Below are 72,089 nucleotides of genomic sequence, written 5' to 3'. Positions count from 1 at the left end.
AGAAATTCTTGACTTCGAGTTTTCTCCTGAATTCAGATAATATGATCTGCTCAATTGGGTTAGATGTTCCTAATGACATTGCTCTGTGCAGAAGTTTAAGACTGTCTATTAGGTTTTGTGCCATTTCCCCAGAACTTGGCCGGGTTTTTTTTGATTCATAATAGATGCCTAATGTCTGAAAGCCTCAGAATTGAAAGCAGGAGTATCTTAATGTCTTGTTGACACCACTCTCTTCTGTGAGGCTGGAGAAGCGCTCCTCTAACTTGCATTGTATCAGAGTGAATCAAATTCAAAGGGTTGCAGTTAAGCAGAGAGTAGGATGCTTCAGTGACTGACCACTTGCACACACACACATATATATACCCCCACATATAAATCCCTTTCAGCCTGAACACCCTGTTAACTCACACCATCAAGTTCTGGAAGTCCTATTAAACTTTATGGGTGTTAAGGGGTTGTGATACCTGTTCTATCACTCTTTGTAATGGCCGTGATCAGACTTAGCACCATGCAGGAATCATGAGCTGCTCTAGAGTTCAACTATCATATTCAGTATGAGTGGGATAAAAATATGCTAATAGTAAAGATGGGGTTTTTTAAGGTTTGCAGTACAGGAATTATCCCAGCAGTATAATGAGATACTTCAAGGAAAATGTGGCCATATATTGCAGACCCATGGCAATACTGAGCACAGAAAATGCTGATGAGTTACTATTAGTTGTGACTATGAGCTTTCAGTTAGATAAAAAAAAATTGCATGTAACTATATGTCCCCAGAAAAAGATTCCTCATTTTTCTACAAGCAATAAAGGCAAGCATATAATGAACTTAAAAAAAATTTTTGTTCCAAATCATTCTAATTTAGCCCACAAACAATTTTGCTTTGATTGCCTCTATGACCACAGGGCTGGCTGAGCTTCAGCTGCATGCAAACACTGCTGTTTGCTTCCATCAAGTGTTTGGCCTTGCAAAGCTTCCATAATCAGAGAATCTAAGAACAGTTTGGGTTGGGAGGGACCTTAAAAAGTATCTAATTCCAACCCTTTTTCTGCAGCTTTATAGGTGCATCCAGAAACTGCTTTCCGTACCCACAAAATTGGCTTTTCTGAACAAATCAACCCCTGGGCTAAGAGCAGCAAAGCATTGCAAGCTAGGGCCTGGATGGCTGAAGGAAACCTGGAATTGTGCAGAAAGCTGGACTTTGCCCAGCCTGGGGAGTAATTTCAGGAACAGGGCACTGAGCTTAAGGTGAGCCAAGGGCTCTCCACGCTTTTCAAGGTGAGGGGAGCCTGGGTTGAAACCATTTCCAAGTGTTAAGGAGTACAGTGTGAGGTGGCAATTATCAGATCCCTTGTTCTCAGGCCTGGGATGCAGTTGAGGACCATTAGAGCAGGTTGAGGGGCTGGACTCTCAGGGAGAAGGAGGGTCTCTGTGTTGGAAATTGGGTGGAGTGTCAAAGAGTCCTGTCTCCCATTTTGAGACAGGCTGAAGAATGCCCATGTCACAGCAACAAGTCTCTTTCTCCCACTGAGATGTTAAAGCAATGCCCCTCATGAAGGTAAGCCACCCAGAAGAGTGCTAGATAAAAATTCAGAATCAATTCTCCATCTGTGTCAACATGTAAATTAGGAAAATGGAGCTATTAAAAGCGTCGGGTGCTGGAAGAAAATGAAAATCATACACGTCAATCCCAAACATTTATTACAACTACTGTCAGGAATAATTACAATGGAATCGGAATTTCTTCTGAAATTAACAGTTGCTATAGAAAAGTAATAATATTTTACCTAAACAGCGCTGCCACCAGAATTACATGGCAACAGCACACCAGTGTAGAGACCATGTCGGTATTTGATGAGGAAAACACATTGGCACCAGAAGTCATGGATGGCCATTTAAACTCAATTCTGAAAGGAACAGAGGTGTATTTAAACCTATTTCCTTCCCTCTGGCTACAGAAGGGGTCACAACTGCTCTCCCCAAGTGGAGGCAGAGGGAAAAAATTCATCTTCGGTCCTCTTCTGCAAGGGTGGGTTTACAGAGCCAGAGCAAATACAGAAGTAGAAGCCAAGGTAGGGTGGACTTCCCTCGAGAGGAAGGAAGCAAAAATGAAGGGATTCCCTCTTTTTCCTTAGAAGCTGCTGAAATAAGAACTGTCCTTGGCTTACTTAGCCTGGCCAAGGGAGATCAGGCTGATGCCCCCCACAGCTACAGACTTTTACTAATGGCTGGGTTTTCATCCCCCGTGTGTAAATATCATTACCAGACACAAACAGCAGAGGGAATAATGTGGACGGGCTCTTCCCTGAGCAGAGCTCTGCACGAAACCTCCCCTCCTGAAGGGCTGTCCACAGCTACTTATTCCAGCCCGCTCTCTGCCAGGCTCCAGTGAAGGGATTGCATTTAGCTTTTAGTGTATAAATAAGTGTTCTGATAAATAATTAATAGTAGCTGCTGGCCGTAAAAGAGGCGGCTGCTTGGAAAGTTAAAACAGTCTGTCATGAAATATGCACCCACCTCTGTGTTCTACTTTCAGGGGATGTTTTAGCCAACATCTTGTCCTTTTGCATGGGACCATATTGTGCAAAGAGGAGGCCAGAGCTCAAGTTCCAGACCCTCAGGGTATTCTTGAATTTTTTTCCCTCTCACTGGAATATAGATGGCCCCCTAAACCCCCAGCGGGGAGGGTAGGCGGTCAGTGATTCACAGAGAAGTTTCTGGAAAGGAGAGGAAAGTGCAGTGTTCTAGGCTTCTGGGTAAGATACAGAAATTAGACTTACTGATCACATTTGATTTTAAAGCCCTCATAGCTTCTTGGGGTTTTTTAGTTTAAACCAAAGCAGGGCCATCTGCTGGACTGCCTGCACTCTACCCACCTAAATAGCTGGAATAACTACAGGGCATTTTTATTTATTACTACTGTCTAGACTGTATTTGGATTGCAATTTTAAATGGCTTCACTATTCTACCCCCATACAGTCATGGGGTTTAGGGTGGAACTGTGCCTCAGCAGCCTGGTGAATGAATCACCTGCAGAAGGGCATGGTACTATTATTTGTACCTGAAAAATCACAGTTAAAGAGAATTTGGTGATATGCAATGTCCACATGGCAAGCAAAGTGCGCCATGCATGCCTCAAAACACCTGACAGACTCCCATCAGACTAATTTTCAATCAGCCTTGGAGCAAGCTCCATGTGCCTGCATCAGTCATTCTGCATACTCAGATTTTTAACTGAAGGACCTCCTAAAAGGCTTTCTTCTCCATGGAAAAAAATATTTGTGTTCAGGCAGAAAATTAAGTCTCTATGTATATGTTATCTAAAACTGAGCTTTATGGATTACAACATATGGTGTCAAATGATGAGACATAATTTTGTAAGCCCCTTCCATAACCCAGAAAGCCAGGCTGGATTTTCTCTTCCACAATACACTCTGGAGATTCTTACTGAAAACCAAGTAGAGTTATGCACTCAGCCCCCAGGAGAGGACAGGAATGTAAAGGCAATTCCAGCCTGATTCAGGGGGAGTATGTTCAGAAAGACTGACAACCATTTGGATTTTTTTCTATTCCACACTCTACCCCTTCAACAATAAGTTAATGCCTCAGTAGTTCAATAAACAGAGATTTTTCACGAAAGCAAGAGGTTAATCAAAGCCTCTCTATTCCATCACAGAGCTCTAATGGTATTAGTTCTAGTTCCAGTCTCTGAGCTCAGCGTGACTCAACAAAAAGTCCCCTGAATTCCCAAGTAGGACTGTTATCCTACTAGTGGCATTTCCAAATTGAACTTTATCTAGATAAAACAAGCATAGATCTTTCAAAAGGAAACATTTGTTTATATTTTGAACCAAGAGCAAAACAGTATCTATAGGTCACAGATGACACACCAGAAATCTCTAAAGAGATCTTTCATTTGGCTGACAAAGTGGCTTCTGTCAGAGAAACCCCATAAAACAGTGGCAGAAATAAACACAAAGGAATTTAACCAGGGTACAAAGAATAAGAAGAAAAAGGAAGCAAGCACAGCAAACACATTTGCCTGCACATGAAAGTATGAATTTTGCACTAGCTTTCCCAAAAGCATGCTTTGCAATATCCATGCTATACACATCTGAACCAAACATGAATCACATTTTACAGCTAATGCCCATGTAAAGGTAGAAAAGACTAATATTCCCTCAACAAAGACAGGAAAAATGAAATGCTGAAAAAATCAGTGGCCTCCAGAGGGCCAAACATGATGGTGGCAGCGACAGAAATCAAAGATTCTACTCCCTGCCTTATCTTCTCACCGTAAAGCATTTTTTCTCTTGATAGACAAACAGCATCCCTCCAGTCATTTCAAGGTAAGAATTTGAATTTGTGTTAATAATCTCACATAAAACTTCCTCTGGCTTGTCTGCAATACTTAAATACATTAAAGTGAAAGTCTCTTGGGTATTGTAGTATTTTTGTTACATGACCAAATTTCTCTGTCTAGATTAGTTTTACTGACAGCAACAATATGTGCAGCCATAACTGGTCCCCACAAAAAGCTGATCTTGCCTGTAAAGAACTGGTACTAAGACTCAAAATTTTCTTAAAGAACTGCCTAGAACCTAGTCTAGACCTAAGACTAGGAACAGACAGGAGAAGTATTATAAACTTCCTGCTCCCGAACTGCCATGCAATAAAAGCAGTGATAAATGCAAGTATTTATGAGCAAGGTGGAAGCACTGAATTTTCCCCTTTAGAAGCTGTTTGAAAGTCCAAGAAGCGCACACAAAAAAAAAAGAGGAGGCACACGTGGAGGGTCACCCTGGCTTCACTGATTCCTTGCTTCACTTCGCTTGAAAGCCACTACTTGCCAAGCCCTGCCAGGCTGCCACCAGCACTGGTGGCTTGGATGGTGCTCCAGCCCACACATCTGCTCTGACCAGAAATTGGTGGGACCAAACTCTGTGTATTCTCCCTCTTTTTCTTCCAAATCCTCTCAAAGATAACAAAACCCTTCAGCCAGTGAGGACAAAGATGGGGAAATGGGACTCCAGCAGAAATTACTTAAAGAATAAATAAAGGGAAGCCATTATAATGAGAATTAATGTATACAGAGCTTGGAAACTCTGTCTGACTGGCTGGAACCGGGCTTGAGCAAACTCAGAATAAACCTCTGTTTAAATTTCATGTGGCAAACGTGCTGTACTAAAGATTTAAGTACAAAGTCTTTGTTATCTGGGTTTAAATAGACTTCCTGTGCAGTAGCAATAGATCATTACTATGTGACAGCAGTAGTCCCTCTGAAATAAGTTAGTGGCCTCCTTTTAATTCCTAGCACAGATGTGACCACATCTGACTTTCTCACAAATAGTCCCTGTGACAGGATACAGACGGCACAAAACATGTTATTCAGTGAAATATATTGGCATTGGTATAAGAGTGGACACATTTTAATTATCTCACATGGTGGCAAACCTTTTTAGCTCCCAGAAATGCAATAGGACAACAGAAAGCATGGGAAACAATTAAAAGAATTGTTAACAATTAAAAGAATCTACTAAAAAGAAACATAGAGACCAAATAGTTTAGCTTCTAACAGGCTATCCCAGAGCCTAGGGCTGTATCTCTTTTTTTGTGTAAGAAACCTCCAAAAAGTTTTAATAATCATCCACTAAATCTGTAATCCTTGGTAAATTTTCAAAATCAATACAGAAAATCTGCAGTTATTTGGTTGCTAATAGAACTACAAAAATGGGTTTTAGCAATTTTTTTTTAATGGCTTAGCTTGTCTATCCAATCAAACCGCATGTACAGAGCTTGGCTACTATATTGATTGACTTTAAGGAGTCCTACTTAGGGAGCCATTCTATTGCACAAATGTTGTCTCTCAGCTGAGTTCACAACACAAATCATTCTATTGGAACTGGAAAGCTAATTGACAGCCGTATGAAAGTGGAAAACAGTACCAGAATAGAGGGACTGTAATAAAACATCTGATACAGCATCTCACAAAAGTTTTATTTGAAGAGTTAAATGAATTCAAATTGGCTTCCATTGAAGCATTAAACTATGAATTGAAAAGTGATGAAGAGCCATTAACCAAGCGAGAGCAGGAGATTTGTTGCATCAAGTCAGGGGGAATGTTTTGTAGGCTGCCTCGGAACACTGTGTAAAGCCTGCTTTTATTCCCCACCTTCATTCACAAGGACTGGGGCACTGACAGCGTGGTAATTTCACCTGCACTCTCCATTAATCCCATCGGGAAAGCAAAGCAAGGACTCAGTCCTGCAGGTCACGCACATCCCTGATCACAGGCCCAACTCCCTGCCATGACCTTTTGGCTCTGTCCTCATGGCCTTGGCTGTAAGCTGCTGACCTTCAGATCATCTCTCAACACCTTCTTTTCAGCCTTTAATACACATGCCATGAGGGTTGTGAACATCTGCTGAAGGGCATTATGCAAGAGCAAGGGGCTGTTGCTCCCAGCTCAGCCATGGGTCCCCAAGTGACCTTGGGAAAGTCAGGCTTGTACCCATTAATGCTATTTAGCTTTTTGAATTTTTGGTGAGTTACTGGTGAAAAGTGGTAGATCTTAATACCATCACTCGTGCTAGATGGACACATTTATTAGAAACTGCATTAAGAAAGTACTTTTAAAATGATATTATTTTAAGTCTGGCGACAGAATTTAAGGTATTTTGCCTGATGACATCAAAATACTATATATATGGTGATAATTTTGGTATCACCGCACAACATCTGGAGCTGTTCAGAGGGTGAGCGTGGTCACTAACACCTACCTGTTGTGATGGTGACTAGAGCCACTGTGTCAAGAAACAAGAAATACTTACATAGATTCTCTCTTGCATGGCTCTCACCAGGCCATACCTAAATTACTGATTTCCAGGAGCTTCCATGCCTGACACTCCAGAGAAACCACCAGTCAGCAATTTCTGAGGAGCTATTACAACTACTCGTTATGTTCAGAAGTACTGATGCGTTAGAGACCCATAAATTGTGCCATTTGGAGGAAGCCTCAGTGAAATACCCCAGATGGATATTTAGGGGGTTTTCTGGGTGGTCCAAATGACCGTGGGACTGTTGGAAGTTAATGGGTCGGAAGAAGGAAGCATTGAGGCTGAACATCAGGCAACACTCAGCAGAAGTGTGGTCTGGTTAAGTCTTAAAGCACATTTCTGCTAGGAGCTAAGCAACATGAAGTGTCACATGTGGGCTGGGGAACCAAGGGATGTGCATATGCATAGGTGTACACTTGTGTGAGAATATTCCGGTGCGTAAAACTCATCTCCAAATCACCCTCCGGCCACTGCTCCACCAGGGAGCCTTTTCACCAGTTCCTGAAATCATCTGGAAAAGTTTAAAGCCAAAGAGAAACAGAAGTCAGCAGGGTCAAACAGCTCCCTTCCAAGTATTGTTTCACGCTAAAATCACACCAGCTTTCATCAAATGCACAAGTTGAAGGATTTCAAACTCTTTGCTTTATATTCATTGATTATCGACTTCACCCTCTGGCATCATTTAGCTTTCTGAAATCACACAAGATTACATGTGCACTATAGACTTGATCAAATGGCTGAAAATACCGAAAAATTGGGGATTAATTTACACATGATTAGTCATTGAAAAGAAACAAAAGAGGTGAAAGTGCTGAGCAGCCTTTCCACTCAGAAATTATAAAATAGAAATCAGAAGGTCTGCAATAGCCTTTATCAGCTGAGAGGCTGGCCTGATCCTAGGTAAAGAGTTTTCTAACACCTTGTGATGAGCTATGAGAAGCTGGTACCAACATCTCAAGCAAAGCCACATTTACAAACACAAAGCACATTGCAGCTTTGTTAAGTTTGGAAAAGAAAAAACCAGTTACTTTCAAAGAGGATCTAAGTTTTGTGAGCTCAGTCCAAAAATCTCCTGGAAACTTTTGTGAGAGTGAGAAGAGAAAAGTGCTCTTTTTTCTTTCTGCAGTGAATAGTAACGCTGAATTTTTGCTAATGGTCACCAGGAGTCATTTATCACTCAAATCAGTTTGCTTGTTTCTGTAATGAATGAGGAGTCACATGCAAGGAGCAGCAAGGCAGGTACCATGATTCATTGGGCTGCTAGTAAATGACAGGAGTCATACAAGCTTAGAAAGGAAAGAAAAGAGGAAAGGCTTTACATTTTTAGCCTAAAGGGGAGTTTTATATATAGACAATAAAGACATTCTGACTTCTGATTTATTCTGGAGTAAGGAAGGGAATTACTCCAGGTGAATTACTCCCAGCAGTGCACTCTGGTGCAGACAGATTAGCAATGGCCACACTGCTGGGGAACAACGAGGGTCCTGCTCCTCTGCTCGGCACTGTCAGCACTGGCACGCTCTGAACTCGCTGCAGATGTGAAGTCCATTAGCTCCATCCTCAGGGTGAATGAACACATCTGATGGCTTAATAGCAATACTTCTACTTTCCATAAGCTGAAGTAGCTCAGAGATCCTTTGCCTACCTATGATCAGAGGTAAGAGGAGCTCCCCAAGCCCACACACCGAGTCTGCCTGTTCAAGCACCAAGCCCTGGGGGAAGCTGTGCCCGTGGGAGCTGGCCCACGAGGGAGCCAGCTTTAATTCTTGATGCACAGTTAACACATGGCATTAATAAGGGGCTGTTTCTCTTCGCTGTCGTGCTATCAGTTTTAAATAGTCAAGTCTTAATCTCCCAATCAATCATCTTCAAAATCAGCACGCTTTAGTCATCAATCAAATGCATTTCTGCGGGCAAGCAGGAAGTGTTATTTAGCAAGGAGGCAGCAATTTTTAAACCTCCATTTTTCTTCAGCTGCCTGAATTAAAGAAAAATTAGAGTCCCTGCAGATGTCTCTGACATCACAACAAAGTTGTACTGCAGAGTTCTGCTCTTGCTGGGGAAAGGCCCCACATTGAGTAAACCAGCTGAACAGACCAGCTCTGGAAGAAAGTAACCTTGATTCCTTGACCAAATGTGGCCAACTTTGGGCTTTACCCCCCTGAAGTCAGTGAATGCTCAGCAGTGACCACAGGAACACAGGACCCTCAAACACCGGTTTCCAAAATGAAACTCCATTAGTAACACTAATTATGAAATATGGCCTATTTCCATGTTTTACAAATTAATCTAGCACAGGAACTCTCCGAAGATAGTTGGATTTTGGAGGGAATATAAAGCTCTTGAACTTTAAGGGGGAGAGTTTCAAAGGCACAAATGGCACTTAACTTCCAATTATGCCTTGGAAAAAGTCCCACTAATGGCTAATATAGCTGATTTACTTTCATAACCTTTAATTACTTCACACCATTCTGTTTTTACTGAACAGTATAATCAGTTCAACAGAGCAGTTCAAACACAATGTGCAGACTAAAAAAGATCTGCTCCAATGCCGGGTTTCCTTATGCAAGTTTAAATTCTTTACCAATTCTGTATATTAAGAGATCGCAATAAGTGGGCATACTTGCATTTGGTTTTAACATCTGCATACAACAGATAGTAGTTAGCATTAAATCTGATAATTAGTATTTTATCTGGATCAGATTTTACCAGTGTTATTTGGAGGAAATAGTTAGGGATGAAGACCATAGTTTTGTTTTGGCTGGTATAAAGTATGGGGATTCTCCTATTTTAGTAATACAAGCTATAATATCCGTGAAGTTTACTGTTTTGACAGCTTGCAATACCGGTACCCAGGACATCCAGCAAGACCAAACACTGAGGGGGAAATGTGCAATTTTAGATCTCCTCACATGCTATTCCCTTGTGCCACAGGTGGAGGCTGAAACATTGGCTAAGCAATCCAGGGTGATCTAGCGACACATTTCTTAGAGCAGAAGTCCTGGGTTTTATTTAATTTTAAACATAAGAGTCTTAATTAAGGTGTTTTACGTTCCCTGGGGATTTTCGATGCCTTCTGGCGGGAGCGTGGCCGCAGGCAGGGCTGTGTGCTGGGGAGCGCGGGGAGAGCAGGTGCTGCCTCGCAAAAGCAAGAAGCGATTGCCCTCTAGTGCCCAAAGCAAGCCGAGGCTGCACACTCCGAGGAAGGGAAGTTCAAGATTTTTCCAAGTTACCTGCCTGTCTCGTGCTGACCGAGCAAGCCTTTTGCAATCAGCTGTTGGGGGGGGGGACACATCACCCAGCCCTGAAGGCTGTCCCTCCCGCGGAGAGCAGGAGTCCTGATCTGATAAGCCCTCGGAGTCGGGCTGAGTGACTCATCAATGTCACCCAAACTCCAACACCGGCTCGCAGAGGATGCTTCACTTGATCCAGAGTTATCTTTTGAGGAAATCTTAATTGGAGATTTAATAAGAAGTGAAATCCCAGCAAGCAGACAACAGCAGAACAAGGGAAGCACCAAAGCAGGGCAAGTACTCTTAAGATTATCAGGATGACTTCCATTTCCTAATGATAGCTGTGATTTCTTTTATATTTCTTCTCTCGCACATAAGAAATGAGTAAATGCAGAAGAGGTTTATTATTACTATTTCTGTCCCCACTTTGTTCCCCTCTTGGCCAGCTGTGTGACACAGCAGGGTCACTGATGGAATAGCCCACAATCCAGGGGTATCCATCTCCTAGCAAGCTTCCAGCTGAGGAAGGTAAATCAGATAAGAGCTTGAACCTGGCAGAGCCACAAATGGCCTCAGAAACAACTCCCTCTCTCTAAATGCTTCTTACAAGCATTTTCCAATTTTAGGTGCAAAGCTTAAGATGAATGAATAGTTTGCAGAACAAAAGTCAAAAGTGCAATCTGAGTTAATGGAGGAGGACACATCAACTGATAAGTATCTGCCTGGAAAAAGCATTTCTTCCCTGCAGTTCCAAAATCATTCATTGTTTACTGTCTCGCGTTGTTCCAATAGACAAACAATATAAATAATTCAGAAAGATGTTAATTCCTACTTAAATCCATAGAGCAGCACAGGCTATTTATTTAGTTACCTTTAACTGCCTCTGAATCATACGGTTTACTGTTACCAATGGCAATTTTTCACCAATTTAGGCAGACCTGCCAGGAATTGCACAAGGGCTTCAGAGCAATGAGGTTTAAGCAGCTCGTACTTCATCCATACAGGGCCAGACCAGAGGCCCAGTGCTTTAGCTGGAGGTGTCATGGACCAGCACATGCACCAACTTGCCCACCTAGCACTAAACCAGCTCCCTTGAGGTACTTTTTCTGCTACACAGCACCTCCCATTGATCCCTGATGGAGGCAGAGCCATGCACAGCTGCAGCCTGCAGTTGTAGCAGCCTGCTCATTCTCTTGGAATATCCCCATAGAATCTTAATAGTTCCTAAAATGGACTGTGAAGTACTGATTGCTCTGAGTGCAGAATAGAAAAGGGAAAGAAAGCCCTACAAATCTTTCCTCAAACTCCTGTCCTGTCTTTCACTTTGCTCACATTAGTTTCCCAGTCCAACACAGAATTTATCACTTACGCAATTTGAATTTGACATGGAATGTGGTCCCATATTTTACAAAGATTCACTTTGTCCTAATTTTGCCCCTACAATCTTCCATTGCTCCCATTTGCAATAGCAACAATGCATGTTAGATGAGAAATGCTGATAAGTAGATGCACATCCTCAAAAAGCTATGTTCAGACTTCATTTCTGTATGCTAAGAACATGGGGGAGCTGTTTAATGCAGTTTACCTTAATGCACCGAGAAAGCAAGTGACACTGAGTGCTCCTCGAACTACTCAGAAACTTCCCTCTTTACTAAGATTACCAGTATCAATCACCGGCCTTATTAACGTGTGTTTTTAATTGCGTTATGGATTTTGTTTTACTTACTCTTCTTTTACTTCTTGTTGCAGATAATGTTAAGAGTCCTCTTCATTGATTATTGGCAGCTGCTGCGTTCTGAGAAAACCTCTTTCAATTTATCTTTCCGGATCCTTTGACTTCCCACTCCAATAGCTTTACAACCTCCCCGACAGCTTCATAAATGCACTGCAATGGTCACATGAACATCTTGGAAGGGGAACCTCCGCAACTCCTCATTCCTATGGCACTGTAGGAAGAGCACCCGGAAAAGTGGCAAGTCCAGCAGGAGCTGGAAGCCCTGCAAAAGATGAATCTCATCGGGAAGCTACGCAGAAGCTTCCGAACTCTGGTCATTCTCCTAGCCACCTTCTGCTTGGCAAGTATTGTCATCTCTGCCTATTTCCTCTACACTGGCTACAAGCAGGAAATGGCCCTTGTGGAAACCACTGGACAAGCAGAGTGCGAGGACCTCAAACTTCTGCCCTACAGGTCTGCGGAGCTGAGAACACCGAAGCCAATTGATCCCTCTAGAACTGATCCCACTGTGCTCCTGTTTGTGGAAAGCCAGTACTCACAGCTGGGGCAAGACATCATAGCCATCCTTGAGTCCAGCAAGTTTCAGTACCACATGGTCATCGCACCAGCTAAGGGGGACATTCCCCCTCTCACAGACAATGGGAGAGGGAAGTACACCATTGTTATATATGAGAATATTTTAAAGTACGTGTCCATGGACTCATGGAATAGAGAGCTTCTGGAAAAATACTGTGTGGAATACAGTGTTAGCATAATTGGTTTTCATAAAGCCAACGAGAACAGCTCCCCGAGTGTCAGAATGAAAGGGTTGCCATTACAGCTGTACAACAACGTGGCCCTCAGAGACTGCGTGGTGAATCCTCAGTCGCCCTTGCTGCGCATCACCAAAGCGCCCAGGGTGGAGAAGGGCCCCCTGCCCGGCGAGGACTGGACAGTGTTCCAGTTTAACCATTCCACCTACCAGCCCGTGCTTCTGACTGAGCTGCAGCCCGCCAGGCCCACCCCCGCCACCCTGCCGAGGGCTGCTCTCTATGCAACCGTCATCCAAGACTTGGGCCTGCATGACGGCATCCAGAGAGTCCTCTTTGGAAACAACCTGACCTTCTGGCTCCACAAGCTCATCTTTATCGATGCCATCTCTTTCCTGTCGGGAAAGAAGCTCACGCTCTCCTTGGAGCGCTACATTCTCGTTGACATAGACGACATCTTTGTCGGGAAGGAGGGGACAAGGATGAACGTCAACGATGTGAAGGTAAGCGAGAACTGGGGGATACCATCCCAGACATGTGTATGTGCAAATGGGTGTTTGAAAAGAGACAAAGCTTGTAAAAGCTGAAAAGCTCCTTTTCCTAGTAAAGGCTGAAAGTGCACAAGTGCAGGCAGCAGATACATAAACCACAACCTGAGATTAAAAGCCATTTTGCCCACGTACATACAGAGATGCACATATGACTGTGTATATGTAGGGGCGTACACATGTATGTTGCACATATATATGTCTGTATAAAAAATACCTTTTAGAAGCCTTTTCTGTATTATTTCTCTCACTATTCCTGTGAAGTAGACAGAACAATACAAGATGGTTGCCTTTTTAAACATCACCATCGCTGAATTTAAAAAGAGCAAAAAGAGCAAAAGGAAAAAAAGAGCCTGAAGAAGTTAGAGCCCCGATGTGACTTCTACGAGTTAGCAGGATAATTTTCATTACCAGACTAGTAGGTAAGCATTTAAAGTTACCAGTGACAGGGTGGAACCACTGCATGCACTCGAGCAAGTGACATAACCATCTGATAGAGTGAAAGGCCCACTGACTACTCACTGGGGGCTCTTCTACCCTTATTTTCCTGATCTGTACTATCCAGGGACACCATTAAATTTTTTCAGAGTAATTTTCAAAGATGTGTGCAACTTGGAAAGAATAGACAGAACTCAACAGCATGACAGTTATTTCTTGTCATTTTCCACATGTGGGAATCATAGTCAGAGATTAATTGAATCCCTAAGCATGCAATATCACATTATCCAGCCCTTTATTCTGGAGGGTTTTTCCTGTAAATACCCAATGCTTTCAAGAACAATAAGCAAGCCTTTTGTTTTTAAAGGCAGATTTCTATTTAATTTCTAAACCCTTATTTCCATTCCTACAATTTCTATATTCATTTGCCTCCTCATCCAGACCACTGAGGTATCCAAATACCCAGCAAAAGCAGTAGTCTCACATACAATTGAAACAATTTTGCACATCAGAACACCTGGGGTAATTCTATTAGCCAAACCAAGCGTATGAATGCTCATCAGGGCTGATTCTGAGCACCAGGCACTCCAAGCGCCTGGTGTCTTTGAGATCTCAGCACTGTGCACAAACTCAGTGATCAAGTGCTCTCTCTCTGGAAATATATGGGAAAATGCTCCGAGAAAGGGCTTGTACACAAGAGGAAATTAACTCAAAAGGCAATTGTGAAACAAGTTTTTCAGCAATAGCTTCCCGCCTGCGCATTTTTGAGAGCATCCTTCTGACGTGGTTTGCTCCACTAAGGAAGCCTGTTACTAGTCCGCAGCAGTTCGAGAGCCCCCATCACCAGCAGAGGACTGTCCACACAGAGACATTTGGAGATTCAGAGCAGAGTTCTCACCAGCATCATCTCATTATGCAGGAAAAAACCCAAGTCACCTCCGTTATTATCCAACGTTGCTAGGCAAACCTTTCCACCTGTGCTTGGCACAGCAGCCAACAACATTGCTAGGCAAACCTTTTCACCTGTGCTTGGCACAGCAGCCATGCTTTCATGCTTGTTATAGGAGACACAGCAGAAAACTCCACATCCAGGGGCTGCAGTAGGAGCTGGATGCTGTTAAAAGCATTCAGCATTATTTTTGTGTGCTGCACACATTTATCCATCTGAAAACCAACCAGTCCACACTGCTGAATATCTAGGCAATAGCAAGGAAAAACATCTGCTAGGATTGAGACCTTTTTAAATTTTTTTTTTCAAGCGATGCATGGTAAGCCTTCTTTTATTCATTTTGCCTGAGCCAGGGTAGGAAGGGAAACTTTCATTCTTCCCGCATTTCTCCAGTGCCAAATTAGCAGCCCGCTTTCATCACAAAAACACGAACAGCACCACTCACAGGACAAATCCCCTCCTCACCTCACACAAGAAATCATGCCACAAACTAACCACAGGGAGAAATCGTCTGCAGGCACAGGCCCAGAACCAACCTTCCCCTCAAGCTCTCTTTCGGGGACAACAAAAAGTTTATCTCCCTTTTCAGGTGAATGTTTCACACATAAATCCAGCCTGCAACTTAAACACCCATAGATACTTTGTCCTCAGCATCATGGATTTCATTTTGAACCAGTTACCCAGCACGGATTTGTTCCTCAGGGTATTTCACAAACATTTGCTACACAAATCAGTCCGTTCCTACGGCCTGGGCATTTCCAGAATACAGTAACCCACAGAACAGAATCCTGCTAATGAACATAGCACCGAAAGCAGAGTGCACTTTGGTTAGTTTACAGAAAAGGATAATTACAGCCAGTTAGAGAACAATCTCCCAAGTCACTGGGGGAAGGAGGCAATTAAGAACCAGCGGACCTGGCTTCACCCCATATGGCAGAGAAGCTCTGCTTGAGAGGCAAAAGTAACACCTACTCAGGAGGTTGGTATTTCAGTGATGGCAAAGCATTGCCCTGCCTTTGGGAGGGGTGGCTGTGGCTGCTCACAGAGGGTTCACTTTGCAGAGATACAGGGACTCTGCTAGGCTCTCCAAAGGTGCCATACACACCCAAATCCCTTGGGAATGCTTTAGTACCCAGCGAGTCTTCTGGTAACAATATTAGCATGTAACAATAATATACCAAGTAAACCCATGCCTGTGCAATTACTTCTGCAACCCAAATGTTTTTATTCCCTCACAAAGCTGTTTCTCAATTAGGTGCTACAGGGATATATCCAGTTTTATAAAGGGCGGCATCAGCTACAGAAACAGAGATTAGAGAACAGGGTTATTATGGGCTCTGTTTACCACGGAAGATCTCCTAGTCCCTGGTGTTAGAAGAGTTGTGCAAGGTCATGTCTGGCTAAGTAATTAACAGGAACTGAGCAGAGCCACAGAAAGCTGTTTTTCCAAGCTTTGTCGAGATCTATCTTGAGCCTAGCAAGCCTCTGCAAATGAATTTCTCCCTTTCCTGCCTGCCAATATATTATCTCAGTGCTTGATTTTAGAGGGCAAAAGAATTCATCAGCTCATTTGCAGAAACAGTGAATTTGTGTACTTACAAATGATACTGGTTCTCAGCCACCCAGGTCCAGTATCACTGGCATCAGTGATTTGGCAAAAAATTCCTGGAAATGTCTTGTTATGCTGTGTCTGGGAGTGCCATACAGAAAAAATACAAAGCTTTCACCTTTGGAGTTTGCTTTTAACTGAGCACAGAGAGGGCTGCATTATCCAAACAAGGAGTAAGAACTTGCTGAAGTATTTCTATTTTTTCTGTTGCCATAGTATGAGCTAGCACAATATTTACTCACCCAGGAAGAGCTCCACACAGCCACCAGGGCTTCTCCGTCACCTTTCACAAATACACGTTCTATTGTTAACTCAAAAGCCCTGCAAGAGCACAGTGCAAGCTAGGGCATTTACTCTTTAATAAATAAAAGAAATAAAAAAGCCCTCCAAATAAAGCAAAAGGCATTAGCCTTTCACTTTCTACCCTCCTCTTAGCTCTAGAATTTAGGCTGCAACACATGTTCTGGGTGGACTTGGGAACAACCTGTTTGGCTCTCTTCCCCCACTCTCTTTGCTGGAGCAGGTAAGATTATCAAGGACAAATTGCTTGTCCCAGCACCACCATTTCCCACAGCCCCTTTCTCTAAAAGTTGTATTTTTCCTTTCAGTAGTCCCTCTAATTGTCACTATAGGGGTGGGAGCATCCTTGGGCTTTCTGAGCTACTCTAAAACGATGGAGCTGTGCTTGGCCATGTCCTTTGTTGTGTTACTGCTGACCGCAGGCCTTCCTTCTCCTTGCAGCCTGCCTGCGTTCCCCTCTGAGCTCCAGCCCACTTCCTTCAGTGGAAATAAGAATCACATTAGTCGCTGACATCTCCTCACTGTCACAGTCTGCACTTTGTCTTTGACCTTCGCCATCATTAAAATGCCTGGAACATGTAAAGCCTGTGATTTCTGGCTCATTTTAGTGTTTTAAAGCCAAGAATTCATGTTGGAGCTGCATCTTTCCTGGTGATTCCAAATTAAAAAGTACTGGCACAGCAGGAAGCTGAGCTCAACCACTCAATCTCTCCAGCATAGGATTATCCCTGAATTTTGTGCAAGGACAACTGCTTTCAGGTGGAACAACTGGAAATGTCTTGGCCATATCGCCAGGCATGGCAGAATGGTCAGTCCTGAAATAAAACAGTCACCATGATACCCTTTTAATAATAATAAGCCCCTGCCAGGAAAGTAACCACACCCATGGCCAGTCTAGGGAGAAGCTGAGCCCAGGAGATGTGTGAGCACAGGAATCCAGAGGAGACAGCCAAGCATTAGTCACTACAGGCTGGGTGACACTTCTGTCACCTTCTAAAGCACTTGAGAGTGACAGTGAAGAACACAATGAAGTGGAGTTCTGGAGCTCCCACTTTTGGATGGTCTTGAAGTCTTCAAAAATGAATTTAAAGAGCAGCTGAGAGGCATTACATGAAAACTTTAATAATCTTTTTAAAAATGGGAGTGCCTGCTCCATTCTGCTTCATCAGAGATGACAGTTCATTCAATATTTTCCTTGTTCAGGTCTCTTGACTCACCCAATTCTTAGTAATTTGAGTGTTGAATACTGCTCAAGTGCCTTGTCAAGACACATCAGACAAAATGTTTCGTACTTCTTTTGTTTCAATAGGGCCTGTTCTTTCATTCAGAATTTCTGTAGTTAAAAACCACAATTCCCTTGCCACCAACAAAACATGTATTCTTCTCCTTGGCAACATGATGGATTGACTGTCTGTCTGAGTACCCTCCCTGAATTACAATAGATTTGGGGTTCTCTTGTGTGCCAGGTTCCCACTGGAGATTAGGTGGTCTTGACAGTGTTTTATACAGTCTTGCCAGAAAACAGATTCTGGTGGCTCAAATTTTCTACCTCTTGAATTTATTAAACAGTTATGTCCCAAGCAAGATTTTCCTGAATGTTTGAAAACTAACTCACATTTAAAAATATAGAAATGGCAGGTTTTTCAGGTCAAATTCAGAGATTTCTAGTGCTCACACATCCTGCGCCAAGCACCGCTGACTTGTGACACGTTCTTCTTCTACACTTGCACTAATTTCCTGGATTTGTACTTATTTCTTGAATCTTTTCTCCAAAATAATTCTCAAGTCATAGGTTGCGTCATACTGGAGTATATTTCCAGGATACACGTGGTACTCTATTTAATTTAGCTTCACTTAGGGAATCCATAGGATCCAAAAAACACATCTGCTTTACATCCACCCCTCAAGAGACCTGCATTAACCTGACCTTTAAAACAACGCGTATTAGTTAAAAAGGAGCTCTAACAGTTGCTTCCGGCACAGAAAACAGCACTCTAAAATGATGGAATAGCCTTGTAGAAGGGCCAGGCAGTGCAGACTGCAAGAGCAGTCATAATTATTGCCTTAAAAGCACTTGATGCAGCAATAAACACATTACCAGGAACCCATCTATAACACAGCTCCTTCAGGAGCAGTGTTACTTAAGTGACTTTAAATATGCCTTTGTCATCCAAATGGGAGCAGGAGGAACACTTAGAGCAAAAGCTCAATTTAGCACCGTTGGCATTATTCAAATGATGTGCAAGTGGCAGTGCTCAGGAAAAGGGTGGATACAGGGAGGGACGGACAAACAGGTGAGGAATAGAGAAATTCTCCAAGAGAAAAGGAGAAAATTGAGACTTAAATTATTTAGCAATAATTAACTAGGCATTTTCTGTCCAGCTCTGTATCATAATGCAGCATAAAACCAAATATTTGACTATGTCTGGCTTCAAATCCCTAGATAGATTTGTCTGTCCATGCACCCCTATAGCCTTATCTACGTATCCTCACACAAATTAAATCTTAGGGTCTTTGTCTTTTCTATGAGTATTGCCAAAGATCCCTTCACTTGCTGCTTTTACTTCCAATATTCTACACCTCCACCTGTCTTCTTCCCATAGAGGCAGAATAATCCAAGGGTTTTTAAGTAAACGTTACCAAACCCCAGCTTATGCAGAGGGCACAAGAAGAGTCCAGCAAGAGCTGCACCCCAAACACTGAGCATGGTGTCCCTCTAAAGTGCCAAATTACCTTTAATCTGAGATGGACACACTCTGCTAATTGTCATTCCTGAAAGTAAACATCACATGCCAGCAGGTGGGACTTCCAAACTGCTAAATCATCATCAGCAGGTTATGGTACCTCAGAACAGAATAACCCTCAAGCCACACCTCCTGCTCCTGAAAAAACTGCCTTCGGTCAACATATGGGATGTGCCCATTGCTTCCTGTGAGCTGTGCATTCATCTTCAGGGACATTTAGGCATTCCCAAGGGGCTGCACAATCTTCGTAAATGTCTCCTTTTCCTCTGGACATCTACAGAGTCCAAATACTGTTACAGAGACATCAGAGCAAATGACCTTCTGAGTCCATCGTTCAACAGGAGTTAGGCATAGCTTGGAAGAGTTGGAATGGGGCATGGGTGGCTTTCAGCAGAGTTTGTTGGAGAAGAGTGCTCTGCATACTTAAATAAAAATTATTTTCGATGGCTATTCATTCATCTCTCAAAAAAAGAAAGTACAAAAATTGTTTTGCCTCATGGGGAATTCTAATATAAGCCTATTTGGTAATTTAAATATGTCATTTTGTGTCAACAAAATTTCTAATGTTAAACATGGCAATTTATAGCTTAAACAGTCACACCATTTTATAGCTAATATCTTATAAAAGTTAAGAATTTCTTTCCAGAAATGTCAGGGAGAAAACAAAACAATTTTTATTTAATTCCATTAAGAATTTAGTTTTCAAAAATTTACAAGAAAATGAAAGGATAAGCTATTGACAATTTCCCACAAACCAATGTATTGGCTAAAACACTCCGGGGCTTTCTGGGCAGCGTTTTTGTTCGTCAGGATTTGATTTACTGCAACACATTGCCTGCATTGGAGTGTTCTGACCTCAAACTGCAGCATTTATCATTGATGAGGGGAGCATACAATAAGAAGCTCCCGTATTTCCAGTTGAGGCTGGCACAGAAGGCACCAAGGCAGCCTGACAGCTTCTGTAAGAAACTAAAGTTCCCCCTTTTAGAGTCCAGAGTTTGCCTTCTTTAGGAAATAAAGCCATGGATTAAGTGTTTTTTTCCCCTTCAGAAGCGCAAATTAAAAATATCCTTTTCCAAGCCATGACAATTTCTCTAAATATTTGTAAACCTTGCTCTCCTCTGTGTTTTTGTTCCTTCTGCTAATTACCAGCACTATTTTAGTCTGCTGTTCACATTTTTCATCCAGACAGCACCCAAACACAAGTGGGATCTGTGGTGTGATACACACTCAGCTTCTCTAACACATGACATCCCTGCTATTTTTAACACTTCTGATTGAAAAAGGCTGAATCCCTTTTCTCAGAGTTTAATTTTTTTAATTGATGTAGTCATTTAATTGGCATTTTAGCACTTAGTTTTGAAAGCCAACAAACTAAATCTCTTAAAACTAATACCACCTTCACAATCCTTTCTGACCAAGGTATGGAAAAATACAGAGGGTAGGATTTTAAGTTTTCCTTCCACCCTATTTGTTTAGCCATTTATCCTTACACTAAGTAAGTGGAAAATCCTTCTAAAATGGCAAAGTGGCAAGGCAGAGGAAAATGAAGTTTATATTCTTGTTACTTGATCAACTTGGATTGCACCAGTGAAACAGCTTCCTGTGGCAAAATGTTGATTTATGAAATGCAGAATGTTTCACGTGAATACGATTCAAACACAACTGTGTTTTGGCAGATCATCTGCTGTGGCAGCCTCAAGGAAAAGGGGGCAGTTTGTAGAATATTAAAAAAAAAAAAAAATTCCAAAGATCATAATTAAATGTAGCTTTGGAATTGCTGATCTTCCAGAAATTAAAAAATGCAAATAACTCACACTTTGCTGAGACTTCTTTAATATGAGAATATCCCAGGAAATGGATATTTCAGGTTATTACTGCCTCTTCATTTTACGTAAAAGCCAGAATTATTAATGTAGTTTTTACATTACATATTAAATCTAAAATACCAACACTGAAGCAATTTCTACGAGTTGTCTCACTATTACACTTGAACTGCCTGGATTGAATCAGATTGAATTAAAGCCATGGGCTTCAGGACCTGTATGTTTTTCACCCCAAAACATCAGCTGTTCAGGTAAAAAGTGGTATAAAAAATGATCGAATTCACATTTCTGACAGGAGACTGTATTTGCCTGCCTTGCCCAAACCTCATGAAATATTGGCTCTTAAAGCTGTCACTGATTCTTGATAGCACAAGTGCTTTTTTGGAGACCCAGTTGTTTTAACAGAGCAAGTCACACGGGCAGCAGGTTGTACGTGGGGAAAAGCACCCTGGTGGAGAACAGGACAAGGGAAGGAGGCTCAAGGGATGAGGATCAAAGTGCTCTGTCCATTTTCCAGTAATATTTTAATCCCTGAGGGCTACAAAGACTGAAGACCTCCATTGTAATAATATTTACTGTAGGTTTTTCACCAAATTAGCACAAATGTTTGGGAATGAATTGAATATACATGCATAAATAAGCATTAATCTATATGAATCTATAATTAATAGAGATTAAATACTCTATAACCGTATTAATTTAGGATTTCCAGGCATAAGTGTGAACTGCTGAGGCTATGCTCTGCATGGTCAATAGTAATAATAATGACCATAATAATAATAATAATACATTATATTTTAAAAAGGTAGGTTAAATGCAGAATGTGAATTCTTTAATAAAAAAGCTCTGCATGTGTCTTCCTAGTAACTTATCCCGAGATTTATGTGCATCATAAACAAATATGTCTGTGGTATTATAAAGTGCAATTCCACTGTATTTGTTATTAGGAAAGGGAATACAGTTTCCCATATGCTTTTACTGTTATTTCTGCTGTAACTGGGAACAGGCTGCCAGTACATTATCAGGAAATAAGAGCTACCCATCCCTGCTGTAAATATTCTGAGGTGAGTGTTAAAGACCAGAGGGGATTTCAGGCTGGAAACCTGTGCCTGTAGATCCCCATGTCTGCAAAAGACTGGAAAGAGCCTGCTGTAGGATGGCTAAAACCAGCCTTCTTAAAGGCTTCTGCTCTTAAACTGCTCAAACCCACTGATACTCCACATACAGAAATACTCTGGGTTTAGTCATTTCAGTGGTGCCATAAGCCATGGGGTGTGCTGAACCCCTGCAGAGGAGAGAGGGGACAAAGAAGGGGGAATGCAGAGCCCACGGAAGAGCTTGAGGAATAAGGAAGGTCTCCCACAGCGGAAAAATACCACCCAGCTTTCAGCTCTTTCTCATCTTACAGCTGCACATTATTTTCAGGATTGGGATGTACACCTTGTCCAACAGTCCTGTTTGGCTAGCAGAGCATTACCCAAGTAAAACCTGTCTCAGCAATTCAGTATTTGTGATTTTTAAACAGCTATTCCCATATAAAATAAAATTATTGCATTACCCTTCAGCTGTGAGAGTAGTAGAAGCTCTTATTTCAGAAATGAGTGGAAATTTAGTGTAACAACTGTAATTAAAAGCTTGATAGTTTGCTGAACATATTTTTCCCAGTTTAATGATCCAGTGTTACATGAATTCATACTTTACACTGCAAGTAGCTACAGCTTTGAATGGCAATATTGAGAGAGAAAAGAACAGCCTTTAATGATTAAGATTAAAAGCAACTAGATTTAAAAGTTAACTGCCTCAGTAATGCCACTTTCTGGCTGCCACCACAATGCATATGAATGACTCTGAAATAGGAAACTGTTTTAAGCAAAAACCAAAACAAACCTTTCCCCCCAACCTTTCTGTGCTTTTGTTTTTCGAGACAATGCTATGCAGGTATTTAATGTGCTGGTAGGATTGGCTCTCTCCCCTGTTCCCAAGTGCTAGAGACCTATTCACCATAAAGGTTCACAGGCAGTGTTCTCCTACATGTGAGAACAGATTAAAGCCAGGAGTTTCAACTGTTATGAGACTTAGGAAAGGATCACAAACACTGATTTTTCACTGGATTATTATTGTCAGCCATTATTACTCTTGGAGGACATACTGCTCCTCTAGGGTCTGGGCTGAACCAAGAACTAATCCCTGGGGAAGGCTCCATACACCACGGGAATGTGTTCTCATACGAACGGTAAGTTGGGGAAGGGAATGAGAAATTTCAAAATTATGTTCCCATTCTCTTCCAAGCAGCCAAGAAAACATGTTGTAAAAGACATCAGTAACCACCCTCTGACAAAAAGATGCTTGTTAGAAATGTTCTCATTCTCTTCCACATAATTCACCTCGTGCACTCAAGCACAGCATTTGTCCTGCGTAATTTAGAAAATCCGGGATGAGGAGCTCAAGGAGAACACAAGCATTCCTTCCTAACAAGAAATACTGCGGGTGCACAGTGCTCAGGGAAATCCAGTACATTCCAACACCAAAAAAGGCTGTTTATCAGAAGCAGTTTTAGAAGCCCTAGGGATAAGTCTTCCCTGTCAAGAATGATTTAGCAGCATCTAGAAAGAGATGAGCTCCATCAGACTGGAGCAAATTCACCCAAAGCCTCTTTTTCTCTCTGGTGGCTGAAATTGCCTCCCAGACTCCTGGTGACGGGGCAAGGGAGCAGCTACTCTCCTTGCTCCAGTGTCTTTTCCAGAGCCTGGTGAGCCAGGTTATCATCCTCTTCCCTGCTCAGGGAGCTTGGGACCAACTGCATGCTGTGGGCACTTAGGCGAGGTTCAGCTGGCAAAGTCAGGTAGAAGGGCTTCCTGTTAGCAGAAGTTCCCTTCCTAGGAAGTTACTGAAAGGCTTCATCACTTTGCCGCAATTACATTGGACCACTTGAATTTCTCGAGGGTGCTGGTTTGAGGTTTTTGCCAGTCTCTATTCCAGAGTGATCTGAGGAAGAGCAGTACTTCAGTTTTGCTCTGAGTGTAATTTTCCCACTTTTTGGAAAGGTGTGGTGACTTTTGAACCCGAAACATTTCCTTTGACTGTTAGAGTGATTTGTTCTCAATTTGACCTGAAATTACATAGTTTTATGAAAAAGTAACCTACTGGAACTTCTGAAATGCTTGATTTCAAATGTGTCAGCTGCAGTTGGTGATCTGGATTGATTTTATTGGACAACATACTGGCTTTTCATGTTTCTATTCAAGAGAATTGAGCAGAAACGCAACATGGGCATTGCCATTTTGCTTTGGATCTTCCAGCTTCCTCCTCTGGACAGCTCACTATGCTGTCCTCATGCTGGGAAGGATAATAAAGCAGTGATAAGCAAGAGGATTTTCTGGGATGGAGGGATTTTAAACCTGTCCTCGAGGACAATAAAGGTTTTAGCTCCCTCTGCTCTGAACCAGAAGGAGCAGAGGGTGGCAGAAGCACTCTGATCTCTGGTGAAAGAGATGTGGTGTAAAGCAAGAAGAGTTGCCTTGCAATACCCTTTTCATTCCACAGAAACATCCAATTCTAGTTATCAAAACACTGAAGCAAGCTCCCTGGATAATGGAAGACAGCATCACAAAGAAGGAAGAAGGGTCAAAGAAGTTAAGCTCTGCCAGACAAGTATCAAACATCTCAAAAATATTAAAAAGCAACCCTTAATCCTAGTGGTTTTTAAAGCACATCCTTACTCATCAAGATTTTGCAAACTGAAGGTTTCACAATAACTGAGGAAAACAGTACTCCAGACTTCCCTGGTTTCTGATTTTTATGGAGAGGGTGGGCAATGGACAGACTTGCATAGGGAAAAAAACCCCCAAACCTATGGAGGCACCCTCTTAAAGCCACAAGATACGTCCATCATTGTGCCAACACGCCCAGTCTGAAACCTGAAGGACAGACCTCTGTTCAGAATATATCACCTGCTCCAATCTCTCCTTTATGATTGAATGTGTGCTGAAAAAAAAAGCTTAATTCCTCACCAAAAAGCATATACATCAGTTAGTTTTTAAGCAGTAAATTTAAAACAGGAATTTGAGATTGCTGGTAGGTGTTCAGAATTTTGAGATAAATGTCCATGATGAGAACTTTAAGGAAGTTTTATTTTTGTGACAAGTTATCCAAGTGATTGATTTCCAAGGGCACTAAAGGAATGGAAGACAACTCTGATTAAACCTCAGTAGATCCAAACCCATAAATTAAAGAAGATAAATAAGGTAGCCTCCATTAGTCTAGCCTTTAAATAATTTATAGCAAGTGAGTACCCACCTGTAACAGGTTGTAGACTTTTTTTTGTAATTCTTTCTTTTTGCTTAAGGAAGCAAGTCTGAAGCACCAAAGCACAAGAAAAAGAAAGAATATACAACTCAACCAAAATGCAGTTGTTGGTGTTACTTGTCTTTTACCCTATATTTGTATTGTGCCATGGAGAGGGAGACTTTGATCCTTTTTTTTCTTTTTGGCATGGCCTAAACATGACCTGAGCCAACGAATGACCAAGTCTGGGTTTTATGTCGGTGACATGCAGCACAATGACTGACACCAGCACTGTTTCCTGCAAACAGGATCGTGATGGCTCAACATGCATTTCTTACTAACATACTATTTTAGACCTTGATGTGGCCCCTGTAAAGCCTCAAGATGGTTTTGCCCTTCAGTACTTATTTTAGGGGTTAATTTTGTGATTGATCAGAGCTGCGGTGGGGGTTCTGCCACTGCCTTTTGGGCCTCTTTTTTGATAGCTCTACAGTGCAGTTGGAGGCAGACAAACCTCACCTGCCTCGTGCAGATGTGGATATGGGGAAATATTGCACCTCTTCTGTATTTCACGGGGCTGTTGTGCTGGCCAGGCTGAACTGCAGCCATAGGGAGCAGAGCCATTCAAATTAGAACAAGCATTCCTGATCATGTTGTTTCAAAAACTGGACCAATAATCCTTGATCTCCCTCTGGCAGATTGCCTTCGCCTGATTCCCCTGCCTGAAGAACCTTTCTTCAAGAGATTTCTTTTGCTGAAAATGCTTAAGCTTTTGAAAAGCCAGAACTGATAAGAAATAATCTCTAAGCCCCTTCACTGCTCTGCACAAAGTGCCACCACCTCCTGTCTCTGCTGCATGATCCTGCAGGGAGGGACCTGCTCAGCCCTGGGTTTGTGCCAGCCCCAGGCTTCTCCACAGCCCAGGGTATTGCCACCTGTGCTCAGCTTGGGCACATGCTAATTTTTCCCCTTCCAGGATTTGTCAGCAGATTTGGTTAGTGTTCCTAGAAAATCCTTCCGAATCAGTAATGATTGATACTGGAGACCCTCAGTGCTTTGCCAAAGAGGCTGTAAATCTTCTCAGTGGGTAAGGCTGACACAGAGCAGCAATCACTGCTGGCAGGTGACCACTGCAGCCATTCCCTGCTCCTGCAGCTCCAGCAGCAGGTCCTGTGGATGCCCCCAGCCAAGCCTAATGCCTTCGATCTTCCCCAGAATGGGAAGCAACTGCCTTTACTCATCTGTGTGGTCCCAGTTAAAATAAACCCTGCTTTTTATTCGTGCTCTTTATTTTCAGTTTATACTTTCTGCCCTGTTAGACTGTCCCCTTGCTCCTCATTTGAGCTTTTTGCTGCTAGATGCTCTAACAAGGCCAGGAATTGCTTTTTCCAAGAAGAGAGACCGAATTATCACCATGGATATTTTATGTATCTGTGCACCTACACATCTGTGGTTGGTCAAGGTGCTCTCACTGCTGGGGTATCTGTGTCACACTCAGCATCATCTCTCTTCTAATACTAAATCAAAAGCCACCTCCTGAGTTCACAGGGATGTTATTCACCACTTAGTCATGACTGAGTGGTGAATTGGGTGCGGTATCACCCCATTCATCTCCTTCAGCTGAAACTGGCTTAACCTCTACTGGGACAGATGCACTCCTCTGGCTCAAATTAAATGCAGGTAGACTCCTCACAGTTTTCTGACTTCAAGACAGAGTTAAAAAACAGCAGCATAAGTACATCTGATAAACTGGGTATTCCACTCATGGAGGAAAAATCTTTTTTTTTCCTCTTTGCAATAAACATACTACACAAATATGTGCAAATCATCACGTTTTTCTTGCTTCAAGAAACCCACCTATCGTGTCCGACCTCACACAAAGGCAGCTAACTCCAGGGAAATGCTGAACAGACTCAAGTAATAGCTCTACAATAAAAAATAGCTTTGCAGGCAGAGATGGCTGTGTTCAGCCCCAGCCGAGAGCTCCCTATTAATTATTTATGTGGCACTGTGGATTAGCATGGCGCTTCACGGAAATAAATGCACAAGGAAATGCAGTCCCACCCCTTGTGAAGGCAGGGCCAAAGCCCTGCTTGCCCTGTTGGCTGTGCCCAGTGTTCTGCAGCCAGTACTGGGAGTGGCACCACGTGTGAGAAGGACTGGATGGAAAGTGTCTCTAGGTCTGTGAGGGTTGGCAGTTTCCCTCTGATCTAGCCCCTGCTGTTCCAGTCAGGTTTGGCATGGGGTATAGGGTGAGTGATTACAAAATTCCATCAAAGATTTGACTAACTCCAACCCCTAAACTCCTTTCAAACTCCAGCCAGTAAGTCAATAATGTGGATTCTTTCTGATTCCCACACTCTGGTATTATCTGCTATAAGCATGGGAAGTGGGCTGAAATCCTCACCACACAGAAATCATCAACTCGGCTTCACTGGGATAATAAATTCCTCACCAAGTTGAGCTTTAACAAGTGCAGATACAGCTGAGTTGATTGTCCCCCCTTATGACAGAAATTTATGCTCCAATCTGAAAACTGAAAATAAAGAATTTGGAATCCTGGTCTTGCAGTGACCCCATCAGTGATGTCAGGCTAGACATCACTTCTTTACTGACAGCTTTTCTGTCAGAAAAAAGCAGTGGCTAGTTATTTCACACCTTCCTCACAGTCACTACTATGATTATAACTACTTTGTGGTATTCCTATCAATTCCAATTCCACTGGCTTTGAAAATTGCCAAGACCACAGCAGGCTTAGCCCGATTTTTTTTTTTTTTTTATCCTAGCATAGATTTCAGGGAGCAAGCAAGAGTGGGAAGAGGCAATCACGAAATCACATCCTGACAGCAGCTGCTTGCAGTGCAAAGAAACATTGCTGAAAGTACTCTTTGCTTTTTTTTCTTTCCCCAGCTGGAAATTTAGGGCAAAACTATAACTTTGTAGTTCTCCAACTTTCCACAGACCACCAGCAAATTGCTTCACAGAACAGCTTGGGAATGAACCTCAGGGCTATGTAGCTGCACAAGCATTAAGGACACATGTTAGGGACAAAAATGAATAAATTCATTAAAAGACTTCTTAGTATTATAACAAGTATATGCCGTAGAAGCCTGAGAAAACTGTCTGGAAGTGAAAAACAATTTCGATTGGAAGGGGTTTCTGGAGGTGATCTAATCTAAGCCCCAGCTCAAAGCAGAGGTAATGTCAAAGTTAGGTATGTGAAAATATTTGCACATATTTTCCTACCTACAGTATATATAAATAAGTAGTATTGTGTATCTAGTGAGCATATACATATTTTATGCACACACACCAGAGAGCAGAAACCTGCAGCAGTGGAATCACTATCCAGCACTAGGATCTGCTCCCAAATGAATAATGACTTTGAGTAATGGCAAGTGAGCCTGTTTTTGACAAGATTCTCAGTCATATCCCTCAGAAAGTGATGGGACAGTGTAACCTCGGCCATGTACCCCTGGGACGCTGGGCACTGGTACGTCCTCCCATGCCAGAAGCACTTCCTCAAACGAGTCTGTGCAAGTAAAATAACTCGAGATGATAGCAAATTACAGATACACTGCAAAGCAGGAATATCTAGCTTCCCCTCCTTCCCCTGATCTCCCTACAGACTGAATGAAGAATTTACGTCCTTTCTCACCTGCCCCCCACACTGTGCATTCTTTTCAACAGGCTCTGTAGTAACTTGGGATGGTGTTTCCTTGGGCAGCTCTCCCTCATGGAATGCCCCAGAGGCTGGGTGCTCTGGGTACCACAACCACACAGATCCTGCCACAGAGACAGGAACCTCCAAGATCTGGAGGTTTTGCTGCTTCCCGAAACTTACATTCACAGCACTGCCTCTGGAAGGTCACATGTATGAGCAGGAGCCCTAATTAAATGCCAGGCTTTCTGCTCCACACTGGAGTAATGTTGAGTCCTGCAAATCTTGTGTCCCTCCTGTGCTTTTCCTGATACTCTCAGTTTCTGGGAATGTCCCTGAGATATCTGCAAGTGTCAGAAATTTGGTTCTGTTTTGCAGAAATAGTCTTTAGAGGTGTCATAAAGACATTTTGACAACTGCAGTTTTCAAGCTGAACAATGTCTGTGTTTCAGAGACTGTTAGCATTTTCCTCCACAACCAGACTTTAAGTTCTCACCAGCTGATCTCACAGACACTGGTCCTCTCTTTCCCAAGAACCTTTCCTGTCTCTAATGCTATTACCTGCTGTGCAAGCAGCATGAAAAGCACATGAAATATATATAGATATATATATATAGGTTAATAGAATGCTAGGAGGACAAGGATCTGTGTATTAATTCCCATAATTAATCCTTTTTTGGTTTAACTGAAGTTTCAGGGATCACCAGTCCCTGTCTGTGCATTTGCACACACACAAACCCACGTCTGCCTGTACCATCTGTCTCCCTACAAACAGCCCCAATATTGAGCCCCAATATTTGCCTCACTTTCCTCAATAAGAAATACAAGATTCCGTTGTGTCGGCTCCATCCGGCTGGCATCTGTTCCTCCTCACCCCCAACACCGTTGCACATGCAGGGAAGGGCTCATGCTTTAGCAGCTCTGTTGATCCACACAGACCTTTGGGTGAGGAGGAAAGCCTCTTTAATTACTTTGGCTGACTTTCAGGTTCTGTTTTGCCTTAACAATGTCTTCAGAAATCCAGTACCGCATTTTAGCGTTGCTGTCGCCTAGCTTAGATTTGGAGTTTCGTTCCCCAGAGAGACACCTTCTACCTCAGCCTGGCCAGCCCATGCTTGGCATCAAAATCAGGACAAGTCGTTCATTTTCCTTCTCTAAGGATTTGATAACCTCTACACTTCCCTTAGCCAGAGGTGTTTTGACCTTTAATTAAAAGGAAAATTTGTTGTCTTCCACTCAGAAGGCAGCAAATAATGAACTCATTAAAATGAGGTTACTGTTCAGGCCTTAGAGCAATAAGAGCCAAAGTCTCATTAGCAGCTAACAATCCAGAACACAGCACATAAATAAACCTAATATGGCAGAGCAAAATGCCTTGGTGTATTAAATTTGAGCAGAATCAAATGTTTACAGTCAATGATGTCTGGGGCATGAAGTTTTAATGTACTTAATGAAGGAAAGCAAATTGCTTCCTATTAGGCATGAAATGTTCCTGCAGAAATCGCCCCAAAAAGTTTATTATGTAAATGAAGGATAGAGTTATAATTAACAAGGACATAGAAGGAAAATACCACTTCTTCCTAATAGATGCACCAATTATGAAGAATAGAGACACGACAGCTTCAAATCTACAAAAGGTAATTACATGGATTAATGTAAAAGGCTGCTGAACACAATATAACGAAGAAACTGTATCTTGTGGGTGTCACAGAGAAGCCTCACTGGCAAAGCAAATAATCAATTAATAAAGTTAAATCTGTGAGTTTTGAGGGATTCCAGGCAATTAAGGGTTTGTATTTGAAAGAACAGCTTAGATTACCTTAAAAAAACCCCCAGTTTTTGCTTACTCTGGCACAGTAACGTGCCTGTTCATCCACGTGCAGTGTCCTCCACGGTTCTTTCCTTGGAAAGTGATAATTATTAAGTATGATCTATTTAACTGTCCAAAAATAAACACCTGTGGGTTCAACAGGGAATGCCGGTTGTATTTCCACAGGCATGCAGTGGGGACAGGGATGCGATAGGGACCACTGAGCCCACAGGGAAGGGAGGATTCCTGTGGAACAGGGGACAGCAAGCAGGACCAGGCAGAGTGGGAATAGTGTGGCACACGGCCTTGGAAAGAGAACAGTTTTCCAGCTGTTAAAATTCAATAGCCCTTCTCCATCCTGCAGAACCTTCCGAATAAAATAAAATAAATACCTTCTGCCTCACGTGCAAATCCCAGGAAGGTTTATGGCACTGGGTGGCAGGGATGTGCAGCCTCTCTGCCCTTTCGTGAAAGACAGGGAAGGCAGACCCTAATCACCTAAAGAGTTTTTTCATGTTAAGGGTGTGGAAGACATTACTGCCCTTCCCCCAAACAGACAAGCTGTGACAAAGTAAGTTTGGACTGGCTTAGCTGACAAGATCTTCTTAGTGTTAAAAAGAGAGGAGGTCATGACAACAAAATTTAGCAGCTTATTATATAAATTAATATGCATATATGGAGATTGAAATGGCAAAAAAAAGTCTTTAGGACCAAGCCAAATCCAGTTTGAGCGACAGATTTGCCCTTTAGACAGAGGAAAATGCTTGACACACTGCAGGTTCCAGGATTTACATCTTAATCCTCGCTCTGTGTTTTTAATGAGACCTCTCTGGGCTGGAAGGCTCCTGCCTATCCTGCAGCTCTGTCATCTTAATTGAGATGTGAGGGGAGCAGGAGAGAGGAGCCCAGGTGATGAAATTATGTTTGTTTTGTGCCCCTTCTTGTGCTATATGTTAAGTGATGATAATTTCTCAAGATGTTCTTCCCTCAAAGGAAAATTAAATTGATTTTGCTCAGCCCATCAGTCTTTCTCAACATATCTAAAATGCTCTAGATAGTTTGGAAAACTATGTTCTAAAATATAATGACTCAGATTCTATGCTTCTGACTTTAATGGTGTCAATTTAGTGCCAGTTTTTACCAGCTGGGGATTTTCCTCAGTGTCTCAGCTAACAGTGGTGTTCATCTCTGAGGTTTTACATTTTAGTGAACATTTACTTGTTATATATTATGTTAATATAGTCCCCCATGTGAAATTGTCACAGGATTGAAATAATCAACTTACTAAATGGCTGGCAAGATAGGCTGGAAACCACACAGCTACCTTAATATTTAATGCTAAAGCACAAGATTTACTGTCATAAGATTACTTTATTTCCTTTAGTAAGGAAAGGAATTTGCTTGGTGACTGTTGCAGCTGATAAACACTACCTCTGTTTTACATCTTCCTTGCCACCCAATGTATTTTTCTATTTAAAGAAACAAGGCAGTTGCACATTGCCTGAAAGTCTCCTGTATTACACTCACACACCTCAGATGCTGAAACCCTGGTTTCATCGTTTATCCTGCACTGGAGATACTTTTGGTTTATGGTCCCAGGCAGGGGTGCTGGTTGTTGCTTAAATTAAACCAAAAAACTATCTTCCTGCAACATTAAGTGAAATTATGACCATAAAAATTGTAATTTTTTCAAATGAAGGACAACATTAGCTGGACTGGGTGTGTGTGTGCCAACCACTGCAATCATTTTATCTTTGAACTCTGCAGGAACATGAAGGCCCAATCAATAGAAGTGTTATTAATAGATGATAGGAAGAGTTCTCTAGAGCCACATAATGGAGACACGGAAAATTGATGAAAACAGAGTTTATAACCCATTCAGCATTGGCAAGGCCAATAGGGAGATAAATGCACTCCCCATCTCACATGCACCTCACCCAAATTCCATGGGCTGGGGATCCGAAGCAGATCTGTGCACAAGGACCAGCTCTAGAAGCAGTGCAGAGCTAACAACCAATAAGTAAGCATAGATAGCTCACACAGGCTTAACCATTCTCTCTTTCCCTAGTAGCTGGAAATATGTCCAAAACAAAAATTGGACAAGTGGCCAAGACTACCTATTTCTGCTACAAGCTACACCCTTTCATTCCATTTCATTTACAGTGGCCTTATCTTAGCTTGGAGGAGACAATAAAAATAAACATTAAATTAAAAATTCATTTATGACACAGACACTGCTTCTACTATAGGTCAGAACTGAAGCTTTGCTCATTGACACTTAAGCCTGAATTTGCTATTCAGACACAGCCCAAAATGTTCCAGCAGGTAAGTAAATCCCAACACCTTCATGCCTGGATGGCGAGTAGTATTCCTAATTTTATTTTGGGTTTTAAGCACATGTTATCAAGCTTCACTAATAACCCAGAGCATGGGTGACTTAGTAATCAGTATATTGCTGCCTCTGAGTGGCTGGATCTCAGTCCTACCATAGATCACTGCCCCGATGGATATATGCTGGGCCAAGCCACAGAACCATCACCTCCCTTGTGTACTTAGGCACCATCACTACCTTTTCTAGACCATCAAACTCTGATGGAACAAATTAAGCTCGCTGTAATAGTCTTATAAAAACGGATGAGCCCGAAATAACATTAACTTTTCTAAATGCATCTTCATTTCTTATTTATTTCAGGCTTTACTAGAGACTCAAAATTTACTGCGCACTCAGGTTGCAAATTTTACCTTCAACCTTGGATTTTCAGGAAAATTTTACCACACAGGTAAGGAGGAACTTTGTGCTCTCAGGTAGCTGCAGTTAAATAGGTGACAGAATTTTAAACCTAGCTTTAAACATTCCCTTTCTAAATAACCCAGTGACTCAGTAGAGCAGTGGGAAATAAGTGTTCCACCATTTCAGTGTCTAATTCAGTGTACAAAGGGTAAAGACACACTATGGGTGAGCTGCTCAGGTACAACAAGGATACCCTCGGTGTTTTCCTGAAAGACGTGTGGTGGTAAATCTCAGGTTTATAAAGGAGGCAAAGTAGCTGCAGAGATCTCTCTAATTCTACAGGAGACAGGACAACACGGAAGACGGAGTAAGGTTTTTCGGTATGATGAAATATAAAAGATTGGGAAAATCATGTCTCAGAACCTCTGAGGAGGCAGAAGCATTTCAATGGGATGCATAAGATTTTGTTATGTCTCTGAAGGTAATCTGTCTCAGGGATCTGCCAATCAGGAGGGATGATAAAAGGAAAGCATAACGAAAAGGAATTTTTACCGAAACCCTGCCCTTTCCACACTCTGTGCAGTAACAAGCTGCACACTTGCACTGTGCTTCTGTGGAAGATGAGGCACTTCCACATCTGCTCCTCCTCCTCCTGACTCCTTTCTCATTTTTGCTCCATTTCTCCACAGCACAACCCCCCCCCTTTTAAAAATTTTATTTCTTTTCCTCCTCTTTTGCCTTCCCCATTGCTGCACCTTCACTCAGGCTTCCCTCTGCTGCCTCTGAGCCGTGCTGCTCCCTAGTACTGCTGAAGCAAGAAGAGACTCCCTGCAAGGGAGAACCTCCTGTCCTTCTTTCCAAACCCCATACCCTTCCCACCCCTGGAGACCAGCTCCAAAATCCTCAGCTGTCAGCCTATTCAGCCACACTCACTGAGTGATACCAGGGAAACTTACAGAGCAGAGGAGGAGGAAGCAAGAGGATGGGAGGGTGAGTTTAAAACCTAGCAGTGATGCAGTCTCTGCTTTCCTAGACCTTGAGGCAGCTGTGGAGTAAGGCAGGTCACCCTGGCAGAAGGGAGATGAAGAAGCCTCTGAGGAATAAGTAGAGAGAAGGCAACCAAAAGCATCTATTTGTATCACTGTCACTAAGTCCAGGCCGTTTTCCCCTTGTGCAAGCACTTAATGCTGAGCAACTGCTGCCCAGGAAACCTCATGGACTAAAGATACAGGCTGGAGAGCCTGGGGAAAATAAGAGGCAGAGAGAGATGGAATTACCTGCCTGGAGTCATATAACAAGGTAGTGGCAGACCTGTGGTCAGAGAGCAGCTCTGGAAACAGAACTACAGCGTTCTCCTCACTTCATCCTGACCTGCCTGTGTTGTTATTCCTTCTGGAGATTAATTGGACACGCGTGTAACACAGCAAAACAAACAAAAGCAGCTCGAGGCTCTGAGCTGCTCTAAAGCAGGAAGCTGCTTGGTTGTGGCCATCTCCAGAGCAGAGCTGGTATCGGTCATTCATGTCCTCTGTGAGGTAAGGTGATCCATGGAGTAGAGGAGATGGAGGAGGAGATGGTTTTCTTATTAATATTATGACATAGTGGGCAGTGGCTGGCAGAAAACATGCAGCCTTTGTGAAAAACCCACTCCCTGACCTGCCACTATTTTTCCTTCCTTCCTTCATCCCAACACCCTCCACATTGTCACAGGGTTTCTGATACAAGGCTGACCAATTTCAGAGTTGCTACTGCTGTAGAGAGAGAAAAGAGGAGGATATGCACGTGTGTCCATCCTCCTAAGGCTCTCGAGGCTCCCCAAAACAGCACAGAACTACTTCCCGAGGTGAAGCGTGCCCTTGGCTCCATTAAGGGCCTGGATGCAGCCGGGTTTTTAACGGAGCACTTCATTTATAGGGTGGGGATGGCCCTTTGGCGCCTCAGCTTAGTAGAAAGGTTTTGGCATACTCTCCACACAATATGCACTTTTTTGACTCATTATAAATAAAGCATGGAAAGGTGCTCTTTAATTACTGTACACGTGGCTTGCTGACCCACGGAGGCTTTTACTATCAGATATTCAATGTGTTTTATTAGTGCACTGCTGCTGCTGTGCCTTATTGACTTCCTCAGTGTGGGATTGTGCTTTCCTTCCCAAAAGCTGGATCATTTTAAAACTACAGCAGGGAGATGAGTGTGGGGACGTGTTGGCAGATGAAGCAGTTACACGTTTTCATGGAAAGATGCTGCTGACCCATCAGATATTGCAGTACGTCAGGACACATCACCTGGTAGACTCTGCACTGTATTAACACCATTAACAAAAAGAACGAGCAGACCCTGTTAATTCTGCAACTTTTCACTTGTTCATGCTGCAGCAATTGAAATTAAGACAGCCTCAGAATTTGTATATAAGATGTACAAGAATATTGGTAGTAGCTTCCAGTTTAGCTTCAGCTTTGAACTCCAAAGAGACTCTAAGTTATGGTTATAGTTTTAAAAATGGGATTAATTATTATGCACAAAAAATCTTTGAATTACTACCTGTGTAAAGTGCACCCTGCATCTCAAAGCAGACACATGCTCACCCTGTTTATAGGTTTTACGCATTTTTCAGATTTAAATGAAGAAAGCTACAGAAAGAATGTTGGTTGTAAAAGAAATTAAAACCCCAAAATCCCCTGTTTAGCCTCCAATACTCTGAATAAGGGGCTGGGCAAAAATATTTAAACAATACAAGCAACCACCAAATGCTCCATTAAAACTTTGCATGAGTGTTCTTTGAAATAACACTACCTAAGAATTCATAAAACCAAACAACATTCTTTTCCAAGATTTGCAAGAAAAATTAACCTCATAAGCAATGCCACCACCTAAGGTTAAACTTCCAACCTTTCTGCCTCCCCCCTGGCATTACAGGATGGGGTTATACTTCTTTAAAATGGAAAGCATTATGCTTCATCTTGTTTGATTTTTGTTACATTAAAAGAAGTGCAAAGTTTGATTAGTTGTATATCTAAATTTACAAAGAAATTAGTAGGATTTATTTCAAGAACCACACTCTACTTCAAAAATTAATAAGGCACTAAATTATACTTTGACCTAAATCTACTCTGGTTGTAGTTCTTCATGTTTTTCAAACACTCACTTTTTTTCTCTTCATCACTAACTTTGGCTTATCCTCAGTTGCCTCGCAAGCTCCGTTTTCTCCCTCCTCTGTCCTATTTTGAAACCTGTGTTACGTTTCTTCCCTTGCTTGTGCCTGAGTGACTGCAGGTGAAGCACATAGCCCAAAACCAAGCCAGCAGTCATTCCAAAAATGCAGGGCACAGAGGGAGCAGCCGTCAAGCCTTTCTTTTCAGTATGGAATTCCCTAGTAAACATTTTTGTTTTCTTTTTCCAGTAGCACTCCCATCAGTGGGAACAGCTTCCTTAGAACTTGCAGAGTGCTACAAAGAGGGGAGCAAGGGGACTCAGTGACTCTGGGAGAAAGTTACAAAGTACTGCTCTCCTTGTGTAGTGGCATTCTTCAAAAACCACTGCAGAAATGGAAAATAAAAGCCAAGAGCTGAAGTGCAGGCACTGAACAGGCATCTCTGGATGTTCCTGCCAAGTAAACAGTGACATCCGTGGAGCATTTGCTTGCAGTGAGTTTTGCAAAACATTAAAAGGCCTGTAAGAAGACGAGATTTCTATGTTTGCATCTGGAGACTGATTTTGGCAATTATTTCTTAGAGTGAAGCAAAAAAACCCCCATTCAAATGGCAGAGAACACGGAGGAAAGCTTCTAAAAAACAAATGTTGTTGGGTAGTTTGAGGGTGAAGCTACTGGGATGTCACTTTGCCTTTCCAGGCTGGAAAAGCAGGGCAGACATGTGTCCACAGATGGTAGGAACAGCACTGTGTCCTTTCTCAAATGGAAGGTTTCCTTTGTTCCAGCCACACATCCTCACTTCTGCCTGAAGCAGATGCCCTTCACTAACATAGGAGGTTTTATTTGGTTTACTTTAAGATTAAATCTGACCAAAATTGAATACTGAACCCTAAGAAACATTTGGAAGCCTTTTGCCATTAGAGCTTCATGTTTTCCACCTAATTATATTTTGAAATTTGTTTCACACTTTACCAGAAATTATCAGATTTCAATTAACGAAGGCTAATAAAGTCGTAGTTACGAGGAGGATGGAGGGGTGGCATTGATAAGATTTCATTTTTATCCATATGTTGCCTTTAGAGAGAAAGTATTTTGTATTTAACAGGGACATTATTATGAGGACAAAATGGAAAATAACTGATATATACTGAACCTTTTCTTAATACTGATTGAATGTCTTCATTTGTCCAGCTTTCAAAAGACCTGGCAACCAGCATTAGTATTCCTGACACGGTTGTGTCACGTTAAATCCAAGTTGCCAGGTTATGGGCATGAAAAGATAGCGTGACATTAAATTAAAGCAAAGAGAGAAAACGTGGGGGGTTGGGGGGGGTGGTTTTTCAGATCCCATATGTTAAAAAACTTACTGCTTATATGTAACATTCCCATAGTTTATAAACATAACAGTAACACAGTGAGACATCCAGGCCAAAGTCAGTAGGGTTTTTGGCAGCCTCTTCTGTGTTTAAAAAATAATTATGGGCCTTTTTCGCTTTTCTAGTATCTTTTTTCTCCCTTTCTTCCCTCTGCAGGGACTGAGGAGGAGGATGAGGGCGATGACCTGCTGCTGAGATCTGTGGATGAGTTCTGGTGGTTTCCCCACATGTGGAGTCACATGCAGCCACACCTCTTCCACAATGAGTCCTCGCTGGTGGAGCAGATGATCCTCAACAAAGAGTTTGCAATTGTGAGTAGAAGTTCCCAAGAGATTTACTAGGATGCCTTCACTACCATGGCCATGCTTTCTGCACTGGTTTTATGCTTGTCAATACAATACCTATATACTTACTCAGGTATGCAAACAGAGGCAGTGAGGTTAGAAACTCACCTGAACCCAGCCTTTTTGTGACTCAAACGGAATTTGGTCTTAGCCTTTCCAGGCTTTCTGGAGAGGGAGCAGTACTTCCCCAAGCATCCTGGCAAGACCATAGGGATCAGAATCAGTGAAAACACAGCAAATACCAGCTGGCATTCTACGCTTTAAGAAGCAGTTTGTACACAGGTTACCACCTTCCTAAAGTCTACTGCAAACATCCTCAATAAGGCAGGGAGGAATTTGCAGTGAGCCCTAAACCTTGTATATGGTTTGGGAGAAATCTTGATGTTGACAGAGCCAACAAGTGAAGCAACTGGATTTCACTGTGCCTTTTTTAAATGACCTGCTTGAAATATGCTCTTGATATAGCTAACCTCTTGCTAATATTGATAGATAATGGTGCTTTCCTTTTCCTCGTGCTCTTAACTTCCAAGAGCCATCCTCCCCACCTTGCCCACAGAGCTCACAGTACTTGTGCTATTTACAGCCCTTTCAGGGTAATTCTGCTGCCTTATTGAGCACGACAAAGAGAACCTGAAATCTATAACTGCTGGCTTTGGAAAAGGCACTGTGTGGTCTCTGGTGAGGCACAGAAATGCCAAGCAACCAGAGCCACTCACAGAAGCAGAGGGACACAGTGGGGCTTTCTCAGCTGCTTTGGGAACAGCAATCCCAGCCCTTCCCAGCTCCAAAAGGCCAGGCCCCTTCCTCCCATCCCTGACACGAGCCAAGGCACATCAGGAGAAAGGCGGAGGCAGATGCCTGAACAAGCAGTTGGAAGCAATTTATTCTCTTGTTTATGAAAATATTTTCCTAACAACCTTTAAAGAAAATTAATTAAAAATGGCTTAACTGTTTACTCGTTATGCCAGACTTCCCCACTTCCCATCTCCTGCTTGGCAGGATGACTTCTTTTCCTTTCTACAGTTCTGCTTCTCTGTCAGCCTCATTCCTGGCACAGCCTGTTCATGCTTTTTGTGTAGCCTGGCCCAGAGACCCATACAGAGCTGAGATTTTAAATGCAAGAGTAATTTTTTAAACAATTCATATCTCAAGAATACACAGCCCCTTCATCTTTAAACCGACAGGGAAATTCTCCTAGTATTTTCAGGAAACATGAAGTCGTCCAGGTCAAGCCACCTTTGGGAGTAAAATCTATAGCATAGCCTGAAAACAGAGCTGGTAATGGAATCTGTTTGTAACTTCAACTCCAGAAAGATAAAGCCTGTGTCCTGAAGGGTAGAGACTCCTTAGGGTGCCTATAAATAAGGAGCTGATGTCAGTGAAAAGCTGCTGTTATTACACTTTTATTTCCTGCTAACACTTGGACAGGGGTTATATGAACCCTTTGACCTTGAATCTATATGAGCTGTACAATTTACTTAGGAGAACATTCCTTTTCAAAAGCCTTCCTCTGAAATTCTCTCTTGTGGGAGAAATTTATCTTCCCGATATGACAGCCTTCCTGATAGCTATCAGAGAGGTCCCAGCCATGACTTCAGAGTGGGTTTGATTCCTCCCTGGCTTTCTCATCCTCAGCATCATGTCTTATTTGAGAAAAAAAATCCCTGTTCTGCAGCTGCACTACTCCGAGCCCTCCAAGTTAAAGCAAACCTCTTTCCATTATTCTTTGATTTCACAATGTGGATCCAGATTTAAATTTGACATCTGGAACAATGCACAGAAGATTTGCTTGCTGTTACACGTTTTGTTTGTTGTCCACTATCTTTATTTAATATTATACTCAGGAGAACACAGCTTGATGCTGGTGCCATTTTCTCTTGCATTTCTCATTTATTGACCACATCTCCCCACCTCCTGTTTTGGCTGCAGATGGAGGTGATACCTTGTGTCAGCTTCTGCAAGGAAAGCTGCAGTAATTATTTGGAAGTGTGATCACATTAATTCTTCACATAATACGCTATTTCTTTGTTCACTTTTTTTAAACATGGCTAAGAAGGTAACAGGGCCTTCAGGAAGGGAGAGCACATCATTATATCCAAGAACAATAGTCAAGGTTGCTTAAGATCCCAAATAACACACAGAAGTTCTGTGTATCAAGACCTGTTGGCTCCTCTGGCAGATAGATAAAAGCCTTGGCTCTGTTTCCTATGGCTTTATCCACACCTCCTAACAATGCTCTGTGAAATGGGAGCTTACAATTGCAGCTGCCTCAAACAGCTCTGTCACAACACACAGATTGAAATCAGGTCTTTAAACAGTTCTGTACACACAGAACTAATTGCTAATTAGGTATCTAATAGCCTTGATTTCAGTGCAGATATAGACACCTCTGTACATGTGGGGCTTAGTAAAAATCAACAGCCTTCAAAGGATTCCCCTCCATGTGCATTGCTTGTGAACCAGGGGAGTGCCTTTGACCAGAGCCCTCCAAATTGTTCTATCAATCACTGAGATATTTATCATTTCCACTGTTTCATGCCTACATGGTGAGAGGAAGAAACTCCCATCTTGCATAAATGTCATTGTCCCACCACTCTGGATCTGGCAGGCAGCAGGGGATGTTTGGCCTGGCAAAATCCCTATCCATGTGTACCTGAGTAACAGGCCCCACAGCTGCCCCATCCATAGCCCCATTCCCAAAGTTCTCACTGCCAAATCTCTCATTAACATTGAGATCCTCAGCCTCAGAGGAACAAGAGACAGATTTTAACTGTGGTAAAGTAAGTCGCAGGCTACCCAGAGCTTTGCTATCCCAGTGCTATCCTGTTTATGTAAATATGGATGGTGTGTTCCAGAGCCTGCCTAAGGAAGTGGGAAACTACAATTATTTTGATTATCAGTTGGGTTTGAGTTGATTGTGTTTTGTGGTTTGGGTTTTTTCTTTATCAGACAATCCCAAAACCCTTTAAAGACACTAATCAACAAAACCTCAGATTAAATTTTACGAACGGATACTTCCTCAAGTATTATTCTCCTTGTTTATAGGCAATGCAATGGATAACAAAGAGAGGCAAAAAATTGCTCAAGCGGAAGTCTCTGATAGCATATATTCCAAAAATCAAGCAAACCAAGTTTTCCCTGCCATCAATAACAAGATATTCCTCCTCCCCCTTTTGTACAGCCTTATCTGACAAAAACAAGTAGAATGTATCTAATCCAAAGCCTGTAGCTCTTTATTTCATCCCTTGATTTGTTTGCTCAGTGATTATCTTCTGTGCTCATTTGAGTACAGAGCCCAAAGCACAGCGGAGACAGGGCAAAAACTGTCACTGACTGTGCAAGGCAGCTGTGAGCTGATAGGAAGAAGAAAGAAAGATGCAAAACTAAATAAATCAATTGAGAACCTGTCTGGCAGCACTCCTTGGCTCCCACCTTCTGCTTACAACAAGCTGCAGATGCACATCAGCACTTCCTCTGCCTGGAACTCATGAACTGCCCAAACCACAGATACACCATGAGCTTTTAATACACCAATTAAATGCCAACAATATGAGGCCCAGTGACCACATAGCTAAGGCAAAGTATCTACATGTGATGAAAAGAGTCTAATTTGTCCCATTATTAATACCTGTTGTTAATGTGGGGAAGGAGAGATGCCCACTGGAGATTGCCTCTAAAAATGGGCTGTAAATATAGGGATAACATCATCCTGTGCAGCAGGATGGGGTTCATTCTGCCTCACCTTGTTTTCTCCTGAAGTACTCATTTGCTGCATCACCTACTATCGGACAAAGCCAAAAGGTCTGGCAAACTTAGCTGAGGTTGTATTTAGCTTTTTCATCTAATAAGAGCCTTCATACCTGCACTTTGACTGTGTGAAAAGATCTACATAAAAGTTTTTAAATTAAATGTTCGCCTTCTTATTTTCTCTGACAATGGCCAATCATAGCTATTTTCCAAACTAAACAAAAAAGCACAAGTTTTGAAAGGAAGAAAAAAGCCAATGTACATTTTGAATGAAAAATCAGGAAATTGTTCCTTAGAATAGATAAGAAAATATGCTCAGTACAGGTATTTCTCGTATCTTGACACACCAGTATACTTCTCCTTTAACACATGAGTTTTCACTCCCAAAGTAAGTCTAATTACAAAATGAAAGGAAAAGAAGAAAAGAGCAACAGAAAATTACTGCAAGGGGACACACAGTATTTAATCTTCCCAGGTAAACTGCAAATAGAACTGCCCAAAGAAAATACAATTATTTGTTAGTTGTTTCTTCTTAAATCCATATTGGATATCTGAGTGCCTGATGTATTCGTGTGATGAACTATGTAGTGTGCAGGTTTTACTCAGAGGCCAATTTGCTTCTCTGTTGAGAACTCATAAAAGCTGCCTTATTTTATTTGTGAATGGCAGATGACCATTTCAGCATTCTGTTGCTATGGCAATTCCAGCATCAAATAGTAGGGAGATAAACAGGATCTTACGCATATTCATCCAGATCCCTTCTTTGGGATATGTCATCCAGAGCAGTGCTCATCACCAGCCTCGGGGCACATTCACCTTACATCTCTGTTTCTGTGTACTCCCTTCCTCACATTTGGGGCAGGTTTGTGCATTCCAGCTGTGACAGGATATTCAGGTTAACAGTTGGACAGACTGAGCATCACAGACCTCTCAGGCATGGCAGTAAATGGCCAGATTTAAAGAAATCTTTTGATACAGCTTTTTCCTTTTAACATGTCCATGGCAAAAAAACCCACAAAACATAACAGGGTGATTTACCATCTCTCATTATAGAGCTATCCCTCCTTCCACCCTTAAACTGACTCATGCCTCTCAAGTAGGTAACAGCATTAATAAGCTGAAATTATGTTTTGTTCTCAATAAATTACAAGAGAGTTTGGGTTTCTCTTCTACAAGAACAGTCAGTAACCTGAGATCTGTACTGCAAGGAATAGATAATTTTAAGTGGTTGCATTATGTGATGTAGGAATGAGTGTTCCCTAGAGATTTAACTTAATTTTTGCCAATGAATCAAAATCCCTTCTTGTTTAACTACTTGAGGATGCCCAGCAGAACCTGTTGTTCCTGGAATTAAAGGAATCAATGGATAATGTGGGCAAAAGGAAGGGCAAAAACCCCCATAAAATAATCTCATATTTTAGCCTTTTCCCTCTGCACATCAGTTTTAAAGGAATAGAAAAGAGCTGATGTGCCCTGTAGTACTGGGAGCAAGATGAATTTGTGCCTTCAGAAGAGATTTTCAAGATAGCCTATAGATTATATTCATGAAGATGCACATATTTCCATATAGAAATGGAGCTAAATATAAGTATTTATAAAATGAAAAAGTAGTCCAAGCTATTTTTTACTACTACCTTAATACCATGGAAAAAAAATAAGGAGGTTCAGAAGATATGAGGAATATTTATTTATTAAATTAGGAAGGAATCTTGCTCCTATTCCAGAACTGGGAAACAAAATCCCATGTATGCCACGGCAACTTTTTTTTTCCCGTTTACTAGCTTAGTAAATAAGCAACATTGGTTCACTGGATTACCTTTAAAAAGAACCAGACAGGTAGGATGCATATTAAAAAAGATGCAATATGTAACAGAACAGGAGGCAAATCTATTCCATGCAACAGCAATGTAACATCATCCAGGAGGATAATTTCTCGCTGTAGTTGCCAAACTGTAATTCCAGTTCCCTCCTCCTCCCCCCATTTTCAGCTGCAATTAGTACAAGTCTAAGGCCAGCAACTTCTCCAGTGCCACTGTGTGAGGGAAAAAAGGTTTGAATAATTACATGGCTGGTTTTTTTGTATGTTCCTGACTCTCCCCATCCCTCTGGTGCACTGCAGGAGCACGGCATCCCGACTGGCATGGGCTACGCAGTGGCCCCGCACCACTCCGGGGTGTACCCGGTGCACATGCAGCTCTACGAGGCCTGGAAGAAGGTGTGGCACATCCGGGTGACCAGCACAGAAGAGTATCCACACCTGAAGCCTGCACGGTACAGACGGGGCTTCATCCACAATGGCATCATGGTACACTGCATTTCCATGTTCATAGCAATAGTACTGCAGGGACCCCAAAGGGGGCTGTTCTTACTGAGTGCCTCAAGTTTCCCAGCATCATTAAAATTCCCTGGGATCGAAGAGTTGTAAGGATGCCAAAAGAGTGCATTTGTTCAGCAGTTTAAAGGAGGGGAAAAAAAACAAGGCACACAAACTCAGGCAACTGCAAGAGTATTCCTGAGAAACTAAATGTGCTCGTGGTCCCATCAGCTGCCAACCGAGTCATGGCTGCACTCTGTGAAACCATTAAACTGCCTAAGACCTGTGTTACAAGCTCTGCTTATCTTTATGCATGGCAGGATTAGAAATCCTTCACCTGGGAAGGTGAACGGGTGTAAGTAATCTCCTCCAGCACTTCTCTGAGGCTGAAGTTTCAGCTCTGCTCCTGAAATTCCCAGAGCCAGGATTGGGATACCTGCCTGGCTCTTCCAGTCCATGCACGCGTGTGAGGAGAGAGAAGGCTCCTCCCATGCGCCTAAAACTGCACAGAGGACAGGAGAACTGATCAAGTTCTTTGGCCTGTCCTACCAGCCAGCTGCACCCCTCTAGAGAGGGGAGACACAAAGATTGGGTGTGCTTAAGTGAAGTGACAAGTATTCCAAGGGTGGTTGAAAGTCCCAAAAGCAGATCTGATTATTGCCTGTGCATACCAAGTCAAAATTGTGATCCCTAAACAAGGCAGAGGGAGTGTCTCAAAACCAAATTCCTGCACAGAGTCCAATTACTGCTGTAACAGACTCAAAATCAGCGTTGTTTTTACACATGTATCCAGATGCTCTGCTAAATGTCAGTTTTGGTTTTTGTTTTATCTGAGTGGAAAAAAAAAAACCAACAAAAAAACCCCCTGAATTAAGGGAAACAAAAGTCCTTGCCCAGGTCGATTATGTCTCTGCAATACCTGCAAGCTGCTGTTCTTTTGTTCCCAGGTGCTCCCTCGACAGACCTGTGGCCTTTTCACTCACACTATTTTTTACAAGGAATATCCTGGCGGTCCTCAGGAGCTGGACAAAAGTATCCGAGGAGGTGAACTCTTCCTCACCATTCTCCTGAATCCCGTAGGTACCTTCTTTTGCTCTTTTTCGGACGTGCTCACTAACAGGAGGGAGGGAGGGAGGGGAGGAGATCAGTTTGGGAAATAAAAACCAGGACCACTTGCTCAGAGGTAATAAGCAGTTTAAGAAGAAAGGAGAAAAATGTCTTCTGCCAATTTCCACGTAAGCTGTACGTGCAACAATTTCCTGGGAAATGCATTAATTCCAGCTCCTTAGTGTTTCCCAGCTGGAAGCCAGGTCCCCCTGAGAGACTTGTCTGAGGCTGAAACCAACCTGTGAGGGTAGAAAAAGCGGGTCTTGTTCTTTTTTTCCCTTTTTCCACAAGCTTAGCTCCTCAGGCTCTCCTGATACAGCTCAATGGAATCCCCAGGGCTCAGGCCTGATATCATTCCTCCACCACTGGCTCCTAAAAATAGGTTTTGAGCTGCTAAAAACCTGCCTGGTGCCATTTACAACAGCAGCCTAGAGGTGCAAGGAGGAAGGGAAAGAGCCAAAACCCCCCATGTATCAATTATTTTTTCTTGCCATTGTCCTCCCTCCTTCCCATTCCACCCAAACAAGCTGCACTAGGCACAAGATAAATGTCTCTTGTCTTGCTAGGTGGCCTCGTTTTCAGTGAGTTTAAATTGCAGTACTTATTGGCTCCTCTGCAGAGCTAAAGAAACTTCAGGTGGAGCTGACTCTCAAATCCAGGTCACTTTTATTTAGACAGATAAATATAGATTTTTGGTATTATACAATTAGATGCTTGTGAGTGAAAATTTTGGCTGGGTAAGTAACATAGTGTCTGAGTCAGATTCAGTGGGCTTAAAGAAATGGGACATTTCCATCAGGAATTTTTCTATACTGTACACATGACACATCATTTGAGAATATAATATATCCCTCTTCTTTATCCTGTCACTCCATTACTTGCAGTTCTCTCAGGCTGGCTTTTCTTCCCATAGTTTCCTTAAGTGTAACTTGGAATTGACCCTGAGCTTTATCATCCTTTGATCAATGCCTGTGCATTTCTCACTCATGTGAAGATTTCCTCAGACTTGGGCAGTGCAGCAGCCTGCAGCACAGCATGTTCTTACCCCACAAGCAATGCTGAGAACAGCCCAAATTCCTCAGCCAATCTATGTCCCAATAACATGAGAGTGCCACAGATACTCATGGTGGTATTTCAAAAACCTTCAATAATCAACTTTTGATTAAACAGTTTTTCAAGAGGTTTACAGAAACTCTGTCCCTTCCTCGGGTTGTGGTTAGCAATTTCAGCAAATGTATTACAAATAAATATTAAGCTCAAATACCAGAAATGTTTGCGCTTCCATGAAGCAATACCACACAGATGGTTAAATCAGAAAGTGCCCAAGGGACACTGCACTGGAATAAAGTTTGCAGAGAGATTGTCAAGGGGATCTTCTGATGAATTTTTTTTTTAAATGGCTTCTGCTGCATACTTTGTGGCTCAGAGAGGTATTTTCACTTTCTAATTTATGAATCCTAAAGATGAGTCATGTCTGGCAGAGATGATTTAGTAGTAGGCAGAGGAGGGATAAATTCCACCAAGACAGACAGAAATCAAACCAACTTCCTTTGAGTTTTAATGAGGGTTATAAGAATCCCAGGCAGACCTTTGCAGAATCCAGCTAAGGCAGCAGGCCGCTCAAGTCTGCAGTTTGGGGTACTTACTCTGTGCATAAACACTTCAAAGCAAAGCTCATTAAAGTTAGTGGGAAAGGCTCAGCAAACAGACGGGGCTTGAAATAAACCCAAACAGTGAAACTCTTTCAAAAGGTATCAATCCAGCTCCCCTCTGAAGGGTTTCCTTCATTTGGAGGCTTAGAGCAATAACAAGGAGCTTCAGATGTATGTGCAAAAAAATAGAAATACAGTTTAGGGCAGAAAATGAAACATTATCTTCTTGGACTTTTGTTTTACTATTTCATACAAGTAAGAAAAATTTCAGTTGAAAGTTTCCTATCTCCCTTGCCAGGCCAAAGCAATCAGGGTTAAGTCATAATCATCTTGATGTTATTTACTATGTGATTTGACAAACATCAAAACCCAGTGAGTCACTAAATCTTAATTAGGACAGGCCTCCCAAAAGCCATAGCATCAGCACTTGCACAGCAGCAGTGAAAAGAGAGCAGCAAAACCACCACACTCACTAGAAAGAAGGGAAGAGGAAAAAATGACATCTAAAACTTCAATCAACCAAAATGTAAAAAAACTTTACAAAACTGCTTTTGTGCCCAATAATTATGATAGCAAAAGAAAACTTTTCCCGAGACTGAGATTCTTGTGACAGCATAAATGTCTCTATTAAGTGTAGTAAGATCTTAAGCCAAGAAAACACATTATTACTCAAAATAGTGCATTGCTACTCATGGTGTATCTTCAAAGCCAGGAATTTAATGCCAAAGAGCATCAGACAAGAACACCATGTCCTTAACAGGAATATAACACTACCCAGCTATGTAAATATGTTAGAAAGTTCTCTGGTTCTGATCAGCCTTGTGAAAAAATATTTAGGTTTTCTGCAGGTGTGCAGCATTCCACAGCTCCAGCAGCTGAAACAAAGTCAACTTGAAACTCGTAAAAATTTACATTCTGTTTAAAACCATTTTGAACAGCATCACGTCATTTTTTTCTCTTCCTAAACCTTTGCAATTCTTTACAACTTTTTGCAATGTTTTGAGATGCTTTCAAAGATACTTTTTTAACATTTGCTTCACTGGGTTATGCAAATAGAAAAAAAATTTATGGCATTTCAAGGAGTTCAACATTTCAGTCATTTTCAGCCTTTTTAAAATTCTACCTATCATTATTTGCTTAGCTCAATTATGCTTTAGAATATCTTTTTCTTCTCACAGAATACATTCTTAAAATCTCCCTTCCTCATTGTTTCCTTCAGCAATGCTGTGCCATGTTCCTTTCCATTTAAACATCTTCCCATCAACTTTCCAGACACTTCTGGTTTTGCCACACTCCATAGAGAAAGACAAGTTAACCAGCATTAAAACCAGCCTGCTTTAAGGTGCCTTTTTTTTTTTTTTTGGTAAAGGGAGTTTGGTGTGGAAGCTGTGGTGTGCCAAGGTATCTCCCAAGGCTCCCAGCATCTGCTGTCATGACCAAACACAGAGCAGGAGGTGGAATGAACAAATGGGATGAGCAGAGCAAATCCCTCGCTTTGCTTCCAAATGTAACCCGTGAAAATTCGGAATTTCAAAGACCCCATTTGTAACATACAGTCCCCAAAACTGAAACGTTTTCAGCAGAAAAAAAAAAAAAAAGCAAGTTTCTCACAGGAAAAGTTAGAGAACTCCATTGGAGTTGAAAGGTTTCAGGGGGATTTTCCACATCTGAATGTCAGGCTCCAAACAAAGTGGGTTCTCTGACCGCTGCCCTTCATTCAGTCTCCCGGGAAAAGCTGTGACATGTTTAATGCTTTTACAAACCGTTCTATTTATCACCTCTTCAGCATCCACAAGGTCTCCCACTATCTGTTTGATAGCTCCTCTCCTTTCCTCCCCTGCTCCACAGGCCATAAACAACAGCCATAAACGTTTAACAGCCAAGATAAGCTAATAAATACAGCCCTAAATATTATTGCCTCTACAAACAACAGCGAGAGAGTCATTTCTCCTAAAACCCCCACCTCTTTAAACCAGAGAGCTTTTTATTAAGCCAGCAAGTGACAGCACAAAAGGCACCTCAGTGGAACACTGCAGCAAAAATCAGTGCGTGGGGCTCTGAGGAGACCCAGCAACACCCACTGGCTCGGTTGAGTTGTCAGTGAATTGGATTTATTTGCCAACACGGTGCATTTTTTCCCATTACCTGGTCACCTTGAAAAGTGTTTGGATAACCCAGGATACTGCCACCCCCTTTCCGGCAGCACCCTTCCTATTCTTCCTTTCTTTGCCTCCTTGTCACACAGCAATTTACCTGGGCTGACTCTTCCTCTCGCAGGGCATTTTTGTTCTGTCTCCACTGTCTCCTTTTTAAAGTTCCACCATAAAAATGGGCACAAGTCATTTTTCTCTATATTTTTATATATATAACCCTCCCTAGTCTAGATTTACACCTGCCTCACCACATAGGAGCTAGAGTCAGGCATACCCTGCACAACACTTGCCCACAAAACCAACAAAGTATCACGTACTTGCAACTGACAGATCAGGTTAAAAATGGAAAAGCAGCAGAAAAAGGGAGAAGTTAAACGCTTCTTCAGGCTTCTCTTCCCACTTCAATCAAACACCCGTAAGAAGCTTTAACCAGAGGTGAAACGTGGCAGATGAATTTCAGGAAGATTAGCTTCTTTTGCAGGAATTTGGTTGTCAAGAGCGAAATCAGACCTGTGATTGAAAGGTAACTTTGAACTCCCCTCAGCAGAAGCTACAGGCAGCCCATAATAATGCACATTATTATTCTAGCTCCCTCGGAAGTGGCATGGGACGTTTTTAATTCTGAAGGCCACTTAAAGGCATTTCCATTTTTAAACTCTCACCGTGACTAAAGGGTTATTGCTCGTTTCCAGCCTGTTAGATCGACATTCTCCACGTCCCGCATGTGCCACACTTAGAAGATTTTGTTCTTGTTTCCTGCTCTCGCTCATCACAGAGACAGAGGAGAATCACACGTTATTGCTTTGGAATATTAAAAGCAAATGCAGAGAGGGGTTAATTTATACCTTCCACTAGAGACTTGGGAATGTTATTATGAAACATCGTGAGTGTTGATAATATTTTTCTTTTTATTTGCTTTGTTTCTCTGAGCATAGCTGTAGAAGGAGTAAAAAATAACCTTGGGCATTGGAGGAAATGTGCTGCAATCCAAAAGTAATTCACAGAGCAGTTCTGCTGAGGGCCCTGTGAGCTGAGCATCTCAGCACATTTTGGGGACAGGAAAAAGCAGGCAGGCAACCTCCCCACTAAATAAATGTCAATATTTGTGGAGCTGCAATTATCAGGGTACAGCCCACAGGGAGAGACGTGTCCCTCTCCAACCCGACACGAGGGAAAGGTTCATTCTACCAAATTAAAAGGCAGTTTTGTTAACAAGTTACATCAGAATTTATCTTAATGATGATAAACACACCAAATCAGCCCAACCTTCCTCATGTTTTTCAATCTTTTCCCCCCTTGGTAAATCATTATTTTTCCCCCTCATCCCACATGGCTACCCCAGCTGCACAGAGCTACTACAGGGAAATATTATCCCATGGAAACTCAAGCCTTCAGCAGCATATTTAGAAACTAATTAGCTTAAAACCCAGAGCATGAAGAAAACGTTTCAAGGATAGCACATCTCCTTTCCTTCTTTCATGACATTTTCCAGCTTTATGAAAGCTGATGCTCCACTCCACATATTTTGATATTTTACCAGAATTACTTCCCAGCAAGTTGGGTGGTGGCAGAAATAGCAATAAATGACTGCGTGTCAACAAGGGGGTTATTGGGGAAAGAGGGAAAGACTCTGTTACCTTCATGCACACACCATGCCAATAGTTTATTAAAGTGTCAGGAGCAAGCCTTTAAGGTGAAAGCAAGCTGACTCAGAATTCTCTGATTATTGAAAATGAATCCTTAATAGAAGTAAATGGACAAGAACAAAATTTCCTCGCTGTGCTCGCCATTCAAAATTAATTGGAAAGTGGATGATTTGAGAATATTATATGCTCTAGTGAACTGAAAATGCTGCATTTTTTTTCTCTGAAACCAGGAGTGGGGAATTAAATTAACTCTGAGGTTTGTTTGCTCAGAGTAGGCCACCAAACTGGATTAATTAATCATCATTTATGAACACTCTATAACCCAGGGCAGTCAGAAAACTGCTAAAATAGCAACATGACACTAGAACCATTGTAAAAACAAATGATAAATTTCCTTCATCTCCAAGCTGTATCAACTTGCCAGGCATTTCTTTGCAGTTCAAAAGAAAATATCCTGGAGAAAACTCTTACTTAGTGTTTACAGGGGTGCTCAGAATAAACAGAATGATGTACACTTGTTCTGCAACTTCATGTGCTGTGCAGGGTCCTGGGCAGTCATTTCCATAGGAAATGCCAGGATTGCATTTCCTTCCTCTGCCTGAAGACTATAAGGTGTTGTGTCGGGGATAAAAGACATCATTGATCTGATCATTCCAAACTCAGTTAGAAGGGGATCTTAATTTACCACATCTCTAAGGAGAAATGGCAGAGAATCTGTCATTTATGGGCATTTATCCAAACTAATCATCATTTGGACTTCTTTTTGTTGCTGCCTGTTCCGAGCTTCCCCTCCCCCCTCCCAAAGACATGTGCTCCGAGCTCCTTTGTTCCAAGCGCGGGCAAAGCCAAATGTAACTCAGACTCTTCAGCAGTGTCTGATTGGCCGCTCACCCCGGGTCCGCCCCCAGTCCTCCCCTTTCCCCTTCTCCGAATAAAGGATGGTCGAGGAGAGGCCACGCCCTCTCACTCAGCTCAGCGACTTTCCTGTGAACATCTCTGGTTGTCTGTCTCGTTTGAAAGCTTCTAACTGCAGGGAATTGAGCGAGCAGGGAGCTGTATTTCTCCCTCTTTGCTTCTGCTGATGGTATTTGCTCTGCAGCTGATTCAGGTACCGATTTTAGAGCTACCAAAGTGCTAGATCGCCCTTGCTACCTCTCAAGGCTGCTCGGGGCTTTCTAAGGCATTGAAATAGAAGCGCTAGCAGGTATAAAGCTGAAAAGATACTTTCCACATCTTTTTGCCTGGATGTCCCTTGCCCTCCATAGCTCTGCTTCATGTTAAGCTTGACTTAAGCCATACCATTTCAACCTGCTTAATTTCCCGAACTTGAACTTGGGTTTATTCTTGAGTTTGAGCTGAATAGATTTATGTATTTTTAGAGAGAGTTTATAGTCTAAGGAAGTCTTTTCAATGAGAAAACACAGATGGCAAGAAAAAAAACCCTATATCATGAATTTCACGAGAAAATGGAAATAACAAGAGTATTGAATTGCTGTAGACTTCTGCAAAGGCTTCCTGGGGCCCACAGATGTGAGTGGCAGCAGCGCATTTGGGCAGAATTTATTCAGCTTTGGCCACAATTAGCTGTGCTGCTGATCACTTACACAAGTGTGACAAATGAACAGACATAAAACATCCATTCAGATTTTCCACCTTCACGCAGCTACACACCAATTGCACAAATTCATCAAAAGCAGCAGTTACTTTTTCACAGGTTCTGAGCTCATGTGCTAAGAGGAAAAAAAAACAAAATCCATTTTTTCTAATTGCAAGCTTTGAAAAATAATAGATATATTTGAAAAATAGTATTATTTGAAAATTAATGGATATATAACTAATATACGTAACTAATGGATTAGAACTTTCCAACCAATTTTCTTCATCTGGGACCCCACACATCTGTGGTGTCAAAAATGTGTATGACCTGGGAAACAGTGGCTGTGTTGGCATGTATTCATGACTTAGCCTTTATTTTAGAAGCAAAACTTGGAGAGATAATAGAAAAAAAAATAAAATATCAAACCTAGCAACTGTATTCTCAGAAGGAAAGGAACAAGGCACAGGATTGTTCTGTCAATACTAAGGAATTCATTTAATCCTGCCAACTAAACAATGGAAAAGTAGAAAGCGTTCCCGGGTAAATGAGAAACAATTTTGCTCTTCCAGTAGGGAATTTTAAAACAACATAAAGGCTCTACAGCATTTCTACAGCTGTCCCAAGGCCACTTCCCACCAGTGATGGACAGCAGCTTCCACTCCCATCCTGGGAGCACTCGAGGTGGAGAGCAGACATGGTAACGAATATGGGCATGGGAAATAAAATGCCATTCAATGTTTTGTTTCCCCTTCAATCAAAGACAAAAATGCTTCTGTCCAAACACTGACTTTGTTGCTTTCTTTAGAGATATTACATTTGGAAAATATTTGATTATCCTGTCAAGAACATTAAAGTATAAACAGATGTGCAGAGTAGAAAGGGAGTAAAAGTAAAAAAAAAAAACAAAAAAAGGGCGATTTTTCAGGCACATAAATGATTTTGCTTCAGCAGCAGAAGGGTCATGAATATGAATAGTGCTGAATTCTAGAGAAACCATTTGTCATTATTAAAATTAGTGCTTTGTCAACACAAAACTCTCCCTCCCAGCTTCCTCTTAGCCACACAAACAGCTGCATTACGGGATTCATTATCAGGGAATGGGGCTCTGGCGGGACAAGCCTGTAATCCGTAATGGGAGGCTGCTCAGGGTGGGAAAGGGATGAGACACTCCAGACTGAAAGAGGCGGTGCTGTGGCCAGCCTGGCACGGAGCTGCTGGCGATTAGCACATGAAAATCTGGCAGGTCTGCATTCCTCAGCCGCGGCCTCCCATTTGCACAGCCAGGAATCCAAGGGGCTGCCATCCAGATCCCGTTCCGGGAGCCTGCGCTTGGAGCGGCCGCGCGGCAAAACTGAGAGCACAATGGAAAACCGCGGAGGAGCAAAATTCATTTCTGTGGGAGACAGGCGTGCGGGAGAGGAGCCGAGCAGGAAATGCACTTCCACACTGCCGCAAGAACACCACGGAGTGCCCGACACGCCTCTGTTATGCACGAGGCCCAGCTACAGCCCTTGCATTAATTCCTCCCTTCTTGCAGATCTTATTAAGAGGTGTAAAAGCAAGGCAAAAAGCTCCTAATACAGTAAGCATCAGTTTCCTCTCAGAAGAGCAGAATTCCCACGTGAGACCCATCTCTGGCTCCTAGGCTTTCCAGCTATGGGCCAGGGCCAAACAACCAGCAGGAGGAAAGGACCTGAAAGGGAACATTGATCCTATTTAATTATGGAATAGCTGAGGGATGAGGTGGAACACATTTATACCTAAGTTTGGTAATGGATGTTTTCATTGCAAGTGTTTGATCAATGAATAGGGAGAGTTTCAGATATGAACAGAAAGGAATCAGCCAATATTTTATTCCCAACACGGGATTGCGGTCCTTGAGACTGTGTTGCACTTCAGCTGTGCCCTCCAAGGCAGGTGCCTAATCTTTGTCCAAAAACAAGTGCTTTTAGCTAAAGCTGTGCTAAGTTTGGCAATTACAGGAGGAAAACCCCTCTTTATTCTGCATTAACAGGGCTGTGCTTCCAGGACAAGCACACAAACTCTGAGTACAGAATGCAGTTTCAAGGCACTGGTTTTACATTCCAATATTTTTTAAAGAAGCCCTTTGTTTCTGCTACCTACTGGAGGTTTCATTTTCCATGTAACACAAGCATGCACATACAAACATTTCATATAGAGAAAACACTGTATATCTAAAGTCTGGATGTAAGTGGTGTTAAATAGCCCTAGGAACAAGAACCAAATAGTGAAATGGTGTGATGGGCCTGCCATTAGTTTACAAACAATCTGATATCATCCATGCTCTAAGTATGAACAGTTAAAACCTATTGCCTTTAGTCTCAAGTGACTTGGAGGTAGAAGGCAAAGAACTAAATACAGTTTTATTCCATGAATAACGCATCATATCTGGGTTTTTTTTCACTTCCAAAAAGACCAACAGGGCAAAAGAAGCCAAGAGAGATGTCTGAGATCTTTTGACTCCATAAAGAGTGATTAATTGGATCTTTTAAATTGGTTTGCAGCCTAATGAAACTCCTAAAATAAGCTAATACTCATCTCTTACAAGTAAATTTTAACATTAAAAACGATCTCATCCATTTTCAAGTGTAAACAAAGCACAAAGAGCACACAAATTTACTTGCTTACTTCATTTGCTGCAATAATATTAAATGTCATTGGCAGACCCTTTAGCACTTCTCAAACAAACGCTCCAGAGACGAGGTGATATTCTCCACCGACATTTCCTACGAGTCTTTTCCTTTTCATCACTTTAAAACAGTTTGCAGCAAGAACTTTTCACATTTACAGGAGTTGAACTGGTTGAAACTAGGAAGGTTCTGTTTGTGTTGACTGAGCTTTTTTTGTGAGGAGAGAATGATTTATTACCTTTCTTATAAGTTTCTGGGGTAGTACATAGAGACATGCACCAAGTTTAGGGTAATTTTAAGATTCACTCTGTTTATGTCAAATACTTGGGGTCACAAAATGCACAGGCACTGGAATCCACCAAATCAATCCACAGAAAAAAAGAACTTGTACAGTTTCCAATCTCTGCTCAGCAGAAGCCCAGAGCAAAATAAAAGTGAAGAATAAATTACTTTTTGTGGCATGAAACGCGCACAATGCAAACCCACTGCAGAAGGGCCATGAGGGACACTTTCTCCTAAGCTCCATCTGTCTCCCCCTTTCAAAAGTACTAAAAGCCTTGTTAATAATTTAACAAGCTAATGGAGGTGTTTTCAAACATCGGGGGCTGATGTTTGAAGAAGCACCACCTCAGCACAGCAAGAGGGTGAGAGTGGGAAGCTAGTGGCTTCTTATCCCATGGTGTGCTAGGGACAACAGAGCAGGAGCCTGCTGGAGGGAAAGCTCTCTCTCCAGGTAGATCAGTGCTAACAACCTTCCTGAGACACACACAGAGGTATTTTAGAGCTTATCTCCAGCCTATCTAAGCCACACTCCAGGCTCCAAAGACGTGCTGCCTGAACACTGTCCCCCATGCCTGGGTTGTGCAAGGTGTCACTCAAACTACATTCAACTGCCCTCCAGACACATTAATTCAATTAATTTTGAGTTTAAAAAAATCAAAATTCACTGACCTAAACATGACTCCTGTAGCAGCTTTCAAAGGAGGAAGTTGCACGTGCTCTCCTGCAACCTCTTCCCTGCTGCCGGCACATGACTTTACACTCTCCTTCCCATTCCTAATCATCCAAAGTGAGGCTCACCTGGACACAGCCAGCTCTCTGCAAAGCAAACCATTTCCCTGGCAATCAGGTGTCTTCACTGTTGATAGCTAATTTCTTCAGAATGAGGTGCTTTGGTCCCCCAAATCTGCATGGTTTACACCCCCACCCCTCCCTGCAGCTGTAATCAAGTTCCGCTGTCAGTCCATCCTGTCTCAGGCCAATGCACTGACTAAAACAGCCAAGTGACAACATTCAGTTTGATGGCATCTTCATAAAAGTAAATAATGACAATCTACAGGTAAACCAGCTGCAAAACTGAGTTTAATCACCTCGTGGAAAGAAAATGCTGCAAAATATATTTGTCACATATTTGTTATAAACTCTCTTTATCCCTCTGAAGTAAATCATGAGATCTACAAAGCAGTGGCCACCTAAAGGTTTATAAAAAGACAGAAGTTATTTCAGCTTTAAGGAGAAAAAAAGAAGACGTACTTAGGTGAGACACCATCATTCCCAAAGCCTGGGAGTTTTCCTGTGTCAGAACTTATTCCCCTACTTACAGCCATGCTATTCTAAGCAAGCCAGCCAGCACTGGGGAGAGACAGCATATCAAATTTTTGGTGTGCCATGCCTGAAAGGCTCCTCTTGTCCCCAGATCAGCATCTTCATGACCCACCTGTCCAACTACGGGAACGACCGCCTGGGCCTGTACACCTTTGCCAACCTTGCCAGCTTTGTCAAGAGCTCCACAAACCTCAAACTGCAGACACTGCCCCCGGTGCAGCTGGCTCAGAAGTACTTCGAGCTCTTCCCCGAGCAGACAGACCCTATCTGGCAGGTAAAATCACATCCTCTTCCTCCTCCAGCTGCTCATTGGAATAAGCATATTTTCCTCTAAAAAGCCTATTTTATGAATGGGAATGTGATCTCAACAATGTAATTTCATGCTTACACGTACCGGGCTCTTCTCTTAACTGGAATACCATGAGCCACACTGTGCTTTTGGCTACACAGGCATAAATCCAGGGTGGCACCAAGGAAACCTGTGCAGTTATTTAGGGTTTACACTGGCAAAAAGGTGCAGAAATTTTCCCCTGTTATTTTTGGCCCAGCTACAAAGGAAGTATAAATCTATAATATTTCCACTGAGCTGCAGCAATTCCCATCAGTTAACGATTTCCTCCATTATATTTCGTTAATTTTATTCACCAGCAAAGTGCATCCTCTGTTACCAGTCAACACTATGCAAAAGCAGCATCTGTATGATAACTGCTTTAAAGAGCAGCCAGTCCCAACCTCTTCTGCAGGGCCTTTTGTTCACAGGTTTTTATTTTGCATTCACAGGTAGTAGAAAGATAAGGAGATGAATAATATCCCACATTTCTCTTTTGTCCTTCCCTTTTGCGTTCTCACGTAAATTAAAATTGGCACTAAGCCCCGTGCATCTGAAACCATTCTGACAGCTCAAAAAGTAATGCCTCGAAGCTATTCAGAGGTTTCCATTTTAACCTCAAATGGAAACGTGATTAAATCAATGTTTCAATCTTTTTTTTCCCCCCCTTCTTTTCCATTTCTGCTAATGACTGAACCTAGGCCTCAGTCATTCAAAACCATTATACACACACTGTGGGATTTTACTACTCAGTGTAGGGCTCTGGCATTAGTGCATAACATTGAGACCCTGCAAAGACTTAGGATTCCACCAGTGTGATGTGCACAACCACCTTTTCTCCTTCAGAACCCGTGTGACGATAAACGACACAGGGATATTTGGTCCAGAGACAAAACTTGTGACCACCTACCCAAATTCCTGGTGATAGGACCCCAGAAAACAGGTAAGAAGCACAAGCAGAGCTTTAAAAAAGTTTCTACCAAGTCAAAAGTATTTTATTTTTTTTCTGTTTCCTAATGGCATCTCTTTTTGTTGTCATAGGAACAACGGCCCTTTATTTATTCCTTCTTATGCATCCTTCCATTATCAGCAATCTCCCCAGTCCAAAAACTTTTGAGGAAGTTCAATTCTTCAATGGCAACAACTACCACAAGGGAATTGACTGGTAAGAAGAATGACAAAACCGAGGTGTTCATTCTTAATACATGGAAAATCACAGTGGAACAATTCCAGGAGCAGGTGTGACATCGCCTTAATTACTGGATGAATTGGTTATGCTTGGAATTATCAGACAGAAAGAGAATCTAATTGGTAATGATGGGACATGTAATCAAGCCCCTAATTTTGTTTAGATATTACAGGAAGAATTTTCTGAGTTTTCACACAAATGAACGCAAGAGGCAGCTCTGTCATGATTTCTGTCTTCATGCTGAATAACATCTCTGTCTTGTCATAGCTGTAGGAGCACTGACTTACACTCTGTTCCTTCCAAAGTGGCTTTTCATGAAGTGAGGTTTGATTCATCTCTTCACGAGAATCCATCCAATCAATTTTAGATGGAAAAGACCACTCAAAGCCAAAATTCAAATCTTGCATTCTTAAAGTGTCCAAAAGCAAAGATGTGTCAGTTCCAAAATGAAGAACTTCAGCAATGTTAAATTTAAACAGTTTGACATTTAAATGTTGACATTAAATGTTGACATTTTGAAGCTTTTCCCATTTTTTTCTGCAGCTAAAACTGAACTCACTCCAAACTGGTGAAAGATATCCCTTTGACACTGAAGTTATTAGCAAAAATCCCATCCATCTCAGGAAAAACCTAGTTACCAGACTTCATGAGGGCTTTAGCTATTACCTGCACCACCTAAGAGCCAAGATGCATTCCCATTATTCCAGTCTGGGCTGAGCTGAGAAATTCAATTTTGCTTCTTGAGAATTATGTCTGAAAATTCACCTTTTCACCCACCATGAAAATGGGAAGCACGGGGACATGACCCTTTTGTGCTGCTGCTAATTCTAACAAGTCTCTTCCCCTCCAAGGTACATGGATTTCTTCCCCACTCCTTCCAACATCACCACCGACCTCCTCTTTGAGAAAAGTGCCAACTATTTCCATTCTGAGGAAGCTCCCAAAAGAGCTGCTTCCCTCATCCCCAAGGCCAAGATCATCACCATCCTCATCGACCCATCCGACCGCGCCTATTCCTGGTACCAGGTACGGCCTTTGCCTCAAGGAATGGACAGTGGGACCAGTGGCAGGGGATGATGGCCAGCATCAGTGGGATTCTGTGTCCTTGAGCAAGAAGTGGGTGCTACTGCACAGCGCTGGCACTGTGTGGAAGCAGGAGGATGCTGGATGCCAGTTTTTGCAGTTGGCACCTGTGACACCTGTGTCAGAAATGATGAAACTTCCCAGCGCAGAGCTGCCACCAGCTGTAAACAAACAGTTTAATCTCAATTACAGCTGACAGGGCAGAAAGGGAGAGCAGTGCTCCTCACCCAGGGACCTACACAGGGAGAAGGAGCGTGGCCCAGCCAGGGAATCAGAGCTCCTGATGCTGAGGGTCTGGCACCACATCCCTTCCTCAAGTGTGTAAGCTCAGCAATGTGCAGGGGTGCACAAATGGACCCAGCCTCTCCAGCTGTTTCCAAGGAGTTACAAAGAGCTGTGTCTGGAGACGCTGGCTTTTTTCTCTCCTTGGAAATAAAAGCAAGGCTGTTGTTTTCCCCTGGAAACTTTCCCCTGGAAACTCTTCCTTGCCTTTTACTGAGCCCACACCCATCTGCAACAAAATCGGCACCATTTAAAACCTCTATTTTTAGAGAAATGTATAAGCATGCTTGTGAAATCTGGCGTAGGCGTACACATAAGGGAAACACTAAATGCAGTGTTAAAATAGACACAGATTAATAATGCTGGAATAAGCATGAAATACATCATTTCTGATACTGCCAGGAAGTTCTGCAAGGAATAAAACATGGCCAGGGGCTGCAGTTTGCACCCTTGTAATATCTCATTGGCACCTTTACAACTGCCAAGGTAAAGTACTAAAACAATGGCTCCTCACTCCCCAGGGAGAGCCTTGACTGAATGGTGTCCCCACCCTGCTTCCTTGGCCCCCATCCCTCTCCTACCTGGCAGAGGTGGCACTGAGGGGGAGCCAAGGGCTGCCGGCACAGCCCTCCTGGCAGCTCCCGGAAGATTTAAGGCTTAATCTTCAGCGTCCTTGTGAAATGTATTTCAATATCTCCCACCAGCACCAGCGCTCCCACGAGGACCCGGCTGCCCTGAAGTTCAACTTTTATGAAGTGATCACGTCCAGCCCCTTGGCGCCGTCGGAGATCCGGGCGCTGCAGAGGCGGTGCCTGACCCCCGGCTGGTACGCGCTGCACATCGAGAGGTGGCTCACACACTTCCCTGCCTCACAGGTAATGGCCAGGCTGTGGCCCAAGAAACCTGCAGCTGCAGCATGAGACATTGTGGGAAGGTCTGACGAATTCCTTTAGAAAATTCCAGGGCTTTTTCTAAAAAGAAATTTCATCCTGCTTCCCACTCGGTCCCTATCATAGAAAGCTTCACATTTATTTGATCCTGTTGTGGAATTGGCCTTTCTCAGGGCTAGAGCGTAGATTCCTTCTTTTGCCCCCTCTTCTTTCAAATATTTTATTAAATTGTCTTTTATAACCTTTCCCATGAAAAATTTACCCAAACACATAGACCTAAAGAAGATTTCCATTGCTAAAGTAATAATACTAAAATGACCCAAAGCAAACATTTTAGTACCATAAAGTACATGCATGGGCACTCTTTATCCAAGGACATGGTCACAGGTCAGTTCATATCTGTACCTACTGTAAGAAAAAGTTGTAAAAGGCTGTATAATAAGTGAGCAAAGGAACAAGGATCCCCAGAGACTGCTCTGTGTGGGACAGAATTTTGTTGAAAGGAGGCAGAGCTGAGTGTTGCCTGCTTTGTCATGGATCCAGGGGAAAAAAAGAACTAGAAGCTCTGTCTTCTTGCACTCCTCCTTTTTTCTTTTTATACAGCCTCAGCTGTCCTACAGAGAGGAGAAGCAGGTCAATCCCTTTTCCAGGAGAAGGGAGAAAATCTCAGTTAGTCATTTACTTCCTTCTTTCACCTCTGGCCTTTCTACTCTTTCATAAATGGGGTGGGAGTCCTGCCCAGAGCTGCTGAGCTTGCAGCAAGGGCAGTATTGCCCTGGGAGCAAACAGGCCACATCTCCTCATTGCCCACCTCATCTCAACTTAGTCCTCCAAAGGAGATGAGGATGTCCTGGCAAATTCTGAGCATGCAAAGTGTGCTGAGCATCCCATGCCCTGTTCCCTGGGCTCCTTCTCTGCCCTCACCTGGGGCTGCTGCCCTCTCTCCTCAAGATTTTCCACAGACACATCATAAACCGCAACAATATTTTACATTCTTTCCTTATCTCTTTTTCTCAGAATTCTCTGAGACTCAAGTTTGGCTTGGGAGGTTTAACTCCTGCACATGAACAAGGTGCCCACACAGAGTTACAAGGTGCCCACCTATGCAAATTCAACTCAATGAAGTAAAAGTTCACCCATATGAATGTTATTAGCACTGTACAAAGTCATGTGCTAATTTAAACCAGGTTGCCACAGAAGTGAAATAATGCCATTACTTTGTTAACCTTGGTCCTGTTTCCAAGAAAGTGCCATATTTACCCCTGCAGTTGCTCATTATTGATGGACAGCAGCTGAGAAGTGACCCTGCTACTGTGATGGATGAAGTGCAGAAGTTTCTGGGAGTCTCTCCTCATTATAATTACTCCGAAGCCCTAACGTGAGTGTATTCCTCTTGTGTCTGCCCTGTGGGATCCCAGGCTACATCCCCTCCCACCAGGATTCCTTGATTATTAATTACAAACAGATGACACATCAGGACAATGATAATTTTGAAAAGCTTGGGGTTCTCTTCCCTCAGTCTCCAGGAGTGAAGCCCACTGAGTGTCAGGTGTGGAAAGTCTGGCTTAAGTGTTTTTATCATTCCGATAGGAGCCTGATGGCAGAGGTTGGGTTAGAAGCACTCGTTCCCTAATCCCATTTCCTGTCTGGATTTCCATGTACGGTTGAGACTCCTGCAGGGGCAGGAGTGGGCTGAATTCCCCTCTCCCCTCTTAGTCCAGCAGAAAATTGTAAGAAGCTTTTGCCCTGAGCATTGTGTGAGGTGCATCATCTCCTTACAGCTCCAGCCCTGCGATATCTGTGGGCTGGGAAGCCTGGCACTGCAGCTGAGGCTTTTCCAAGTCCCCTGTGCAAGCAGAGAGCACGAGCCAGCACATGCAGTGGGAAGCAGAAGAGCCTCTACTTCACCTTCCCTGCAGGCTGGTCCTGAGGGAAAACACAACCACGGACTTTCCAGCTGCCCCACACTGCTCCTCTCTGCTCACAATTACCATTTAATGTTTCCTCTCCTGGGAGGGTTCAGCTTATTTATATCGTAGGTTCAAAGTAAGACTTTGGTGCTTAAGAAAGTTGGTCTGCCAAAACCTTTTTCTAGAGGAAATATTTTGGATTTCAGAATGCAATTTTTTAAGTCACTGGTTTCCTAAGGGGATGGAAGAGAGGAGGAGTCTGAGCACAGAGCTGAGCTACTGATGTTTGAACAACTCACAATTGCACATCTGCAGTGCCTTCTGCTGGGTTTTTAAAATACACCCCCACAGACATACATCTTCCTTTCTGGAACTAAATTAAAGTCAGTGGAGTCGCACAGCAGGAAGAAATTTGGCCTCTCTACTGGTTTGGACAGGAAAAATGGATTGTAAACAGATCCATAAAATTATGCACTCCCTGTTTAGAGGCATCAAGAATGCAAATGGGCTATGGAAGCACACACTTCTGCATGGATTTGGGATGGAAGGGAAAAATGCATTAAAGTATGTAGCTGCTTTTTGTCCAAGGGGAAAAGATTGCATAGGATTGTTCCTAGTCATTACTGCCTAACAAGTGCACACCGCACATCTTTAAAGGTGTCAGGAAGCAGCCTGAGGACCCAGTCCTGTGAACAGCACTGAGCAACAAGTCCATCACCCTGAGTAATTATGTGAAAGTCTTGCAGGGGAGTAAAATCGACCGAGGCAGAAGGGAGGTGCTATCCAGAGCCATGGGAGGGGAGCAGAGGGGACCCAGTGGCTGGAGAGGCAGGGCTCAAGGAGAACACAAGATTAGAGGAGTGTGCTTAGGAAAATGTTTTCCCTTGGAGGGCAGCTACATTCTGTCAGAGAACAAGAGAAAAATCCTCGTGGTGGCTTTGCTTGGCTCTTCCCTCACAGGTGTTCCCTGCCTGTGGCATCAGGTACTGCCTTCCCAAAACCCTGCCTCTCCCCCAGGCTTAGTCTGCAGGGATGGGGAGACAACCAGGCCTCGAAAGGTTTCTGCTGACAGCTCTAAAACGCTCCCCTGTAACTTTAGCCTTAGGGCTATCACTATTTTTAAATAAATACTTCCACTGTGCCCAATTACGTTTACAGAAGCCCTGAGAGTTCCGTGATTTCTGAACGCAGAGGGTTGAATTCATCCTGAGCTGTCTCACCCTCTTTTCCCCTTCCCAAATTTGCACATCCTTTTCATAATATTCAACAAGCTCCTTCTGAGACAGAAATATTGTTTGGGGCATAGTTTTGCAGTTTCCCTTTTACCCAGCACACGATATTGCTGCTCCTCCTGGGAAATTAATGCAAGGCAGCTAAAGCACTTCACCATGCATGGAGCAGATGGGAAAGGCCAAAGCAGAAATGAATCTATCATCAATATACCCATTTAATCAATGATTTATTTGTTTTTAATTGATACAGCTACAGAGACAATTTAGGAAACAAAGGTCAGGCCTGCATTAATAGGCTGGGCAAGAAAAAATCCACGAAGAAGGTTCACCCTTCTCCTGGAATTCGTTCACTTCTGTACAGCAGCAAATTGCAGGTGCATCCGTGTTGTACGGACAGAGCCGGGGCAGAGAGGTGCTGTGTAACTAATTAACTCCATGTCCTGGCCCATTATCCTTCATCTTTTTCAAACATCTGCTGAGCAGCAGGAATGTGCAGCATTTGGATGTTTTATGCCTGCTGCAAGTCCCACAGCAATAAATTCCAAACTTAACGCCACGTGCTGTTCATTCCTCAGTGAGTGCGTGTTTCCAAGCCTTAATCTAAACCTCCTCTATCTCTGCATTTCAGACATCACAATCAAATTGCATGCTTCAGATAAGGCTGCTAAGACAGTGTTTATGCTACAATGCCATCTTAGGAACGAAAATGGTATTTAGATGCAGTGATAGGGAGCAGCCAACTTCTCAGGCGGGGTTAAATCATCAGCACCCAACCAGCGCTTCCTTAGGAGACCTGCAGATCAACAATTCACCCCGTGTGCTGGACAAGTAGAACAAACATTAGCCAGTGCAGGTAGAGCACAGTGGGAAAAGCTTCCTGCCTTGAGCTACTTCCAAGGCAGATTTGTGGGAAAAAAATGAATCCCCAGAGTTTACACAGGAGAGGAAAGCTGTTTCCCACTCTGTCCTCAGAATTCCAGTCATCTCGAGAGATGTGTGCAGCAATAATTGTTGGCTAACACTGATGTCTCAGTAGCCAGGAGATGTTTCTGTAGCAAGGTCTTTTAAAAGATGTGATCCTCTATAGGTTTGACCCTCAGAAAGGCTTCTGGTGCCAGTTATTGGAAGGAGGGAAAACAAAGTGCCTGGGGAAAAGCAAAGGTCGGAAATACCCACCAATGGACCAAGAGGTAAGGGCTTTTCAGAAATTTATGGGAGCAGTTTTAATATTGACCCTAAATAAACGCACTTTTTATTTTTATTATTTGTTGTATTTTCACTGGGTTGATATTTCAAAAAATCAGAAACTTGAGCTTTGAAAGAGAGGGGATTAAGTGCCCCTGTGAGCGCCCTCTGTGGGGCTCAGATGCTCAGTGCACAAATGCCCGCCGGGTGGGTTTCCTTTAACCCTGATCCTGGTTTGTTTTTCCCCCTTCCCAGTCTCGAGCATTTCTGTCGAGCTACTACAGAGACCACAACGTGGAGCTGTCCAAGCTGCTGCACAGGCTGGGGCAGCCCCTGCCCTCGTGGCTGAGGCAGGAGCTGCAGAAGGTCAGGTAGCACCGGCGGGGACCCCGGCCAGGCCCATTCCTGCCCCTCAGACCCCCCGCTCCTCCGGCTCACTCGGGATCGTCAGGACAGGACCTCATGGACACCGCTCTTCCCAGCAAAAACAAACCAACAAACCATAAGAGAAGAAAAAAAACCCAAATCCGACAACTGTTCATATGCACGTGCTGACAGTGGAGTAGTGTCGACCCCTTTTGTCAGCTCCCAGGAAAGACCACGGAGCTACGTGGCATCCCCCTTTATCCAGACCAGGATCCGTGCGTAGCCTCGCTCCTCCCTTCGCCAGGAAGTACCAGAAACTGTGTGTAGGACGGATTGACCTCGGATTGACAAATTGCAGTCTGTCAGGACACGGGCAAAGGATGGGAACATCTCTCACTGGACTGGGAGGTTGGTCATCCGCTGGGCTTTTTCCACATTTGTTTTCAAATCCTTTTAAATTCCAGGCAGGCCGTGAAAGCAGGGCACTGCCAATAGCCTGATATTGACAGTTTTGTTTCTATCTGCAAAGCAGTGTTGTTGCTCTGAAGCCTTCAGACACTGGGTGAGTCATTTAGGGTCTCAGTCTGCAAGCTGTTGCAGAAAAATTACTTGAATGAGGTTTTTTTTAATGCTCTGGACACAAACTACAGTCTGCTGAAGCACAAATTCTTTCTGTAGGCTTTTATGGAGTTGAAGGGACAAACACAGCCATTGTATATCACATATACATGTATGACATATATATATCTTCATTCCCAAATATCTACCTGGTGTATGTCTAGATCAGACACACACTTAGTCTTAAATGCCTACTTTTTGTGCCCACAGGGAAATAAAAGGGCTTTTTTTTACCAAAAATGTTATATGAACTGTTCTTGGTTCTCAGAGCTGGGGGAGCAAGGTCAGCAAGGCTGGGCAGCAACTCGTTGTTTGTCCTGTATGGAGGTCGTTCCTCAAAATCTGGAAGTGGCAAATACATGTACTTGTGTGTAACATACAAACTCACACTCCCTTATCTTATAGCACTGATAACAGCACAGATGACTGCAGTAAGGAGGGCTTTGGATAAGTAAGGCTTGGTCAGAGAAGAATATCTAAGTCAGCCACTTGATAGAATTATAGCTGTTAAAATGCATTAGAATTGGCTCAGCTTTAATTAAAAGAGGACTGCCTATCTTCTTGATTAAAAGCTAAACAAACATGACATTGGTTTCAGGAGTGTTTCAAGGAAATGAGACAAACACTATAAAATCCAGAAAATTATTTCTTGTTCTTAGCTTTTCATTTAGAAAGAAGTCTGTCTCTCTAGCTCTCAACTCTGTAATGGCACCATGTCCTGAAAATACACCGGGTATTTTTATACCTCACTGTTACTTTTTAAGTTTGAATGGGCCTCACATTTCCTAGAGATCTCGTGTTCTATTGAAAAGTGACATTTGAATTGACTTCATTATGTGTCATAAAGATGAAATAACAGTATTTCCAAGTTTCATTCCCTCCACTTGTAACAGGACCCATCAGCACGGAATTTCCCTGGACCACCGTGTGACAGAGGAGCCTTTGTGAACTGTCTGTAAACGATCTCTGTTGCTTTTATGCCTTTTTATGTCACTGACCACACAGTTGCTGGGATTCTTACAGACCAGCAAAACAAAGGCAGCAAAAATGAAGCAATTATTCATGGTGAGAGGGCTGTGGCTGGGAAAGATCATGCTGGTCCTTCTTTCCTGGTTGTAAGCCACAGGATTCCCATCCTTCACGTGCTGCAGGCTGGAAATCAGTAGGAGTTTTACACATCAGGGGGGCTGCAGCTGTAGTTTGCTACCATTCCCCTGGAAATGTGGATTCCAGGAGCCTCGCCACACTGGGGATGTGACCCTGTGGGGCAGGCACAGGAGTCAGGGTCCATGGCAGCAGATTTGATGATTAAAGCAGGGCTGTGGCCCTCGGAAAGCCGAGCTCGCATAATTGAGGTTGTCTCTGAGCGAGAAGCAATCAGAACGGAATCCAAAACCCTCTAAATTATGCATTGACCTCTCAAGGTCTAAAATAAAGTTGTGGGATTAACTGCTCCGAGATGTTTTCTAATAAACCAAGTTTCCTCTCTGATAGGGGAGCAGGCTGCCGAGTGTCCCCACAACAAATTAAAATGGCGGAATCAGAAATTCTTGGGGGAGGAAATGGTTGCGTAATGAAAGCGCTGATGGGTCCAGGCTCTCTGATGTGATAATAAGGCAGTGGGGATGTGCCCTGAATACAAAAGCAGGAGCTGGGTGTTTTCTCCTCTTCCTTCCCCCCACTTCTTTCCCTCCCTGTTCTGAGCCAGGGAGATGGGAGATCTCTCATCCCCTGAACGATCGGCCTACAATAAGTGGGGTGTGGGGTGCTCATTTCCCCTCTGCTGGGCTACCAGAAAGGGAGACATCAACCAGTCATTTAGTTCCCGTCAGTAGCAAATTGTGTTTATAATGGGCTTAAAATTGATGTTTCTAAGAGGAATATGAGTGTGTGACATCTGTGTCAAACAGGCACAGCACAGGTACATGGATCAGCAATGACCACCTGTCAAATTTTATTGTACTTAAATAAGGCTGAGTTTGGGGTTTCTTTTACATAACTCTATGGTCATGGGACAGGAATTTCCCCATCGGACAACATTTCTTACACTGTCTTTATTTCTCTTTTTATCCTTCCAGTTCATCCTTTTAGTGTGACTGCAAAGGTGTGGACCTTCCCACGGACTCGATTCCTCCATCACTCTCCTATCTAGAAAAGCTGCCAAAAAGAAATAAGGATTTGTAAGCGACACAGATTCTGAAGTGTCCAGTGCTCCAGTGACTGGATAACTTCTATGAGACGTCCTGTGATTTCTGTAGTATTTCGGAACAAAGGACATCCTGTTGATAGAGCTGAGGAAAAACTTCACTGTCTTGCCCAAGCTCTTTTTTTTTAACTTTTCTCTCCCCTCTTACGTGACAACAGCAAATCCAGTTGAACAAATACTTGTTGTTGAAGCAGAAGGAATCAAAATAAATTTTGATCACTCCAAGTATTTTTGTTGGGGGGGGGGGGGTGGTGTGGGAGGTCAAGGGCTGTATTTGCTGGAATTGTTTCAAATAACTGATGTGCACATGCCTGAATATCGGTTCTTCTCACTGCCGCAGAATAAACACTTCTGATGGTGTATTACAGAGAGCTTTGCTTCTTTCCTTAAGTCCTCTTTCCCATTTCCTGAGCCAAACCCTGCTCTTCAACAACCTCTGCCATGTCTTTCAAATCGTGCACCTTCCCAGCTCCTCCTGCCTCAGCATCTCCCCAAGGCTTCCACCCGCCCTCGGCACAGCGGCCCCGACCACCTGGGGTTTCCTGGTAGTACCCCTGACCTCCTCCTCCTCTTCCTCCCAAGCAGGGAACACGGATCCGGGCAAGTGTGACACTTCGGTGTTTGTCACACACATTTCTGGGCCTGCCCTCCCAAAGTTTTGCCTCCCTGCATCCCACAGGAGTGGGACATGCAGCAGCCCCAAGCAAGCTCTTGCCCTAATTAAAAAAAAATTCCCTCTGCTCCATTTGAGGAATCTTAAAAAGCCCTGATTCCAACTATTGCAAATTCCTCAAACTGTGCACTCAGAAGTACGAAACAGAGTCACCCCCCCCCCCCCAAAATCTCATAGTGCTTCTTCTTTTTATTATAAAATATTCTTTTGTTTTAATGATCTGTGTCAGAATGAGGTTAAATCATATCAGAGTCAGGGACTCTTTCTACAAACCTTACAGAATAGCAAATTCCACCTCGCTAGAGCTTGTCACTGAGCAAATTAGAAGTGAAATTACAGATCCCTCACTACAAGTTTTGGCTTTTTCTTCCACGTCAGCCTGGTGCTTGTAGACAAAATTTTCAAAGTATTTTAGGAGTCTAAATCTGTTTGTAAAAAAAAACCTGAAAAACTTGTAGGCCCTTAGAAACTAAAAATCAACTGGCTTTCCATCAGGCTTTCCAGGCCCAGGCAAGTTTCCTGCCTCAGACTTATTTGGTAAAACAGTAGCAGAGTTCTTCCAAAAATTTATTACTTCCACAAAATTCATTAATCGGACTATTCCATCCCAGAACCTGGAAACCTGAAAGCACCAAACAAACTTTTGAGGTGATGTGTTTGTGTAAAGAGCTTTTTCTACAGAGGAGAAGAGAGGAGAGGAGAGGAGAGGAGAGGAGAGGAGAGGAGAGGAGAGGAGAGGAGAGGAGAGGAGAGGAGAGGAGAGGAGAGGAGAGGAGAGGAGAGGAGAGGAGAGGAGAGGAGAGGAGAGGAGAGGAGAGGAGAGGAGAGGAGAGGAGAGGAGAGGAGAGGAGAGGAGAGGAGAGGAGAGGAGAGGAGCTCTTTGTCAGGCCTGTAAATATCCAAATCCCGGTCAGAAACTGATTTATAGAATGGCAGAAATGAATTCTGCATATAATTTTTACTCCTATTTCCGCTCATGAGGAATTAAAGACTTCCCAGGAAACCAGATTGATATTTGCATTTCAGTTGGCTACAGCTGCTGGGTGGGGAGAAAAATGTTTAAAATATCTCAATAAAGCCATATCTGCCACTTTGGGTTTGCAAAGCTGTTTGTCCTGCTGCAGCTCACTCAAAGCAAACACGGGCCAGCTTTATAGTGCTCCTATTTCTTTGGGAATGGGAACGTGACATGTTAATACACAAATCTGTCTCCATCACAGAAGGTCAGCTAGGTTTATGGGCTGGTAGTTAGACTCATCCTGGGGTTTTTGCAGAGGTTATTTTCAGCCAGGGGAAGGTCAGCAGTGGGTGGAGTGGGATTTCTCAATCTAAGTTGCGATTCCATAAAATGCTGTGGGGGTTGAGAAGTGTGGTTTATAATTTGGGAGATAATTGCATGCCATTCAATTGACTTTGTACTTGCTACTTCTCAGAGTCTGGTGAATGTTCTGCTGCCTTGCAGAACTTATCTGTAACACACATCCCCTGTTGGGTAATTTAGCTTCCCTTCAGAGGATGAGCTGAGCTTCAAGGAAGAGCTGGATGTATGAGGGGATGAGTTTTTACAGAACTTGCTCTGAGGCAGATATTTATTTACAGGGTTTTTCTTTAATTCTGTGTGTGTGTGCTTCACTGCGTTTGCCTTGGCTGGGGAATCATCTCCGTATTAAATCTGCATGCTCTCCAAAGGCACACAATTCCCATCAGCATCGGTGACAATTAAATATTCTGGTGAAGGAGAGAATAAACCCACCAACAGAAAATGTTATTTAATGACATTGTAGCTGCAGCACATCTTCCTGCAGAGCTTTGTGTAATCATACCAAGTAAGCAAAGAGAAATTGTTCTGCAACGTGAAGCGTTTAAAATTTCATAAGCAATCTCATCTAAAAAAAAAAAAATAAAAAAGGCACAAAATCACCTTTTGAGTACCTTTTTATTTTAGGAGAAAGTTTTCTTTCTTAGATTTTGGGTTTTCTCTCTTCCTACATGAAGTACTGTAGCCTGCTTCCCCTCCATGCTACCCTGCTCACCCACACTCCTTGGAGCTACTTCTCATCATCAACATCTATTCATTCACCTGCAAATTTCAATCCCAACTGACTTTCTTCCTTGGCTAACTCCTGCTCCTTGCTTCCAGAGAGGAAAACTGCAGATCTCCCAAGCAAGCAGCACCCTTCATTTCCTAGACCATACGTGCTTCAATTACTTTTAAGTTATCGCAGTTAATTAAGACAACGTGTTCTAGGAGTGTGCTGAGGATCTCCTTGATGTGGTTTTCCTGCATTATTCCCACAGTTTTCCCACTGTTCCAATGCCCAGAAGCCAGGCAGGGAAGCTCCTCAGTCATAAAGCACGGCAGAGCTGGATGGCACCGCGTGTAAATCTGCCGTCATTAGGTTGGGAGCTGCAGTTAAATTATAAATTGTCATCCTAAGTAGGAAGAACATTTTTATGGATCCTGGCTCACCCTCTGCAGACTTCAGCTATTTCCAGTAACTGCCACACAGAACACACTAAAATTTGTCAGCAGCTTGGAAAAGGAGAGTTGAGCCTGGAGACTTAATTCCCTTCAATCTTCTTAAAAGATATGATCCCATACCTCGGAACGAAAGCTTAGGCAGGTACAGGGAGGAAATCCAAAGCAGCCAGGACAATCAGAATGGACAAGACCTCGACACAACACTAAAACTCATTTCTCCAAAGGTCAGATGCACACCCAGGATGCCACTTCTTTTATTTCCCTCCGTGTTAGAAATGTGGCAGAAGAAGAAACATTTGGAGGCTTGCCTGGATTGCTGTGGGAAGGTGTCGTGTCAGGGCTTTAACACAGACCACGTTGTCACATTCTTTCTAAAGCCCATCTCATGACAAGCAATTTTTTCCCCTCCCACGTGGGACAAGCCGAGACACAACATTTTGACAGATGTGTTTTACACTGGTGACATCCTGCAGCAGTGTTCTGGCTCTGGTGTGCAAAACATCTGTAGAACAGAGAGATTTTACTACACAGGAGCCTGCTCGGCAGCTGAAGGTTTTAGTGTGGATCCTAAATCACCATTCCTGTAGTGCTGGAGATCCTTTTTTCCCAAATAGCTCCATATTTTCATAAACCCCAAGTGCTTTTACTTAAGGCTTGGCACGCTCACAGAACAGAGCCAACCACTAATCAAGCAACGAGGTGAATTGTGCAGGGTGGGTCGACGAGTGGGCTTAGAACAGAGGCAGGAATCAGGAAAATTCTGTAAATTAGAATGCATGTTTATAGGGAAATCCTTCAGAAGGAGAATTGTGTGTCCTCTTGGAAATCTCAGCTGTGCTTAGAAAATGT

The 72,089-nt window shown here is 42.8% G+C and overlaps 1 protein-coding gene across 1 annotated transcript; it reads left to right on the top strand.

Annotated features, from left to right (window-relative positions):
• Positions 1-12,075: 12,075 nt before the first annotated feature.
• Positions 12,076-65,270, top strand: LOC309573157 (bifunctional heparan sulfate N-deacetylase/N-sulfotransferase 4; the record flags this gene model as incomplete). Its single annotated transcript, XM_082281878.1, has 13 exons — positions 12,076-13,056; positions 33,415-33,502; positions 38,137-38,291; positions 44,191-44,376; positions 45,333-45,461; positions 56,888-57,070; positions 57,971-58,067; positions 58,166-58,289; positions 59,165-59,339; positions 60,383-60,553; positions 61,837-61,946; positions 64,798-64,900; positions 65,151-65,270. 13 exons carry the CDS (start codon positions 12,076-12,078, stop codon positions 65,268-65,270), a joined length of 2,622 nt encoding a protein of 873 aa, XP_082138004.1.
• Between the last annotated feature and the right edge of the window lie 6,819 nt (positions 65,271-72,089).

This window comes from Coloeus monedula, assembly GCF_965178545.1.
Source record: "Coloeus monedula genome assembly, chromosome: 5".
NCBI classification, from domain to species: domain Eukaryota; kingdom Metazoa; phylum Chordata; class Aves; order Passeriformes; family Corvidae; genus Coloeus; species Coloeus monedula.
This window is presented reverse-complemented; position numbering and strand designations above follow the sequence as displayed.